This window comes from Acanthopagrus latus, chromosome 18 (assembly GCF_904848185.1).
Source record: "Acanthopagrus latus isolate v.2019 chromosome 18, fAcaLat1.1, whole genome shotgun sequence".
NCBI lineage: Eukaryota > Metazoa > Chordata > Actinopteri > Spariformes > Sparidae > Acanthopagrus > Acanthopagrus latus.
Genome location: NC_051056.1, coordinates 3,599,160 through 3,671,248, shown reverse-complemented (window position 1 = coordinate 3,671,248; position 72,089 = coordinate 3,599,160). Strand labels below are relative to the sequence as shown.

At 40.3% G+C, this 72,089-nt stretch overlaps 2 protein-coding genes across 2 annotated transcripts; one reads left to right on the top strand and one right to left on the bottom strand.

The window, feature by feature from the left end:
- The first annotated feature begins 354 nt into the window (after positions 1-354).
- Positions 355-13,372, top strand: slc25a48 (solute carrier family 25 member 48). The gene is made up of 7 exons (XM_037078024.1): positions 355-618; positions 3,003-3,046; positions 4,003-4,074; positions 5,552-5,804; positions 8,077-8,364; positions 9,935-10,068; positions 11,370-13,372. Exons 1-7 carry the CDS (start codon positions 564-566, stop codon positions 11,472-11,474), a joined length of 951 nt encoding a protein of 316 aa, XP_036933919.1. The 5' UTR covers positions 355-563; the 3' UTR covers positions 11,475-13,372.
- Positions 13,373-20,502: 7,130 nt separating this feature from the next.
- On the bottom strand, positions 20,503-71,746 carry LOC119008131 (complexin-2). The gene is made up of 4 exons (XM_037078201.1): positions 71,621-71,746; positions 39,456-39,620; positions 27,059-27,234; positions 20,503-26,769 (listed from the first exon to the last, which is right to left on the bottom strand). The coding sequence occupies exons 2-4, from the start codon at positions 39,484-39,486 to the stop codon at positions 26,572-26,574; spliced, it is 405 nt and encodes a 134-aa protein (XP_036934096.1). The 5' UTR covers positions 39,487-39,620; positions 71,621-71,746; the 3' UTR covers positions 20,503-26,571.
- Positions 71,747-72,089: the final 343 nt, after the last annotated feature.

Genomic DNA, 72,089 nt, shown 5'->3' with positions numbered 1-72,089 from the left:
TAATTATTTATTTATTATTTTAAATTGAATGCTTTTATTGTGAAACTACATTTTTTATATACATATCCTAACGTTAATTCAGCTGCATTAGATATGTGTGCTATAAGAGCTCACTGTGAACTTTATACTATAAAACTGTAAGACTGTTAAAGCTGTGAGTGTGCTGAGCTGCAGTGTGTTTACTGTGAACTGTACACTCTGTATTGAATTCCTCCTCATGGCTCATTTCCATGCCACTGTCTATAGGCTGTGTGGCGTCAGAGACCTCACCTCTGATTGGCCAGGAGATCTGTCCCGCACATGTAAGCGTTCCTCTGATTGGTGCCAACCTTCTGTGAGGCTTCTCTTATCTCAGCACACACTCTATAAGATCTCTTTTCTTTTCTCAGAAACGCGTCTGTGCGCCACTTTATCAATAAAAACCGAAGCAGCTGTTTTGTTTTGTTTTTTTCCATCATTGCCACTGAGGATAATCACAGAGCTTTTATTGGCTGACTGATGAGAGGCCGGAAACTGAGGCTTGGACGCACAGTAACAGCGGCAGCAGCAGCACTGAGGTGAAGATGCAGAAGTCCAAAAGTTTTCAGTTGGATGATTTCCTCGCAGGGTGGATCGGCGGTGAGTGACCTAGTGAGAGGGGGCTTCCTGTCACTCAGTGTGTCCGTCGTTTCAGTGTGGGGGGTGTTGGGTGGTGGGTTTATGGGAGGAGGTCGTTCATGCACTTAGTGCCTTCTTATAGCTGCATGTATGTGTGAGTGAAACCGGCTCTGCGTGAAGCCAGAAACACACTCGGGCTTGTGTTTTCAGACGTTTTGATGGGAATGTGCTGCAGCCTCCTCATGCATCAACATCCAGTGTAAACAATGAAGGGTCTGCAGAGCCCCCCCCCCCCCCCCCTCCTCTTTATCCCACGCTGGTAAAAAAGCGGTCTCCCCTCCTGTGGCTTACCTTAACGTTAAAGCCAGTAGGAGGATGTGTTATCACTTCCAGTCATGCTGTATTCAGACACTGTTGAATGAATATCTTGAAAATTTTAATTCTACTTTCAAAAGGGATTTTGAAGTGCTCCCTGCGGCCGCTAGGGGCGCTGCTGCGGCGTCGTGTTTACCAGCACACACAAGAAAGTAGGCCTCTGATTCCCCGACACTCAGATCATGTTGCCGTTCTGTTTTTCTTTTTTTCTTATGTGTATGTATATATGATGTGTACAATAAATTTAAGGTCCCAGTTCAAGAAAAAATCTAAAATTTAAAAAATTGTTGTTGAAAGACAGAAGCTGCTTCTGATTGTCGTTGATGAATGATTATGAAAAGAAAAAGTAAAACTGAAAGCACTGAATCCATGCAGCTAAACTGACAGCAAACCTGAAGCATGGTCAAATTTAATAATCACAAGGTGTGATGGAATGTAACATTTCAGTACATTTACTCAAGTACAATTTTTGAGATACTTACTGTACTTGTACTTTACTTTAGTATTTCTGTTTTCTGCTGGTGTCATATGTGTCAATTTTGTCTTTAGGTTGAAGTGAATGAATGAAGCGCCTTGTAAAGTTGTAACTACAGTTTTTACTTTGAAAAAATAAAGCCCGACCATAAAATAGCTGTTTTTAGAATGGAGTTTGGTTTACCAGTTTGTCCACTCAACATGCTGCCAGGAGCAGAGGCTGTTTTAACGTATATATTACACCTAAACTGAGCTGACCTGCCCTCTAATAATAAACCTTGTACACATGCTGTTGGTAGTGCCATGGTTGTAGTGCTGGACAATAAACAAACAAACAAAAGAAAATCATTTTGTGATGTTGGGATTGCTGTACAGGTCAGGATTTTAGTGGTAAACATAATTTGTGCATTTTACTTTACTTTGATCTTAAAGGGCTGCTACATAGTTTGGGGGACGAAATGACATTTTTTTTTTTATGTTTATATAATAACGAGGTCATAACATGTCAGAAATCTGTGTCATCCCCATAAGTGTATAAACAAGCTGTTTTCTGAGGAAAATAAGGGCCCAGAGCACTGTTTAAAGCTAGAAAGGTAGCAGGGTCCGCCACATAAGATGAGATGTTCCTTTATTGATCCTGACATGGGAGAAATTCACAGGAAAGACAACAGTACAGAGGGGAACAAGTAGCAGCACGAGGGAAAGTCTCAAGAAATAAAGACAGTAATAAGGAGATATTGTAAATAATTAACAAATTATAAACAAAGTAAAACAGTATAGATTGTGTTTTCCTTTAAGGTCAGTTTGTTTATTCAGTTCTTTCAGCCATGAATACAAAGACAGTTTGTTTATTTAGTTTGTCTTCCTCTTGATTCACATTTACTCCCCAAAACTACAGAGTGCTCCTTTAATGAACTTGGACTTGGGTAGTCCTGGTTGTTAACTGGGTGTCTAGGCAAGAGGGCCGTGTTGCCATGCGTTACCATGTGTAGTGTTCTGTGTGTACTGTGGTGGTTATGTGCGGTGGGCAACACACAGACAATGGATGGACAGCAGAGGGAACATGGGGTTAACAAGGGCACAGCGGGGCCTCATGGTCGAAGCCCAGTTTGACCAATCTCTGCTTCATCCATCCTCCCCTGACAGACTGTCTGCTCTGTCTCAACAGGGACATAAGAACACATGCTGAATGTTATTCTGCCTTTAACATTTGTCTTTTTTAATTTGCTGAGAGATGTTTCAGTATGCTTCCCCTCCGGTGATCAGTAAAGGATGATCTTCGATCATCATCTGCAGTATTTAACCTACCAAAGTCAACTTTAATGATCAGAAATGCAACACTAACCAGAAGCCCACGGGCTTTACTTCTAATGTCACTCATTCTAAGTTAGTGGCACCATCTGAGCTACAGTTTTCGTGTGTATTCACTTTCAGCATAGTACTATTATCTGTAATTCAGCTCAGTTTACAGGAAATACTGTAATTTCCTCTGCCAACAGTTTCATGGTGACATCTCTTCTTTTTTCTTCTTCTTCTGTGTTCTCCTCTGGCTGCAGGAGCATGCAGCGTCGTCGTGGGTCACCCGCTGGACACAGTGAAGGTACTTCAGACCTACGTCATGATGTTACCACACCATCCCTAAACTTTTATCATTGTCTTGTCCTGATTATAGTTGTTATATAAAAGAACAGTCATCTGCATTTTTATTGTGGTCTATTCTGTTTTATTTGTTGTTATGCAAGAATAATTACACTTAATGTGCGATGGTAAACCCATTCTCCTGCTAAACTATACAGGCTGGCCAGTTGTTGACTCAGATTAAATGGCACCTTGTCTCCAGATGTGAGAATTCTGATCCTCATGTGGGAAAAAAAAAAAAAAAAAGAACAAATTGCGCAAAAACATATGTAAATCACATGTCAAAAAGCAAGTCACTTGCAAAAACTGACCAGTTCACACGGTCACATTGCACATTATTTTCTGTTTTCTTTTTTAATGATACAACCTTACGTGAAAGAAGCCAGTCATTTTGTGACAGGTGTGATATGCAGCCACGCGGTTCTCCATGGGAAACTGCATGTCTTTGAAACAGAACAGAAGACAAAGTCTACATTAGTAATGAAGAATATGTTGGCTGAATCAGTTTTAGCTGTAGTTGGTCTTTTGTGCAGAATTTGAATTTTTATCAGAAACATCCTCTGTTCCTTTCTGAGGCCCAACTTCACTTCTGCTGTGCCAGGTGAGATCTCAGTGTGCTTCCCTGACTTTGTAGCCTGATGTTGACAGAATAATAAATATTTTAGAAAGCTATGTGGACATTTTTTTTTTTTTTTTTACCGTCCAGTACAATGGTATATTTTTATTGAAGTTTTTTGGACAGAAATGTTTCAGTCTTTTGCTCTTGAAGAAAACTCTAATCTCTAATGTATGAGAAAATACTTTCTGCCCTGTCTGATGATGACAGAACGGCGGCAGGACAAACAAGATACTTTGTTTTTGTATTCTACATTTTATGGTTTTTGTTATAATTGATATACTCTTCACTGTCTATTCCAGACGCGGCTCCAGGCGGGGAAAGGCTACAAGAACACTCTTCACTGTGTCCTCACCATCTACAGGAAGGAAACGGTAAACAGACAAACATTCTGAATTCCATCTAGAAGTCACCACTCCTCCTTTCGTTGTATCGTACTGGTCTAGATTTGGTGGTAACTTAAACTGGGGAAATATTTAGAATCTTAATGATAAAGAAAGGGAGACTCTTTCTGAATCATACATATATATTATCCTGCTAGCCTTCTTAAGTTTCAGACAGATATCTGTGTTGAGCTTTTGTCAGTAAACAATGGGAAAAAAATGAAAACAAATAAAAAAAGAAACAGTCAAACATTCTACACCGCTATATGATTGCAAAGACAAAAAGAACTGCTGTACATCAAGAATCATGTATAATGAGTGTGTTGATGATTATGGCCAAATACAGCCACTGGAAACCTCCATTTGCTACTAACAGTGATAGCAGCAACAACATCAGCACGTTAAGAAACTTTCTCATTTGGACACTTTAGGAACTCTATAATTGACAAGTGGGCTGGTGACTTATTACAGCGTGGAAATAAGCTCGTGTTGAAGTCAGGATGATGTGTGACCGCCAGCGACAAATACTGTAAGATTAAAGAAGCATCAGGGAAGTAAACTGTTGACCAGTCTGTCTCAGAGTTCTGAGGGCAGTTTGAGGATTCATGTGTGTCTCACTTCCACAAATGCAAGCGGCTGGTGTGAAGTGGTCAGTCACAGAGAACAACCGGGCCTCTTCTCAGCTGCAGGCAAACACACAGATGGACAGACGGTGTTTCACACAGCAGTGAAAAACGTCCTCACACATATCACACACACATCAAGTGTTAATCAGTGACACAGCCCTGGGCTGAAGCAAACATACAACGCTGCATTCTTAAAAGAATAAAAATAGCACTAACACAAGTTAAACATTTTAGTCACAGACAGAAAACATTACTGATAGCTATTGTCATTCATTGTGTAAAAGTCACAATAATCATGTTCAAAGTCTTTTCAGATGTTCCTTTGTTAAAGTCATCCGTATGACTGTCAGTTTGCACACATTTCTATGCTTAACTCACATTGCATCTATTGTAGCTTCTGTTTTGTTACTTCAGTGACCTAGTTTCTCGCAGGGCCGGCTGTTGTTTTTTCTTCCTTGTGGTTATTCTACAGAAAATGTGGTCACGTGCATTTTATTCACGGCTGCTCCAAACATATTTTTTCAGCCATACAGTCTGTGAGAAACCTCAGTGATCAGATGATCTGTTCCAGCAGTGGACAGCTGTACTCAAGTTTCAACATGTGTCTCTCAGACACTGGCCTCCTCCTGATAGGAGGGAAAGCTCTCCATGGAGAAAAGATTCAAAATATTTGGCAGCGACATCCACCTCATTTTTCATCCTGTTCACTATCAGCAATGGGTTTATTCTTGAGTTTTAAATCTGTACTATAGGTTTTACTTCCTTTTACTACTAATGGATGTGTTATTTTTTTATTTTTTAAATCATTAATCCCTTACAGTATCTCTCTGTCTGTTTCTCAGGCCATGGGGTTCTTTAAAGGCATGTCTTTCCCACTGGCCAGCATCACCGTCTACAACTCAGTTGTGTTTGGCTTCTTCAGTAACACACAGAGACTTATAAGCAAGTATCGCTATGGCGATGGGCGCCATCCCTGTGGCATGCTGGACCTGACCGTGGCTAGCATGTTGACTGGACTGATGTCGGTCAGCCTGGGAGCTCCAGTGGATCTAGTCAAGATCCGACTGCAAATGCAGACGCAGACGGTTCTAGCAGGTAAATCAGGTTTAATGTTTGACTTGGGATTTTTGTTTTCTCTGCGGGCAGAAGAAAGAACACGAATGTACTGCTGTTGTTGTTGTTTCCGAACCTTTTCTCTGGTTTTCTGGCACAGAGTCGACCTAGTTGCAGTGCCAGCCAGTCCCATTCTGCCGCAGATGGTTTTATTCAGTCCACTTTTGTTTTCTAAAACTTAGCAGAAGTCATTAAGAAATACAAAATAAAAAATACACAAAAGAAGTACAAACCTCAAACATCACTGACTGTCAAAAACAGTTCCACTAAGTGATCTGGAGACAATTTAAAGCTCATTTAGTTAGTAGCAGACCTGAAAACAATGCTCCTTTCAAAATGAAAACTCTTTAGTAACAAACACTCCCCGCCTCCTGTCTCCAAATGTAGCTGTTAAAGGTTAGCACCATCCTGTTGGGATTCATGTCGGAGGTGACTCCTGTTCAGTACTGAGAAAGGGTAGCAAAAGAAAATATCAAACCTTCTACAGAGATGTATCAGATCACTGCTGCAAGAACACATGTGAGAAACAGTAAAAGAAAATACAAACATGCACTTTATTTTGATACATTTGAGAATGAAACATTTCAAATTACTTAAATGTCTTACAGGGTCTCTGAGGCGTTCACTTGTATTTATTTGTGTTTTGCGGATCTCTGCTGCAGTCAGGTTGATTAACAGGAGTGTAATCCCATAATTTAAGATATGAATCTCTCCTCCCTATGGTAAACCGCTCATGGATTATTCTACCTCAAAAGACGTTAGTTCCTTAATGTTCAGATCAAACTGAGCATATAGAAAGACATTTACGAAGTTAAAGCTGCAAATTGGTTTGATAACCAACCCAGCCTACAGCACAAGGGTTTATGATGCTAGAGGGTGAAGTCTGGGTCGTATGTCTCTGTTACACATTAAACCAATAAAACTGAGGTCAGAGGAGTTTAATCATAAGTTGGCACGTGAAACTTTTATAGCCTTTTAGTTACTTGTAGTGTCTGTGGGTCTCACCCCCTTCACACCTGTCGTCATGTTATGACTCATTTGTCTCACTGACTTCCTCAAAGACGCGTCTTAAGATTAAGATTGAGCAAAGTGTCAGAACATTTGCCAATGTGTGATGTGCTAAACGCACATGATTGCATACAGAGAGATGAGATCTTTTATGGCTTTTTATGCCTCAATGGTAGCAATATATCTGAAGGCACTGAAGGGCAAGTGAAGACTTCATTTCTTGTGTTACATTTTCTGTAAGGGATCCATAAGTGAAAACATGTGGCGTGTTTTTTTAGGAGAATTTCTTTTCTTTTTTTTCACTACCTAATGTTCAAAATAGAACTAAAAACATTCATTTTTTTCTTCCTGGAGAGATTCAATAAGGCACTCAGAAGGGTCGTCCTGGCAAAACGTGTTTTTTCACCAGTTCTCAACTGTCAACGCAGCAGAGAAAACAAAAATGTGAAACGGGACACTGGATACAAAATTTCTTAATTTGCCCCGCGAGGCTTTCATATATCCTGGCACCCAGTGCCTCCGTCGCTGCACCATGTCTGTAAGTTATCTGTGTTTAGCCTCAGAAGCTTTATCCACGCGGCAGGCTAGCTAAGAACAGTATCAGTGAACTGCAGAAATGAAACACAGCTGCCACATTATCCGAGTGATTTGGATTCACCTAGCTGAGTCGGTTATACTTTACTGATTGGTGGAGGCAAACAGTTGCAAGCCGATAATTCTGGTTTATCACAACAATAAAACCTAATTTTACTATAACTGCCAACCACAGTGCAGGTGTCCTGAAAATGCCTGGAATTATCAACAATGTCCTGTCTTTGTTGCTTGATTGAGTTTTGCATGAACACTGACAGGGTTGGTGGTTCCACTCCCAGTTGGAACAGATAGAGAAATGATGTCAAGGGTGAGGCGTGGTCGCGATGATTCAGACATTCTCTTTGCAAACTTAGATAACAATGGTGAAGTTTTCTATTGCGCATTGGAAAAAACATAATCTGAGTACCAGCCCTTATTGCTAAAATCAGCACAGACAGAGCTGTTCCGAGTTCACCCTAATGCATGTTCCTTTAAGAGATTCATGACAGAATATGTTTCAGCATTTTACAACAAAATAACTGAAAATCCAAGCAATTCTTTCAGAAATCACACACAGGCAGAAATCCATCAGAGAAGAGGAAACAGACCAGTTTCTACACCAACAGTTGTTTATTGTGAAACTTAAACACAGTGTTTAATTCTTTCCCTACAGAGAACCTGCAGCTCGCTGGTAACGTATCGAACGGCACCAACATCCCTCTGCGCTCCGTCAACATCCCCGGCCAGAGGCTGTACCGAGGCCCCATCCACTGTGTAAGCAGCATCCTGCAGACTGAGGGCCTGCAGGGCCTGTACAGGGGGGCCGGAGCCATGATCCTGAGGGACGTTCCAGGATACGTGCTCTACTTCATCCCTTACACCATGTTCTGCAACCTGCTGAAGCCCGACGCCAAGTCGAGCCCCCATCCATGTTCCATCTGGCTGGCTGGAGGACTGGCAGGTGAATGTCACACGCTGTGTCCAGTATTACATTTGATTATTTTATGTGTAGTTAGTTCAGGTTTGGTTTTCTAAAATGGTCCAGTGACTGATGTTGGACAGATCCTTAATGGTGGCTAGTAGCCACAGAATAGTGAAACTAAACGTTCAGGATCAATAACACCTGTGAAAGTTAAGCAGTTACTGGGGACTGAAGCTTATATCTCACTGTGTCAGCCGACAGGTCATGCAGGCAGAATGTTGTGTTCAGTCCTCACTGTTTGCTCGGAGGCTGAAAAGTGCTGACGTGTTGCTTCCTTTGGGTTGGAACTGAAGCCGTTTGTAGTTTTAGCGAAGTCCTATTTAATGATTTTGCAACAGAGGTTTTGGCTTTGACATCACTCAAAAAACATCCACTGCAGCATGTTTGAAAGTTTGAACTCACGTGAGCCGCCAATGTGAGTCAGTGATGACACACATTGGAATGTGTTGGAGGAGCTTCTGTTTCCACCACAGCACCCAACACCTCCTCTCTCCACTGCTAAACGACTCAACCATATGCTTCACTGTAACTTAAAGACTGTTACTTCCATGCTAATGAATCATCCAGAAGTCATTTTAGCATAAATACAGAGTACATTTGGAGATAAGTCAGTCACATATCGGTGATACTATTTGTTGTGTTTTATCACATGTAGATGGAGAAGCCATCAGACTGGAGGAATTAATGTGAATGTTGAGGGTGTATAAGAAAATATCTTTACTGAAAGCTCTCATACAGGGACTCTCTTCTTTGTTCAAGATAATTCCCTCTTTATAATATTGCAGGTAACAATTTTTTACTTTATATTAACTATAACAGGACAACTGAGCATTACTAGGTCCCCACAGGAAGCAGCACAGCTGTAGATAGGAACTGTATATAGGAACTGAAGCTAGCAGCGCTCTCCAAACGGCATTAAACTTGGCATGAACTCAACTCAAACCGCTTCTGGGTGAACGCCAAAGTGTTCCCGTGTTGCCAGCCTTCATAACGGCAGGTAAGAGCAGTGCTGCAACTCACATGTGTTCCTGTTCTTAATAAATGGTGGAAGTTTTTGAACTTTTTCAGCAAAGTAAAAATTACGAAAAATTTTCATCACAATTTCCCAGAGCTGAAAATAACGCCTCCATTGTGCCTCTTTTGTCCAACAACAGTCCAAAAAACCCAAAACCCAGCAAATATTTTACATTTTGGCCTGAAAAATTGTCAAAATTGTTGCCAATTATTCACTTTATATCAACCAACTAACTATTGCAGTGAAGGTCCGTTCTGCTATACAGTGTATCAGCTGAGGTACAACTTGAATGATACTGCTGGTGTGGCTTCCTCTTACTTCAGCTCTACAGCTGGTACTTTTCCCATTCGTAACCAGACAAATGAATATATGACCTAACAGGTTTTCTGAGAAACACTTGATTGCATCATTGCATCGTGTCTGTTACAGTTCTTAATGTTGCTGAATAATGGCCATGAGCAGCTGGAAGTTTCACAGGTCCACTTTCTACACATGTTGACAGCAGGAACTGAAGTTTGCTCTGCTCTCCTTCAGGGTCTATTTCCTGGGTCACGGCCACGCCGGCTGATGTGGTGAAGAGCCGAATGCAGGCCGATGCTCAGCTGCAGAGGAAGTACAGGGGGATCTTACACTGCATCATCCACAGCTACAAGACAGAGGGAGTGCAGGTGAGCGTTAACTTCCTGAAACTGAAAACTGATAGTTTGGTTTACAGCAAAAACATTGATATTAGCCAAACATGCCAATTACAAACACAGTGATGGAGGGCATTTTAAAAAAGTGAAACTTTAACCAAATAAAACATTCATCTTTCAGGAAAAATGAGCAAAGGCGGCATTTAACACAGTGCCTAACAGAAAAGTTTACATGAAGTCATTATTGCATACAGTAAATAACAGAACTAATACAATATCTTAACCATGATAACACTCATGTGTCCTCAGGTGTTTTCATACTGCTAAGAATTGGCTATAAAACCTACTCCGAATTACAATTGTTCTTAAAATCAGCAACTGACCTTTATGTCTCTCAGAGACATTAACACACATTAAACACACGACCCAGTCACACTTAACTGTCCTAGCTGCTGTAAATGAAACAGATGGTTTAATCGTTCAGAGGTGAAACATTAAAAGATGACCGCCATGCTGGATTCGTAGAACTTGAGTCCCCTGAAGTGTGGCCAGGCCACGTGGTTCTGTTGATGAATGAAAGCTCAGCGATCAGACGTGCCTCTTCCGGTCGATATCACGTTACATCAGCTTTCGGGGAATCACATTTACACGTGAAAACAGATGTCCAAGTACCATTAGTTAGAGTAACTGACAGTCAGATTGTGGGGTCACGTCAGGTGAGTGGTTGCAGCATGGCCATGTGATGGCAGGAGCAGCGTCCAGGTTTCCTAATGTTCTGAACATCATAGACAAGCTCAAGACTGCCAACATGGAAACACTTCATTAACTCTTGATTTTGCAAACAGCCGTGTGATTATTTAATAACTGAAGGTCACAGGTGTTTCATAAAGTCAACTGACTGGTCTCAGATCAATGAGTCGGGTCACTACAGGACACCGTCAGCACTGTGCTCTGTGGATTCAGTCTGTTTCTAACAGTGTTCTATGTCAATGCACTCTGCTCAGTTTGGTCATTCAGACCTGGAGTGAAGATAAAATCCTAACAATGGAAAAACTGCTAAAGGTGAAATTCAAAAACATACAACCAGTGACAAAGCAATCAAGATAATGAACATAACAAAGTGACGTAAAAAGACAAGGCTGCTGAACATTGAGGAGCAACAGCAAGAGCAGAAAATCTCTAAATTGATATTGGTCAGGAAGCCAAAGACTGAATTACTATAACCTGTGATAAGATACTGTTTTGTGATTGCTCAGAATGCAGTTGTGTTCCAACTGTCATCTGAACTCTGGTTGAAGATGTCTGTCACTGAAGCAGTTCGCTCTTGTGCGCAGGTTTTCTTCCGGGGAGCGTCTGTCAACGCCATCCGAGGCTTCCCGATGAGCGCCACCATGTTCCTGACGTATGAGCTCTCCCTGCAGTTCTTCAGGAATCTGTAGGACAAACTACACATGGACGTCAACATGTCAGGGGTTAAAGGACGAACACTCAGTTTCTTGACAAATGGGCAAACAGTTTGTTTGAGTGGCAGTTTATAGTAAGGCAGCTGCTTTGGAGCTAAAGCAAACTTGCACTTAACACACACCAGAGCCTTTTTACTCTTTAAATCAGCCCTGAGGTTGAACCATTACTGACCTTGTAGAAAGATCAGTAATGTTTTAAACTAGTTCTTTTTTTTTTGGAGGTTGTCCTATCAAAAGAAGCACTCGGACACTGAAGCCACCCATGTGTTCCAGTGCTTATATAACATATGGAGCCAACAGGCTGCAGGCTAAAACTTTAGATAGCTGACAGCAGAAACACCAGAACATATGATAACGCCATGACTCCATGATAATGGAGAATATAAAACAAATACATTGGTATTCATGCAGATATAATGGCAGTATTTGTACAACAAACGGGACACATGGATAACTTTAGTGTCACCATTCGCATTGTTTAGTCGATGAGATGAGTAATCTAATGCTGTTTTACCAAAGAACTCTGCGTGCTCCTCGCACACTAATAATGAATCCAAAAAAATGAAAATTCAGTCATCATCTCCTCCCCCCACGCTGATGGAAGCTCAGGTGAAGTTTCATGGTCCACAAAACATTTCCAGAACTTCTGGAGCAAAATCACTTTGCAGCGTTCTCCTAAACAACTGAAGTGTCAGAGGGTTTGTTTTAAAACATCAGAAAACAGCGTGGAAAAGAATGTGGGAATCCTGAGACCCCAGATTGATTTTCAGAAATGTTTACACCCTTTTTAAGCCGAAATCTCCTCTGTGGGTGCACAAGCTTCGCCGCACATGAAGGCTGTAAATAACTCATAAAATCAATTTGGTTTCTCGGACACTTGACAGAGCTGTAGGGAGACATTTTATGTTTTTAATTATTTTAGGTTTAAGTAAAAAGAAAAAAAAAAAAAAACTTGAGTATATCATGACTGAATTTTCATCCTCCTGTCAGGTAGTTTTGAGGAAATGAGATGATGTTGTCAGTGTGGGATCTGTCCGTCCTGTTCCAGAACTTTGCGAGCAGAGTTTTGTTGTCGCACATTTATCTGAGCAAGATGAAGACGTATGAACTCAAGCTGAAAACAGATTTTATGAGGGAGGTGTTATTTTCAACACAGCTGTGAGGCTGTTGCTTTAGTTAGCATTCAGTCTTGATTTGTTTTTCTAACTTAGTCCAGTTTTTGTATGTTTGCACATGACATAAACATATATAACTTTCATTAATTCACACATGTAATCAGTGACATTTAATCTCAGTTTCAGAACTTCTTTGAAAACTTTGAATCAAATTCCAATATATGTTAGTTTGCACTTAATTAAATGAAAAGCGTTACATAGGCTTGAAAATGACTTGTTGCCTTCCAGTGCACATGGACTGTTACCGTCCATTGTACATATTATCTCTGTGTGTTTCTTATATTAAGAAAAGTGAGTTTTACAGTTACGTCTTTAAACATAAGTCTGTAGCATGAACGTAGAATCACTAACATGTCAACCGTTACGTAGCATTTGCAGTTAACAACGCACACTAGAAGGTCCACTCTAAAATGAGATATTTGCCATATTGTGTTTCGACAAGGTCATGTGAAGACATTCCTGCACCAGAAGATCATTGGTTCTAGAGTTAGTCATTGACATAAATTAACATTTTCTTCACAAAATGGCTATTTCTCACTTTGGAGTGAATTCCTTCAGACAAATATCTTCACCTGACTAACAGTTTTATTTTGGGTATCTTTTATTCTCTTGTAAATAATTGTAAATATGCTGGCTGCCCCTCCTGATGATGGAGAGCCAGGCCTGCCTTATTGTAAATAAATACATATTTTAAACACATCAGTGGGTCCTGCTGCTTCTTCTCTGAATCTGCTCTTCTAAGAGTAACGTGCGACTCACGTGTAAAGATAAACACTTGACGTTGAGGCCTGTTAAAGGAGTTGTTTTCATGTTGTAACTGAGCCTGGTGTGAAGTCCAGGCATCAGGCAGACGTTGGCCCTCTGCCTGCAGACAGCTGATAAGAGTCTCTGAGGTCACTGTCACGACTACAGTGTGCTGTCTGCTCTGTGTTAATTCTCTCCTTTCACCTGGAGCTGCATGTGATGTTAGTAATGTCCGCTAGATGGCAGCATTTCACAACACACAGTCAAGAGGCAGCCTTCCTTACTTGCTCACAGGTCAAGCTGGTGGTCCATTAAATATCAATAATAATCAGTAATGTGACTTTTTATTATGTGCTATGAAAAAAAGAAGTCAGTCAGTTTCATAGATGAATTTTCACTGTAAACAGCAAGTGAAGAAGGTTTTTTCTGCTGATTGTTTTCTCTCATGTGGTGACACATGACTGGTGGAAAAATAAGTTCCTTAAATTTTGTTTCCATCCATTAAAAACACGTTTTGTGTGATACATAAAACGAAAAATATTCAGGAGAATTTTATTTTTCCATGTGTGAAAACAACTCATTATTTTCTTTTTTTGTCCTGGCGTCGTGCAAAACAATTTTTTTTCTATAGAATATATATATATATAAAACTGTTGATTCACACGTAAAATTCACCTCTGCAATGCTGCTGTAATCAAAATGTTTTGATTCGATTTTTTTTCACAGGAAACAAACTAAAAACCAACACGTGAAACCAAGTGAGAACATTCATGACATTCAAAGAAAAAAAATTCTGAAGAATTTTCCACATTCTAAGAAAAGTCCAGGTGATTACAAATTGAAATATTATCCTGTCAAAACCTTTTATCCCCATTTCTTCCCAATTCATAAAGACAGGAGAGAAAACAATTTAGACTCAGAAAAAGAAGAAACAATCCTTCATTTGACCTTCAGGGCTTCCATACTGAACCGCTGTTTGAATCATTTTGAGAATAAATCATAATTCTTTGACTCCAAGCTCCAACATGTGAATACTTTTGGGTTATAGTAAACTAAAATTCTCTGGGCTCAGGACAAAACAAGATATTTGAGGACATCATGTTGATGTCAACATCTTCCATAGATCAAACCAACTAATCAAATAATAATAACAGACTGATCAAGAATGAAATTAATTGTTGTTTGCAGTCATTGGTATTACTTCTCTCTTGGCCCCAACACCATAAAAAGAGTGAGCGAGCTGCAACAACTCCTCACACACAGTAGGTGGCACAGGTGTATTAACTTTGAAATGTTTCAAAACAACACTGATTTTAATTATAGTCCTACCACAATCTAAATTCAATCATGTCAATTGACTCTAAAAGTCTCATTTAGTGAGATCATTTCACCTTTTTTTTTTTTTCCAGAGCAAATAAATTCTTAAAGGCCTAAGAGAATCAAGTTTTCCTTTTTCATGATTTTTTCATGATAATACAGCGTGAACAGGGCGTTTTTTTTTTTTTGTTTGTTTGTTTTTTTTAAGATTCATAGGCATTAGGTTGAGGGGGAAGTAAGGAATCAGTCCTTTCTGTAATTTCTGTGTCAACCCCCGCCTTGCCTTGCCTTGCCTCCCCTCCTCCGTCATCAGTCAATCTCCACTGTTCTCCCACTGTCACCCTGCTCCATCCACTTCACTTTCTCTCCTCCCTTTCCTTCTTTCTGCCTTCATTTTTGGTTCAAATGTCTGTGATTTTCCCTCCTGGCTGTGTCCCAGTGCAGCTGAGGGTCCCACCCCTGCATGCAACAAAACACAGGGACCCACATGGAAACACACACAGTCAGACCCAAAGCCACATCTGCCTTCATCCCACACAATGATGACTCCACGTGATGACTGATGGCTTAGGTCCAATGAACTGTTGGATAAACTGTTAGAAAGACTTTTGCTCTAGATATGATGATGATGAAATTCACACATTTGATCCCAGAGGATGAACCGTTTCCATTTTGGTTCAATTTTAAAAACCTCATTGCTTTTCGTCCAAAATCAGGCTTTAATAGTGTTGTAGTAATCTAGATGCGTCTGCATCTCAAGAAATCTGAATTAAAAAAAAGAAAAAAAGTCTCTGTCGCGTCTTTGAATCAACCACATTTCTCCTCACTCTTGTCTCTGTCTCAGACAAAGAAAATTCTTGATTTTATTTAGACTTTAGACTTTTATTCATCCCACACTGGGGAAATGCACTTACAGTAGCAGTTGGACAGACACACAATAAGTACAAGACTTGAAAAATACTAAAAAAAAGATTTAGATAGGAGAGAAGAATGAATATAGAAAGGATTATATGCTATGTGCATTATATACAGGAGGTAAGTGTGCACTGAATACAGAGGTAAATGTGTATTGTATACATTTAAATAAACTGTATAAGTATTGCCTTGTTGAAGGCTGGATGCATAAATAAATAAATACAGTATTTGAAATAAACAGACTCAGTAAAGAATGTGAATATGTAAGAAAAAAAATAGTATTATTGCACAGGATAATTGCACGAGATGGTGGAGATAGAAGTGTAAGAAGTGCAAGATAAGTAGGTGCTCATGGTGCTCAGTAAGGGTTACTGGTGTTGGAAGACCAGTCAAGACCATGACTGCAGGGATTCCACTGAACTGTTGATTCACATGTAAAATTCACCTCTGCAATGCTGCTGTGTCTCATGGTGCACTTACACTCATGCATAAGTAAGAGGTCACAGTTACTGTAAATGTGTCATAGAGTGTTGGACTTACACTGGTCTCTGTCATGACAAGGTTAAGGTTGACTCAACTACAACACTAGATTTTAAGCTTTCAATAACAGAGAGGAAATACTCTCCACACCACCAGGTGACAGTAGTCTGATTTGTCTTTCAAAAAGAGAAGCCAGATGTCTTAGGATTGGTGGCAATAATATCCAGTCTGCCATTTTCTTTCTTCTCCTAATACTATGACAAGCTTTCAAGGAAACCTTAAATGTTGCTGTGCACAGGCTCAGCTGCATGTCCAATAAGAAACAAGTTCTGTTCACACTACACATTTTCAGTCTGTGCGAAGCCATATAGTGTCTGCAGGAACAGCTTCTTATTCAGCTTACTTTACATTTCACATTTTATAGGGAAAAAAAAGATGATTCTCCCTCAATACTGTTTGTTTTGTTACTTTGGGCAGAAACAGTAGAAACACACACAAACACACACAAACACGCACTAACACACAACCTCTGTTCTTGGCATTTCCAGCATCCCTGTTAAGTGTGAGCGTTCTCTGAAATAAACAGCTAATCTCTCTCCCGCTCTCTAAATGTAAATGCCTCGTGTTGACTTTTCCTCAGGAGACAGAAAATACACTAAAGCACTTCTCTGCCGTCTGTCATTCACAGCCCCTTAACGAGAAAAGTCCACTGGGCTCCAGAAAATTACAAACTGCCCACACGCGCTAATCTGTCACAGAGTCTTTCATTCAGGATTAACAAGACTGTAAAAGAGCAAATCACCGGCGGTAATTCATCAGTTACAGTACACTGAGTAAGGCTGCGACTGCTGGGAGGGGAGGGTAGAAAATCTGGACAAAAGGACAGGACTGTTTCCACCAGACGGTGTGAATGTGTCCGAATGTAGTGAGTGTGAAGCAGGATGTTAGCTTGTCTTCTGCTATCAGCTATAACTGCACACAGACTGTGTTAAACTGAATTTCTTCATCTGTAGTTTAGGGCTGCAACTAATGCTTCTTCTCTGTCTCTGTCAGGTAATGTTGATTGTTTTCTACGTTTATTGATTAGTTGCTTGTCAATCAATGTTACATTGACATTACAAAAATAAATCAAACAATTAACAAATTAAACAAAAAATTGTCCGATTCATCTACAGTAAAGTACTGCAACTGTTAGTTTCAGCACTGCTGTGAAGGGTGAAGCATCTTTGTGATGTATTCTGGATACTTTATGTTAATGCTAATGGGAAACCTTGCTGAAGTTGGCAAATTCCTGTGTAATTCTTAAAAAATATTTTGAAACCACACATTAATTATTTTCCATATTTACACAATATTATCTGCCAAACTGTTCAAGTGGATGTTTCTTTATTTCATTGTGTCAGGGAAATATAGTGAACAAATAATACAACATGTTAATATTAGCTTGTTTTATGAAGGAAGATATGGCAGCTATAGTTGTAATTAATCATCTTTGTCTGTGAATATACTGTGTACGGTTCGTATGTCTTTCTGTGTGCTATTTTAAAAGCTAGACTGGCCATGGTTGCGCCTTTTCATACTATGGATGGACACTGTTCTGCTTGTCTCCATGCACTGAGATCAACAGAAGCTCATTAATTATCACACTTTGTGTTCTGGCCAGTAGCTGATTCAAATGAACAACAAGTTTCTGCAACAACGCTGCAATCACAATCACAGTGAGGTACTTACAGATTTCAGGCTCAAATTATACAAGCCTACCTTCAGACTTTCATCACCAGGGAAACTTGCACTTTTTTTTAACAGTAAGAATATTGTCTGCTTGTGACATGATTATGCTACTAAATGTCTAAAATGTGATAATAATATCAGTTTGTGTCAAATGTATTTTTGTATTTTTTAAATGACAAATTACTTGTATCTTATTTAAATACATTATCCCATACTACACTTAACAAAAATATAAACGCAACACTTTTGTTTTTGGTCCCATTATTCATGAGCTGAACTCAAAGATCTAAAAGTTTTTTTATACACACAACAGATCCACGTCTCTAAAATATTGTTCACAAATTCATCCATCAAAAGAACACCTTTCCAACATGCCAGACACCATCGAATGTGAGCATTTGCCCACTCAAGTCGGTTACGACAACGAACTGCAGTCAGGTCGAGATCCCAATGAGGACGACCAGCATGCAGGTGAACTTCCCTGAGACGGTTTCTGACAATTTGTGCAGAAATTCTTTGGTTATGCAAATCAATTGTTGCAGCAGCTGTCTTGGGTGGCTAATCTCAGATGAGACAGACACACCTCAGATGGAGGTCAACATGCTGGATGTGGAGGTCCTGGGCTGGTGTGGTTACATGTGGTCTGCGGTTGTGAGGTCGGTTGGATGTACTGCCAAACTGTCTGAAACGCCTTTGGAGACGGCTTATGGTAGAGAAATGAACATTCAATTCACGGGCAACAGCTGTGGTGGACATTCCTGCAGTCAGCATGCAGATTGCACGCTCCCTCAAAACCTGTGACATCTGTGGTATTGTGCTGTGTGATAAAACTGCACATTTCAGAGTGGCCTTTTATTGTGGCCATGCTGAAAGGATCTGCACACAATTCCTGGAAGCTGAAAACATCCCAGCTCTTGCATGGCCAGCATACTCACCGGACATGTCACCCATTGAGCATGTTTGGGATGCTCTGGATCGCCGTACACGACAGCGTGTTCCAGTTCCTGCCAATATACAGCAACTTCACACAGCCATTGAAGAAGAGTGGACCAACATTCCACAGGCCACAATCAACAACCTGATCAACTCTTTGCAAAGGAGATGTGAGGCAGATGGTGGTCACACCAGATACTGACTGGTTTTCAGACCCAACAATGAAGCAAAACTGCACATTTCAGAGTGGCCTGTCATTGTGGCCAGCCTAAGGCACACCTGTGCAATAACTATGCCGTCTAAGCAGCATCTTGATCTGCCACACCTGTGAGGTGGGATGGAATATCTCAGCAAAGGAGAAGTGCTCACTAACACAGATTTGTCAACAATATTTGAGAGAAATAGATCTTTTGTGTATATAGAAACACTTTTAGATCTTTGAATTCAGCTCAGCATTTATTTTTTTTATATTTATATTTTTGTTCAGTGTAGATTGTATTGTTTTATTTTGGTGTGCTTGAAAAGCCAGTTTCTGTAATCTGATGTATTTGTGCCCATCTCTGAGTCATTAACAACACCCTGAACTTCAATCATGGATTTTTGGTGAAATATTTTTTTTTTAGTGAGTGCTTACACTGGTACAGAGCAGTGAGTAGAGACAAAAACAACAAGTACACACAACTTTAAATGGTATTGTTAATTTGAGTATTGTAATTACGATGTGATTGTACATTATCACCTGCAAACATATGGACATGCTTTTTTGAGGGATTAGTAAACGTTTGCTGCTGAGGCCTTTGGCTTTATTTATAACCTGAATCATGCAGTAAACTAATTATGGAGATAGAGAGCTCTTTAATTAAAAAGGTCACTCACTGAGAAAGTTATTTTCCTTGGCCATATTCAAGAATCAGTTGTATTTCTCCACAATAAACTAACAAAGGTACACTTTTACATACTGTCATCTTGTGGAGATGATTGGATTATTAATATAAACATCGGCTATTAACACGTTGATATGCAAACTAAAGGAGTTACTGCAACATTCATTTAAAATGACATATGAATATTTCCATTTTACTGAGATGTTTCCTGTGTAATATTGAAAACCCTTAACAAATCAATGACACCAGAGAAAGGTTGACTTCTTTACTACTCTGCTATTTTGCTTTGGACTGAAGTGAAAGGAGCATAGTTTAGAGTAACTTCAATCATTTCTGTGTATAAATAAATGTGTAGTTCATGGCACAATTCAAGCGGGATTGATAAATGACTTGTCTTTTGAGAGACAAATATTTTTTTTTTTTAGCTCTGCTTACATTGTGCCACAATTAAAACATATGATGTTCAATTTAAGAAAGATAATTAAAAAAAAATAATAAAGTTTCAGTTTGTTAAAATACCACTATAGTAAATGCAAGCCGCACAGCAAAAACACAAGAAGCTTTTTATAAACATTTTTTATTAGTGTTATGCATTTAGTTTCCAAAAAGAATGATTCAATTCCATCGATGAGACAGTTTTACAGTGATTGGGCTCCACACAGGGTATATGACATGCAATCAAGGGAAAATAGCATAAGAACTCATATTTTACATTCTTAACCTCTGAACCCTGAAATTATTGTCACCCTGAATTAAAAAAGAAAGACCATCTGAATTGAATTGTAGGAATCCATTCCCTTTTTCAGTTGTTTTTTTTTTTTTTTTCCTTTTTAATCCCTTTTCTCTGTAATTGTATCCCCTTTTTCATCCATTCTTTGTTTTCACAATCTTGGCTGCTTACTATGTCAATTCCAGCCGCTTCCACATGGGGTCTCCAGCTGCCTCATGGGACAGTGAAGAGAGCTAGTGCAAGACAAGGTCACATCATCAGCAAACCTGTGCACACCAATTTTGTTGGTTGGCCAAAATAGCCATACTAAAGGGATCGCTGCCATGTATTATACTTCAGTCACTATGGAGGCAGTTACATATTTTACCTTTCAACTTTACCGTTTGGAGGAGAGAAAAACAAAAAAAAAATTATACACGTAGTTACAAGAGTTGATTCTTAACGATGCCATAACCATTGTTAGTGTAACATTTCAACGTATTCTAGTGCAAATGCCAAGACGACTGGAATGTTTTCAGAGAGTTTCTCTTCACAGTAACTTGTGCTCACAACTAACGAGAGCTCACCAAATCCTGGACCTCTACTAGAGAGAACGTAAACAACATGATAAGATGAGCTTCTCTGTAAGATTCACCCAGCTAATTACCAGAATAAATGTTGCCACGTTTCTGCAAACCACAGATATGTTGCAACTTTACATTTCTTCAGGTTCAGATTTTTAATTCTTACGTTGACAAAACTATGCTTATTGTGTGGTTAGGTTTAGGCACACGAAAACACCTGGTTAGGGTTAGGAAAAGATCATGGTTTGGTTTGAAGTGCTTTTTTGCAACCACAAATGCATCTGGAAATTGTTAGAGATCACCTTAAAAGTATACAGTGGTCTCTTGCATACAAATATTGAAAAATCTATGCCAAACTCCGACATCATCCAGGTCATAGACATGTAATGTGACTATGATACATTTTGTTGCAATTGCAATATGGTAGCCTAAGTATAATTCATAGAAATGTGAACTTATCCTTGGTGAGCTGACAACATTTAATTCTGGCAACTGGGGTGAGAAAGACACTTTCTCTTCTTGGTTTATTGGCAGGAATCAGCAGGGCAGTTACAACAATATTTGTAAGTGTACGTAAAAATGTTACGAAAAAAGTTATGACATCATTATAGTGTTCAGAAAAGTCCAGCCTTGTTTGGAGCTGAACGATAACATTTAAAGGAAAGTTTTTATTCCAAAATCGCCATTTCAGTCGCTCTTTGCATTTCTAACAGTTATATTCAAGAAGTAAACATTGATGGCATGTCTTTTGACACTGCCAGTAAAAATGATTTTGTGTTGATACATAGTCATGAGAAATATCACCAAACCTAATGGAGAATCTTTGCTATTTTAGGCGGAAGGTGTACTGGTGTTTTTGAATGGCAGCTCCAAGCAAAGCCAGTTTAAAGAGTGTTTCTGGGCTCCTGACAACAGAAGATGCTTTGATAATCCAGGTTGCTATCTCTTCAGACTCGGCCTCCCCTAAAACCATCCCATTCATGGTAACATTAAGACGTTTTAGAGTAACACCAGCCCGGATTTGATGTAGTTGTTTAATGTCTTTGAGGCTTTTCATGTCAAAATCTACACTTCATCTCTCTCATTCACCCACATCTAATTCTGTGTTGGCAAAATATACAGTTTATTTATTACATCTAATATGATACTCAATGTTTATACCCCCTGCTTTTACACTATTATCTAACAACTCATGGATTTATCTCAACTGAAAAGCCACAGTGGCTCTACAAACACAATTTTCCACACTGAACTATCTCATGCAACCAGAATGAATTAAAACAACCACACTTCACAGATGTGACAGATGAGTTACCACTAACCTCACATATAGATGACATGGTAATAGCCCTTTTGAAAGGCGGTTCACATGCTGTGACGCCTTGAGACGAGTCCCACTGAGAGACTATTTTACATACGGAGGGTGTATGGCTGTAGTTTCCATGAAGGGCCCGTGAATAAAGCCTAGTCCAGGATTTATGTCCCACCTCTTCCTATCCGCTCTGGATATCAAGAATGAATAAACTTAATCCACACGCTGTAGGTGAAATTGGCCTGGCACCTGGCAGGAGGAACTGTAGAAATCCCTGTGTTAAAGTCATCAATAAAATAAATCATGGTGATTCTCTTCAGCCAACGCAAACAAAGCACACTGCACTAAAATCTGTCTGAATTTCCTCACTTCAACAATTGCAATCTATGTGGCTGACACTCATGCAATATTCTAACATGGGTGGTTAGTTTATGATAATGAGAAAAGCGACAGCGTTAAAATAAATCTCTCTGCAGGTTGGTCTCTTATATAGAGACAATTTGCATGACGTATTTTACATTGAAATGAAAAATGAGTGTTTAGCACTACACATGGGTTAGCAAGCTAATAATTTAGTTACAGTATCTATACTTATGTTTTCTCAAATTGCACGTTCCCGTTTTCTTTTCCAAAGCCTTCCATGATTTTCAGAGTTGTCTTAAGGCCGTGATCACTTCAAGCCAAATCATGTGTTTCAATCAAATTAATTAGAACCAACATGTGACTGGCGAAGTCTCCGGTCATTAAATGCATGACTGTGAAAGCAACTTATAACGACCTATATTCATGGACCTTGTTTGGTGGAGACCTCTCAGGGCTGTGATAATTATTACAGCAGGAAAGGAAGAAGTCAGGTGAAGTAGATGAACGGGACTTTCATTTAGGAGACTATGAAACCAAAAGTCAAGTCATGACTGAAGTTATTGAAGATAGTTATTTAACCCAAACCACAAAGTTTTCCCAACCCTAACCAAGTAGTTTTCTTGCCTGAGCCTAACCGAGCGTATGGTGCAGCCTATCTCTGGTGTGCTGCAACAGTCACGTCATTTTGAGAACGATATTCAATGTGTCAGTAACATGACTCAAGCGAAACAGTGTAGATATTGACAATGGACTGCAGCTGTTGTTGACCAACTGGCGGTACTTGTGAGGCTTAAGAAGTGATACCCAGGTGGGCTAACTAATGACAATAACTGTAGTAGTATCCCCTCGCTAAAGTCGCCTAGGTTGATTTTCAATATTGAATAATGCGCATTCACTCACTCTAAAACAAGTATAAGCGTCCTGTTACTATAGTGAATGCTGGTTCCAGTTAAGTGAAACGACATGCTTCTAGTCACACTCATAATTCGCACAAAGTATCATAATAGCTAGGAATACGGTGGATAATGTAGAACAGAGACAGCTTAGGTTTTTTGTCAGCGACACTCATGGATGATTTTTGTGTCTCAGCTGAATAACACTTTGATCACGGCCTTAAGCTTCACCAAACCTCAGACAACAAAGAACACTGAACACTCAACAACTCCATCGCACAGCCAATCTTTCTGGATCCAATGCACGTATTCTGTTGCCTGGAGACTCCTACAGAAACAGGAAATTGTCTGTTTTTTTTGTCTTTTGACATTTGGTGTATTCTCATCTCTACCAAACATTTGCATGCTCAACATTTGAAAGGAATGTGTTAAGTATTTTTTTCAGACATGGCACAACTGGGAAGCTGCCCCAGCTTCTGCCTGTGCACAAAATAGTTCAAAGACACATTTACGTAGTATAAACCAGGACTATATGAATCAACGGCGACATGGTCCCACATCACAGACACGTAGAAAGACACACATATAAACACACACTTACAGTACACATGTAGTACACAGAGACAGTAAGAACAATGGCTTTTTTTTTCTACATATGTGTATACATTAGTATACAACTTTAAAGATACAAGAATGGCGAGGATTTACAAACAGATATGCAAATATCTTTTTTTCTAATTTTACAGAAAACAAACATGAGACACTTGACTTTCAATGCTGAATTATTCTCTTTTTATCGTTTTTAGTATTATTGCAATCTAAACAATATGGCTTTGTCTAGTGAAAAGTCCTATCTGAGCTAGAAAAGGAAAAATAAAAAATAAAAATGCTTTCATAGTGCTTATGACAACTTCATCATTATTAATCCGAAATGTTATGTTAAGTTACAAACTCATGGAACAATGTATTCACTGTACATCGTCGCATAACTAACCACTGAAAAGCCACCGGCTCATTTAGGAACATGCTTTGTTTTTACCAATAAATGTCCATATATTTAAGGTAGTTTCACTAAATATAGATTGTGTCCATTTACAATACATCTATTTAAAGTCTATATGACAAATCACTATGATATTTCATTGGATTAAGAGATGCAGGATGCAGAATATACTCGGCTCTAAGGGAGCTCTTCAGGCAGTGAGATGCGACGACTCACACCAGTTTTCTCAGGCTCAGTCTACAGTTTAATTATCTAGTTTTATTAGTCATGGAATACTTTTGGAAAACAGGAGGATATAGGAGAGTATCGATTTAGTGGTGGTCTTTGGGATGCATGCACACGCTGAACAGGCTGCTGTGTTTCTCCTGCAGGCTTACAGGTTTGGCATGCAAGTCTTCGTCTCGGCGGTGACAAAAGAAATAGTAAGGTCTCACCAGTATTTCTTTGGTCTCAATGTGGATGAACTTCAATCAAGGTGAACATAAGCATTCAAAGATGAGCTGCAAAAGGTTAACTAGAATGTGAATGCAAGACTGTGAACTGGATCACTATTTCAGTTGCATTAAAATAAACTGGCAGCACATTCACAAAAAGTAATGTCAGTAATTCAGTTAAGTAAAAAAGAAACAGCCAGACATTGCCTGGCATTTGCATTCATGTGTGAAGAAGAAAAAAAGAAAAAAAAATGTAAATAAATAAGTTTAAATAACACTTAATAGCAATCAAGAACCCACTTTTAACCACTTTTTACCATAGATGGAATGACAGGAAATGTCAACGTGTACAGTACTGGCTACTCCCACTATTTCCAAGTTGTCAGTGTTTTGATTGTCTATAGGGACCACACTACTTTTTAATTTTTTTTTAAATCTGGGCAAAACAGCAGTGATAGAAACAAGATCAAATTAGTCTTGTTTGCTTGCCTGGATGATACCTTGAACTAAATAAAATCTGTTCCAAAATCTTTAACATTGACAATTCTGTCTTGACATGAATTTGTCACACGTTCAAAACCTCACATTTTACTTTTCCAGGATGATGGCCGTCTAACTAGCTAAAAAGCTTAGAATGAGTCTAGCTTTTGTGAAGGTAACACTGGAAGTTTTTTAATAGCTTTGTGGACTGTGAAGGCTCTTGGTCTTGGATTACTACTTAGTTTGATCACTTGTTTCTGGAAAGCCCCAAATATCCCAACTAACAAACTTCATATCAAATGCATTATTCAAAAGCATCCAGTGTTGTACCCTTGAACCCGTGCCAACATGCTACCAACAACTTTGCACCTGTTTGACTGAAAATGAAACCCTCATTTACAATTCCTCTGCTGGAGGAGATGATATGAAGGCACATGTCCTAAAAACTCAAACTGATTTTTTTTTTTGTTTTTTTAATATAAAGACCTACACCAGGTTCATAAAAGTAGAAAACACCCACTGAAGTAAACAGAACATGCTCCATCTACTGGAAAACATGGTGGCAGTGCCATTTGAAAAACCACAGAAGCGAGAGGACAGAAGCGTCCGCTGCCCTTCTTTAAGGGAATACTGGTCTCCGTTGCTCATCATTGCCTGGCAACAGATGATGGCCAACCGATCAAAATGTCTGACCTCAGTCTGTGTAAAAAAAAAAAAACAACAGGAAAAGGACAAAAAACATACCAATTGTAAGAAATGTGCTAAGTGGCAGTTGAAAGGTTGTACAGCAACTGTGGCAAATAAAAAGGGAGAGGATGACGCAATCGTCAAGGAGTAGAAAAGAACAAAGTAAAAGATTTCTAGAAAGGCAGTGTGTAGCCTCTAACAGTTTGGCAAGAACCCCCCCTCCCCAATCCTCCTGATCTACACTCAAACCTGTAAAAACACCCAAACCTATCCCCCTCAGTCGCTCATTTCCCCAAACCTGCAACACTTTACTCCACCCAAAGTCCCCAACGCAAAGATCCCCGCCTCCCTTTGCCCCACAGCCTGGCCCAGGCCAGACTGGACCCTGAATTTAGGGTTCGTTTGATTTGTTTTGTTTGTTTTTTTTTTTTACTTTTTGAACATGTCCTGTAGAGGTCCGGGCAGAAACTTGAGGACAGTATCAAGGATGCTCTCCTCGTCCTCTTCGTCGTCGTCTCCGCAGCCCCGCGGGATCGCCTTCTTCGGGCGTGTCAGCGACCCCTCGCAGGCCTGCTCCATGGCCGCTTTCTCCTCCGCCTCTTTCTCCTCCTTCTTCTTCAGCCCGTACTGCACACAGACAGGACAGGAGGTGATATGTGGGGAAAGAAAATCTGGGTGAATGACATGTTAAAGAAAACTATGAAGGGTCAGTTGACAGCTGTAAAAACGTTGCACATATGTTCTCAATCCAGACTCCTCAGCTGGTGAAACAGTCGTGGTTTGGTTAGGCTTAAATGATAATCGGTCATGTCACTTACGCAACTCGTGTTTAGGTTCTAGGAAACTCCAGGGTACACTTGTTTCCACACTGCAAAATTGTTCATTGAGCATTTGTAGACTAAAAGACAGTCTCTACCTTGTCCCTGATGGTCTGCCGTACTTTTTCCCTCTCTGCCTCCATGCGGGCATGTTTGGCCTTCCTCTCCTCCTCTTGCTGCCTCAGGGCCTCCTGTCGCTCTTCCTCCTTCTTGGCTGCATCCGGGTCCTTCTCCTCCTCCCCACCCAGCATCTTGCCCATGTCTTTGGTGGCCCCTGGACGGAAAAGAGATTCAGAAATTGGCGGTAAACACATAAACAAAATAAATATCCGTAAAACAGTTGCATCTGTGGAAGAGAAACAAGCTTATGTTAACCTCGGCGGTGCCAGGCTTTGGCAACGTCTAGACAATAATGTCACATATGGTGTCACCCGCGTCTGTCTCTCATCTTCAACTATAAACACTATATGTTAGCAGTTCTGAGGATTATGTGCCGACGGGGTTCCCTGTCGATCCTTGAGGCATCTTGGAAAACAAGACAGAGGACGAAGAGCCAACTGGAAACGCTTCAAAGACCAACAGAGACAGAGGAAGACATTTTCTTCCCTCTGCTGCCGGCCATCTGTCAGCACTACCTGTGCCTCCTCATCCTCCCAGGTAGTCACCCTTTGTTTGGATGTATCTGTTGCGTTTCTATATACAGTAGCAACTACACTGAGTTTAACATTATGAGGAACCGATGGTGATTTGAAAGGAAATCGTTTTACGTTTGTCGAACAACGAGGTTAAGCTTTCAGAGTTTCTGATGGATTCATGAAAACCCGGAAAGAAAAGTAATTTCAAAGAGAAGCAAATGAGGAGAGTTTATCTCACAACTCAACACTATCACAATACTGGTGCTGATTCGAAATGTGTTGTTATTCTACATGTATAAAGATTCAATCAGGTCACAAATCTAATTTCCTTCCAATATATCATTTTTCACCCCTCGGGTTATGTGGACCAGCAATGAAAGAATTAGATAGATTGTTTGGTTGATTGACAGAAAACTTACCACTAGCAACTTCTGTAAGCCACACACACACACACACACACACACACACACACACTCAACCTATTACTTTGGTTTTGGACTTCTAAGAATTTGAAGGTCTCAATGATATTTTCCGCTATTTTCTGACATGTTGTTTTTGATTGATAAGTGACAAAACAATTGAGTTGCCACCCAAATCGTTCACAGCTTTGTGTCATAAATTAAAGGAAAGTAAAAGAAAAAAAAAACCAAAAACATCTTCCTATGCCTTTTCTCAAAATATACAGTGTGTGTATCTGCTTGGGTTGAGATAATGTACTTATCATCCAAGTACTCCAGTGTGTCAATTATCGTGCTTGTGATGAAGGAAAATCATTGACCTGCGCTCTGATCAACCCATATCCATTACAGGCTCAAATGAACAACTTCCAGTTAAACCTCACTTCCCATTAGCATGGTACAGATGCAGATAATCTAGCTGGTTAAACAGACAGACACAGATAATGGTGCACTACTCATCCCTTGTATTTGCTATGTCTATCATGATGAAAGTAATAAACAGAGCAGGTCCACCAGATGTGCCTTGCACAAAGGCGCCTCCAGTTCCCTCTGCACTTTCTCTGCTTCTGCCTCCTAAAACGTCTCACGTCTTTATCTATGACGGAAGCTGCTCTCTAGACGTGAAAGCGACTCCCTCAGGCCTATCGATACTGCTGCTGTTACCTCCGTCTGATCGATAGTAAATACAGGACCACCTTAGCGTGTATGAATTATGGATTCTCCAGCAGAGAGAAAACTTCATCTGAGTATCGATCTGCCTCTGAGGCACTGGTGAGAGGAGCGCCTGGATGACGGTGTGGTTTACCATCCAGCATCTTTCTTTAGCCAGAGCCAGAATAATGGCTAAATACGTTTCACCATGGAGGAAATTTATGAGGAAAGGCGACAGTATGAACAATGGAAAGCTTTGGCCATTCAGAACGGTATCTGAAATAAATACATCTTGGAAAACAGAATTATGTCTTTGCTTATGTGGTTACTTGACAGCATTTGCAATCAAAGTTATCAATGATTCATCGGCTCACTGAATGGGATTGACTGCAAACAAGCTTGAGTTTATAAGCTAAATCAATGAGAGGCTAAAGACAGACTTATCAAAGCAAATTCCATTGTTTTAAGTGCTTCACATATTCCATAAAGTGTGGATAGTTCTGTTGTTCCCTCTTTACTCACATTTAAGTGCCAACAGAGATTTTATCAAAATGTCTTAATAGACTGCTGGAGCAATGACATACTTGTATGTGCTAACTGGAAAGTTAGCATCATCCTGGTAATATTTCCACTTGGAGTTTGGATTATTGTCCCTCTGCAGAAACAGACTAGTCACTAGTTGTTCGGTGTAATGACGTTTAATGTCTCCAACAAACTGTTTAGATAATATAGCGACTTGTAAGAACACACCATTTTTTTAGACATATACACATTTAAAATCAACTTAGGTATTTTATGTCGTAGCAGAAAACGTAAAAGCTTCTTGCATTAACCACATATCTTAAATCAGGCATTTAACCACAAGCCTATCAAATAAAAAATAAATCCATTTACTCTGATACAAGGGAACCAGGTTTTAGGGCTCATTCAAGCGGTACTATGTCTTTTTGTTTTGCAAAAATGAAGATTTTCTTAGCCAAGCCTCTGATTTATGGGAATATAATATCTGTCTATTGTTGGTTAAACATTTTGGCCTCTGGGTGAAATACCTTTGGGTAAATTACAATAAATAAATGAATCCATTACCAGGTTGAAAGTTCTCCTTGCATTCTACAATGTTTTAATTAATGACAAGATACCCCTGAAACACAAATTGATGCCTTTCATCGGAACATACAAACTTTAGCAGTTAAATGTTGATTTTTTTAGTTCAGCCAGAAAAGCCTGACTAAGATTAAAGACATACATGAATTTACCACTTATCTTCCAAATTGTTTGAGACATGTTACTTTGCTGACATTAACAGGCATTCTGGCATTGTGGAGCTGAGTCTGAGTTAGGGATGAGCAAGTACTTTATCCATACTAGTACTCAGAATGGGCAGTGATAATCTGAAGCTATCAGTGACTATGGGGTTGATCAGAAGTCGCTTTATTGTTAATTGGAAAACTACTGACAGAATAGCCTCAGAGGAGTTTCAGATCTGTATTTTCCATCACGTTTTTTTTTTTTTTTTTTTTTTCCACCAAATGAGGATTTTCCTCGATCACGAGTATGGATTTTGACACATTTGATTTAGATGATACTCCTATTTGTAAAAAGTACATTTACCAGTTCAACCCCAGGCTGAGCTGTTCAACAACAAGGCTTTCCTTCAGGAGCCACATGCATTTGTCATCATTTTCATTGTACAGACTAATGGACTGGTTAATCGTCACTGAAAGTAATCAATGATCAAGCTCGTGTTCTTGTCGTTTCGTGGTCATGTATTGGAAGGCGTTTGAGAAAAATAAAAATGTAATTGTTCTACAAACCTCACATTAAAAAAAATCTAAGAAAGGTAAACTTGTTAATTCAATAATTATACTGTCAATTGATCAGTCTGATTGAGCTGGTGGAAAATTAGTGTTGAGTGTTGTTTTTAAGCTACTTCAGTGTGGAGGTTTTAGTTTGTGATCATTACAGGACTGAAAGTAACTTTTGGAAACCAGAAAGGTCATTAAACATTAATGGTTCGAACATTAGTGCTGATTACCAATCCTATCAACCCTCTCAGATATATTGTGGTCGTTTAGTGTTATGTGGCAATAAAAGCCTGAATTACTGCCTCTTCAAGGAGCCAAAAGAGAACATTTCTGAGGGACTGAAGTCAATTACTCCGAAGAAATGTGGCTCTAAGGACCGTGTGGTCCCCCCTGGTGTTTGTGAACCCAGGGGTGGCGGGTCCTGTTGCTCTGCAGCAGGCTCATACCGTGGTCCTAATTGCCCTGCAGCGCTGTGTGGTGGCAGCAAACCTGAGGATGACAAATTAGCACTCAGCTGGTGGGTGGAGGAGGGCGGTGAAATGTTCCCCATGACTCGCCGGGGAGCTGGGTTAAGGTCAGCTTCGTTGTGTTAAAACACACCAACACACACCATATGTACCAGGCTGCTGTAATGCATGTGTACACGCACATATAGACTATATGTGATCATACACAATCAATAATCCATCATAAAGCATCAATAATAAATAATGATAATCCATCACTGGGTTATTTTTCAGGAAGCCAATGAACCTGAGATCTAGACCACATCCTTAAGTTTCATCTTCTTGGCAGCTTAAAGAAAATTATAGCATGTTACATGGATAAAATGAAATATTAATCAAACACAGCCCCTTCTTCATTTTGAGGAGGCTAGTGAGAATACCGAGGAAGAGCGGTTTGGGGAAAAAAATAAATATAACGCATGTAGGGCCTGTATCCAGAGGGGCTCATTTTGCTACATTTGGGCACTTTTCTCCATTTATGTTTCCACTGTGGTATAAATGGTGGATTGAACTCCTGCCTAAAGCGACAGAGTCTAAGTATCTCAGGGTTTTGATCATTGGTGACAGCAGGATGGATCGAAGCCAGCTGAAATGGGTCACGATCGCCCTTTATGATTCTGTGCTGATTATGCTGTGTCATCATCCTGCTTTCTGACAGACAGTTAATAACCTCTGACTTTTGGACTGTTGTTAACGTTGTGGAAATGTTGCGCTTTGGTTAGGCTTAGTAACAGGTTGTACTTTGGACTAAAATAACTACATTCAGACACGTTTACGCACAATAACTAATGCATGTAACATCATCAAAGTTTACGTAACTCTTGGTCACACTCTGGATTCAAACCCAGTCTCTGGAGGGAAAGTCCTGTGTGTGAACCATCCAACCAGCCCAACTCGAACTTTTCTTACTCTTTAAACATTTAAACAATGCTTCAAGAAGTGACACTGAAGGGTTAACTGTAACTACAGGGCCAACTTCAGAAGCACAGGGCCACTAAAGTGACTGTGCTAAAGCAGAGGATGAAATGAGAAATTGATCATCACTCTACTCTCCAGAGAAGAAAAGCATTTTCTCTTTGTCCCATCAGTCTCTACCCTTCACATGTTCCCTCTATCCCCCTCCTCTGTCCTTCTCATATTTCCTCCACTGCCCCCCCCAGTCTGTTTTTATTTCAGTTCTCCTCCAGTAAAATGAGATCTCAAGACAAAATTAGATTTTTTTTTTCTTGATCCACTCCTCCTCTTTTCATGCAGATTTTCTTTCCATAATTCGATTCTGTCACAGCACGACCATCACTTTACAAGCATTACTGTATTTATGACCCGTCAAGCCTTCCTGTCCATCTCCACCTCCACCTCCTCCGCCACTCCATTAGAGGCCGGCTCACAGATTTCCACTGCAGACAAAGATGGGCAATTCAAGGCAAAGTGCTCCAACGGCCTCAGTCCTCTGATTGTGCATCCAGATGCTTATTACTTCACTCAGTTGTGCTACGGGGGTTTTGACACACAAAGGCTTTAAATTCAAAGCACTGGAGATACAGCACAGCTCTTTGGACGCATTAACAGACACCCAAACAAACAGTCAAACGGTGATCAGAGCAGAAACTACAAGTACAGTGACATTTGGACGTTCTGTATTTGTGTCCTGTAAGTCTTTTGTATTTTACATTCTCTCATCTTTTGATGTAGGTTTCGGTAACGGACTGTAGGAGAGGAGAAGGAGGATATTCGTGAGCGGGTCATGTCAGCCTGGCTGGAACACAGAGTGCACAGACAGCGAATCCACCTCCGATACCAAAAGGTTAAATAAACTGTATCATCTTGAGCCGAGGCCACAGAGTGCAGACGGCGCCTCCCTCAATCTGAAGATATCCTATGATATTTATCTGAAAGTGCAAACTGGGATCCCTGCTGGAGGGCTGATTTCTATTGTCTGGTGAACAGTGAGGGACAGGAAGTACGAGCAAGAATAACCAGGATGAAATACAAGAAAAAGATTGGCGGCGAGAATTATGATGGATTACAAAAGGGACTGAAGGCAAACTGCATATTTGCAAAATGCAAAACAATTTTTGCTTTCGGGCTGAGGGAAACCCAGAGAGAAATTGTGACAGAAACTAATTGTCAAATACATGAAATTATGCCGTAGTGACTTTTGCAGCTAGAGTTGATCTGTAGTCCACAGCCTCCAAGAAATGTCTCCATGTGTGAGATGCTGTCTAACAAAAAAAGCCAAGTTAATTTTCTTTCTTCTAATAAATTATGTCAGACATGGTTAGGCCTCACATTTAGAAGAACTTTTCAAAATTACAGAGTTTGCTATAGCTGACTTTATTTTTGGTTCAAACAATACTTAACACTTTACATTTCCACATTAAAACATCTAAAAATGGTCAAGAAAACTGTGTTTTTTCATTTGCTCACCTCTCACTATATCCTCTGGGGAAACATTAGAGAAAGGAAGTCAGCAAATGTGACCAAACGTAGCAAAACTTAAAACATTCCCTCATCTATGAACATTCCCGCATGACTCTCGTCAATTAGATGACCATCAGCAGTATGTACTGGTGCTTTGGTTCGGTGTATGATTGGTTGTCAGCGTTCAGCCCGAATACCGACAACCAATCACCGAGTCTCATTCCCAGGTTGTCAAATGTTTGACAAAAACAAACGCCAGCTTTCGTTCTTGGGTTGTTTCCTCAGTGTCTAGATGAGCACAGCACTCTGACACTTCAACTTATCACTGAGTTTGTGTTATACGTTCATGTTAGACACTATATGTCTTGACATTATCACCAACATTCAATAATCGTCCTCATTGATGTACACGTTGCCACTTTATTACCATGGTACCCGATAGTAGCGGGGACAAAAGACTGTTCTTTCCAAATCTGGCTTCCATGATTCATATTTTACTTTTCTGCAGTATTCATTAAAATCTTTATAAAGTGTCTATGAAGAGTTAGTGTGAAGAAAGAAAGAAGGAGTAGTGAAATGACAAAGAACACGAGGATGGTTAGTGGGAGAACACAAGACAGAGGAAATCAGAGAGACAAAGCATGGATCATTGACTCCCCCTCCAGCTGGTCAGATGGATGGCGGTGCTGCTGGGTAATTTGTTCGGGGTGGAGGGGTTTGAAAAATGGGGCTCATTTAAATAATGGACGACCTCCATCGCCAAATTACGCCCTCATAAGTCACATGGGCACCTGGACTGGTGGAACAATCGGCAACATCGATCAGGTGTTTGGGAGGCATCTCGGGCCAGATTACATCACTATATTTTAATTTGTTCAAGCCCCAAATCCCATACCAACATGTTCTACCAAAGTACTCTTGAGCACTTTCTGTGTCGGGTCTTTGGCGCACTAATCAACCTGCCTGTGGCTTCCTGTTTATACCCCATCCTTGTCTGCTCCTTGTCAACCCGCCTGCACAGGAAATGAAAAGGTCCCTGGTCAGCATCAGTTCATGCTGATCTTTAAGAGATTATCTGAACATTATCTTTTATATGAGCTGCTTTATGAGAAAAGTTTCACGTGTTTGATATCCTGGTGAAGGCAGGACAGACAGGAAGTACATATTGGGACCAAATGAAATGTTTTGATGGCAACTGTGTGGAGACAAGCTGTAGAGAGAGTCAATATCTCCATGACAAACATATTTCACCTTATATTATTTACTAAATTAATTATCCTTGGAAGGTCCCAGAGTCTCAGTTCAAATTAACTTTGATCTTTGTTCATTTAAGATGTGGCTTTGTGCAAGAGTACACATAAGAGAGAATATCTTCGAATGTATTTAACATGTAAGAGTCTCCAGACAGTGGCTCATTGTATCTGCTAGAATGTCTGTCCTGCTCTTCATGATAATTTTGTCTGAACAACAGGTTGGTCATGGTGGGAAGGATGTCGTTAAATGTGGTGGCACTAAATATAGATACAAAAAATGTAGATATAACTGATCTGTTTTTCACAAGCTTACACTACTACTGTCAAATTACCTTCCAAATGTTTGATATTCTTAGTGATTGAGATACATCTGGTGTTAGGCTGCTTCACAATAGCTTTGGCCAGTCGAAGGAACATTGGACTAATCAAAGCTTGTGAGTGGACAGGAGAATGGGTCATTTTCATAAATAGCTAGCTCAGCGTATTTTGCAATAATTGTGATGCATAAGATGAGCACAGATGCACAGGTTGTTTTAAGTCAACTAACATAACAACTTGTCATTTTACCGTTCATAACATCAAATATTTGGAATAATATATAGATAGAATACAGAAACATGTCCGTAACATGGAAACACATTGGTAACCTTGGAAACATGTTGGTAACCATGGAAACGTGTATGTTGCTATGGAAACGTGTATGTAGCTATGGAAACACAAAGGCAACAATGGAAACACAGTTCAATAACCATGGAAACACTTCTGTAACCATGGAAACATTGGTTACCATGGAAATGTGTCTGTAAACATGGAAACATGCCTGTATCCAGGCTATGTCTGCTAACTAAAATTGAAGTTCTAATTACAGTTCTGGAGGAATGTCAGGGCCTGGCATGTTGAACAAATAACCATGAATGTTTGCATTGAATTTCCTGCCAATCCATGATATAGCTTTTTAGTTACCTGACACCAGTGTTAGACTGACAAATACAGAAACATTCCTTACTAGTTACTATACTTATATATGGCTCATTGTAATGGATCCACCTTGCTGTCCTGGACTGATAAATGCAACGTAACATGGAAACTCTAATTAATCCGATTGCTAATTAAACAACCAGTAACTACAATCTATGGCCCGCAGCTGAAATCTATATCTCAGTCTGGACCAATGAAATGTTCAAGAGGTGTCTGACATGTAATGACATTAGTGAGGCCTCGCCTGGGTGTGTGTGTAAGTGTGTGTGCGTGTGTGTGTGAGGCTAAATTAGATAAAACTTTGAGTGCAGCTAAATTGGACAGAGTGGATGGAGTTGTCTGTGTTTGTGTGCAATTCGTCCTGACATACCAGAATGTGTTGTGTTCCTGTTTGTGTGTGCTTGTGTCCAGATAAGATTATGTGTACATTCTGATAAAAACAAAAAACAAAAGAAAAACACAACATTAATATTTTCAAAGGTGCAGTCGACAAGGACAAGTTTCTTTGTCAAGTGTCTTTTCCAGGTTGTCAAATACAGATGCTTGGGTGGGTATTTGGCCCAGGACTCCAGGACAGTGTGTGACACGAAATGCTATTTTGCAACTTGTGAATGAAACGCAACAATCTACTTATCCTTCTCTAGAATTGTCTCGGTCACATACCAAATACCACAAGATATCTCAAATAAACAACACCAGTAAATTCTAGTTTATTTAGTGAAAGTTCCCATTTCCTCTTTAATCAAAATTACAGACCAGTAAAATTATTTTAAGCTAGAACAAAATCAAACTGGTCGGTCCACACAAGTCATGTCTATGCATGAGGAACACTGCAGGGTTGTTGATTGATTGATGTCCTGACACACCCACCTAAACCCAGCCCTCCCATTGCCCGGGGTACACTTCATCTGTGTGTGTGTGTGTGTGTGTGTGTCTGTGTGTGTCTGTGTGTATTCATTGACATCCAGCTGCGCCTCAATGAAATAAATGCCAGCCTGCTCCAGGAGAAAAGGTCACGGCACTAGACAGCACCACTGCAGAAGGTAAATTACAACACTTGGATCTGGGATGGATAGAGAGAGGTTGGATGAAGAGGTGAAATGCTATACGGCCTATAAGATGCAGAGGAGGGGGAAGGGTGGAGGAGAAAGAGGGGAAGGAAAATGAAGTTTGTTTGGCTGAAAATGAATGGAAGCAAATGAAGAATAAATGGATACTTGTGTGTTAAGAGAAGAAGAATGCAAACGACCTAATCTGCACAGCTCACAGCAGGAAGGACAAAAGGATAGATGGGAAGAGTGGGAATTGAATGGAGATAGATAGAGGAGAGTAAATTGCAAAAAGCCTGTGGGAGAGAATGGATGAGTGAATTGGAAAAGAAAGAAGGATCAAGTGATGGGGAGCAGGGAAATTGTTCCATCGCAGGCCGACAGAAAGCTCAGAGGAAGGGAAAGAGGAATGGATGGATGGGTGAAGACAGAGATGGAGGAAGCGATGGAGCCTAATAGTGTTCAGACTGAATGTAATACAAATTTCAGGTCCTTTTATTTGTCTAAATTTGAAAGCTTGCGTACAGATTTATTACCTGACAGGTCCAGATCAGAATTCAGATAGGTGTCTCTCATCAGGTTTGGACTTGGGCCTTTTCATGTAATTTAGTATCTTAGTACCAGTACAAGTACCAGTTAGTTTTATTAATATTGAGTTTTAAAGATGCGTAATAAATCCTAGGTTTAGGAATGTGCAGAACCCTGTGTTAATTTGAGATAACAACAACGTCATTGACCATCACAATATTTTGCGGTGGACATCATTATATGCCAATTCAGTAGACGTTGTCCAACCCTGCGTTGTTGCTCTTTATTCTTCTTGAGCTGACTTTCTCCATTGCTCCATACTAATTACTTCGGCCACTAGAGGTCACCGCCTAACAACAAACGAGGAAGACAGGCTGGAAATGTAGTTTATCAGTTCAGGCCTAAGTCTCATCGTTGGTAATACTAGTTAGTTTTATTCATACTGGGGTTATAAGTAATATAATAATAATTATAACTGACCTTTTAAAAGTTTCTAAAACAGCAACACTATTTTCTTCTTGCCCTTCTTAATTTCCTCCCATTGTTGTACATTCACAGTCCAATTGTGAAGACAATTTTCATCTATTTTTAATGCACTGATAGCCCTTTTCTACCAACAATTAGCCAGTTCAGTTATGGTTTGGTCTCCTGATTTCTAATCTTACATAGCATTTCGACCAAAACTAAATTTGTCCGGAACGGAACGGATTTTGATATGTGAATAAAGAAGCAGCACCCCCTAGTGGCTAGATAGTAACCTCAACCACAAATCCCTAAAATCCATGATGTAGCTTCTTTGTAGAGTTTTTAATGTGTTAAAAGAGGCACACAGTAAATTGAATTGAAACTAAGAGATCAGATCCAAAGGGACCAAAGGAGAGTCAAAACCCAGAACCAATTAATCCAAATATAATTTGGCCCAATTTGTTTTTTTGTTTTTTTGTTTTGTTTTTTTCACATTATAGTACCACAGTTCCAGAAGGGAAAGTGATCGAGAAGTAATAACAGCACGCTGTCAAGAAGGAAAAGACGAAGACATGTGGTAGGGGGGAAGGAAATTTAAGAGAGAGAGATTTAGGTGAGTAAAGAGAGCAAGGGAATAAAGCGTGGAGGAATCAATGGAATAAAAACTGAGCAGAAGAAATGAGAAAGGGGAGATGTGAGAAGACCGAGGGGACAGGAAAAGGCTAAATAAAAGAGGGATGGGGATGAGGGAGAGAGAGCAGGCTGAGCTATAGAGGAATAAATCTCATTTGATTCAGGCTGGTGGTCACCGAACTGATGAAACTAGATGATTTGATTTAAGGAGACACTGACCTCTGGCCCCTGGGGGGCCCTCACTTACAAGAACATTCACATAGCCTGTTTTATGTTATGTTATCTTACTGAATGAGCAGGCACCTGGGATGGAAATGAAAGCCAGTGGTAAGGCTACGAACTTATACAAAATACAACTGTATTAAGTCACACTGATACCATTTTTTTTTTCCCTTTGTGCTATACTGTGTGTTTTGTTTCATTGCAATTTCACCCAGTTTGAAAGAAAACTGCATCTAAATCAGTAAGTGAAAAAATGACACTATAGATCGTGACTACTGACCGTCCGGGATGGCCCTTAAAGTGAAACTCTTGCCAAAAAGCAACCTAGGCTTTTTGTGAATGTATATGAGTCAAACCTTTGTGTAAAAGCATAATTACAATGAAAGAAGCACTTTTAAGATTTACTGTAGTTTCGTTTTTGGAGTTATAGTGCACCGGTCCTCAAGCCTTCCTGTTAGGTCACTCGGGGATTGACACTTTTTGTCTGCACGCCGAAGATACAGCTGCTAATGTGAGTTGTTCAAAAAACCTTCTTTTTAGCAAACTCTGTGTACACAAACAATGTTCTCAATGCTTGTGTTCATGTGTAGAGACCACGGGCCATTCCACCAAATTAGATTCCAGTCTTAAATCTATCTTTTGAGATATCTTGCCATCAGCAAATCTACTCCAGAGAGGTTATGTGTTAGGTATCTATACTTTTTTAGCACTTGGGGAGGCAAGCTCTGGCCCAACTGCCAATACTTAACTTTTAAAATTTCAAATGATGCTTCATATCTGCTGCCGATTTTTGCCAACAATAGGACACAGGGTTCCTCGGCTGTCAGCCAACTTGTCAATAACTACATCTTGTTCTCACATCACAGGACAACAGGAAACAGCTGTACTTACCACCTAAAGCTTGTTTCATTACAAAATCCATGATTCCTGCTGATTCGTATAGATGTTTATCTCAAAACCAAAGAGAACTGAGCATGTAGCCACCAAGCCTGAGATCTCTGGGTGTCTTGATCCTTCTCGAGTTCCCCCTCAGTATTCAGTGACTCTCTGATGGACCTGAGAAGAGAAGAAACGAGAAACGATTAAGCAGCAAACCATGGAAAACACATATTAAGATATATACATGCAGATTAAGTAAGAACACTAAATGCAACAACGGACCTCCAATAAAGCAGGTATTGAGACAGCCGATCAACTTAATGTTAAAACAGCAGATAATCGGATCTTCTTAACGCTCCCCAGCTCTGTGACAGGAATCCTATTCTTGGAAGCACTTCAATCAATACTGAGGCCATTTGCTCCAAATCACTTATCTGTCTGTAACTCAGTACCAACGGATCAGCTGTCTTCTATCGCTGACTGGTCATAAATATTTCACAGTAAATGAAACGATGTGGTTGTGTTCTGCTAAAATCCATCACACTATTATCTGACCACATCCAACATACATGCAGGAGGTTATGACAATCAGCGTATGTCCACACACACAAAAAACACACACTTGTACCGTGTCAGGGAAATAACAACATATAATCACAGCCATATTTTTCTCATTAATATTAATGAGAAAAAGCACTGTCTCAGTTTTAGAAGCCACTGCACTGTGAATGTCACAATGTGACATTAATTCAAAAAACTATGGTATTCGAGGTGAGACAGTCAGTGAGGTTGCTTGTCCGTCTGAAGCCATATTATCAACACCAACATGGACTACAAAATAAGATCAAATGCATTCTTTGAAATGTTGTTTTTCTGGTTATGTTGCATCATATTTGCATCTGTAAGCCCAGTCATGAGAAAAGACCATCTTTCCAATGGTAGAATACAAGCACTCTCTTGAAGAACTATTTCACCAAAGGAACGACGGCCTTTTAATAACACTGGGACGAAGGCAGCATGGAGGGAAATTAACCACCCTCATTTGACTTCCTTTAATGCCTCTGAATTTTAGGTTTGGGCATTTCATACAGTTAGGGGGATTGCAGCTGCCTTCATCATTCTGCTGTGGTTGAGCCTCGCTGCTCATTGGCTCATGTTGAATATGATTGTCCCTGTTTTGTGTCCCTGTATATATTTGATAACCTGCTCTCCTGCGCCACTGTCAACCAAGATGAAATCCTCCACATTTATTGCACCTGGCGAACCAGAACACCATTTCCATTTTGAAGCAGATCCCTCCTGCTCCCCTCGCCCAGCGCCCGGTGTCATTTCGCTACGCCAATATTTGCTGAAGCTGAATAGAGCCGGGATGAGATGGGATGGGTTGGCAGATTGAGCTGCACAGCTTATTCTGGGAGGCGACGGGGGAGACTAGGCCGAGCGGGACGACAATCCATTTGTAACTGTGACCAAGTGCTTCAGGGGGTGAAGAGCCTCATTTCCATACACACACGCACACACACACACACACACACATTTCATTAACAGAAATGCAAATATACTCAATACGAAAAAATAAATAAATAAATAAAATGCAACACACTTAACCTTGTGTTAGGAGAGTAAGCTGTGTCAGCATATGATAATTGACACAAAGTGTTTGTGTGTATGCATATAAAAAATAGGTGTGTATCTAAATGTGTCGGTATGAGTGCACACAAGTGCACTTAATCTGAATTTACGTACAGTATTGCATTTTAAAGATTGAATTATTAATGTTAGTATTAACAAAGCTGTACACACACACACCCAGGTCTGGTGAAGAGCCTTGGGTGAAACGTCTGTACTGAAGCATCATTACTGTAAGAAAGAATGAAGGGAATAACTTTAGAAATTAAATCATTAATAACAAAACATGAACAGCAGAAAATAAACGGATGAAAGATGGAAGAATGATGCACAGTTTGTGTCTTTTCTTTAATCATGAAAAATAATCACATTTGCGATAGCTGCAACCAGGTACAGTCGGTGCAGGCATCCTAGTAAGTAATGCCCCTTTAGTTGTAGATCATTCCCCGTTTTTGCAGCCCAGCATGACCAGTTAATCTGCTGTTCTTTGACTTATAAAATCAAATCTTGCACAAAATGTTGTACGTGTCAATCAATCCATTTAGACATAACGTTCCCCTCTGGGTGGGGAATTTGACTGCAGAAAACACAAACAATCCCATTCTTCCCAGCAGTTTGCCCACAAATTCAACAGATACATTACCAGAAATTCAAAATGAGCAGATCAATGAATGGGCACAAAAGCTTTCCAACATATTTTCAGATTGTTGGTTTTCTTTGTTTTCTTTTTTAACAAATGTGATGTGCAAACAACATGTTTAAAGACCCCTGATTGGAAGGGAATATACATGTAGATACGTCTCATTCCCAGGGAGTCGAATGAAGGGGAAAAACTGTGAGACTGTGGCGTTTTACCTTTTGAGTTGGGAAAAAAGAATAGAAAACTGAAAGAAATAGAAAAAGTAACAATTAAAACAACAAAAGAAACTTCCATCTTGTCATCACGTGGCTTTTGATTTTGTTCTGTCTTACATCAATACATCACTGTACAGTAGAACGAGGGGAAGCATTCATTATACAGTGCGTGTGTGTGTGTGTGTGTGTGTGTGTGTGTGTGTGTGTGTGGCCTCTGGTGTTTGCGGTCTGGCAGCAGAACATTTCTCTTATCATTACAGAAACAGACTCAAGGACACACTAATGGAATAAAGGAAAGATGCTGCTGTCAGACAAGGACATCCGGAAGAAAAGGACACAAACACACACACACACACACACTCTTGTGTATTGAGGGCATTCACTTTGCAACCTTGACATTAAAGTCATAATCCGTAAAAATAAATGATCTTCAATCAGTGTGCCCCGGCAGCGATGCAGCCTCTGTGGAAGCTCTCTGCTGCTGTAAATCTTTATTTGGCGGTTTCTGAAGTGATGTCTTTTATGTTTAGACAAAATAGAAAAGGTCACTCGTTGTTTTTGCCATTTTTTCCACCATCTATTCACTCTCACCCTGGTTTCTTCCTTTCTGCCTAATTTCTCTTTATCGCTGGTTACTTTCTCTGTGTTATCTCTCGATCCTCTCTCTGATACCAATTACCTTGTTTGTCTTCTTCCTTTCTCATTTATTGCTCATTTCTCTGCCTCTTTGTTGCCTTTTCCCCTTCCAGTTCCAACAATGTACACACGAAACACCCATCCACATCTGCATCTCTTTATGACTTCACTGATGCCTTTATCTCTCTTGCACACACACCGTAAACTACACACCCAGGTATAGCCCATGGATGCACAGACCATTAAAGATGTTATGGGGTAAATATAGTTAAACTCTTCATACAGCTCAAATTGAATACACTGCCAGTGTTGACCCTAGTTTTAGGTCACATTTCCATTTAGCCAGATGGACCACCCTAACAACACATTCTCTCTCCCAGCTGGTCAAATCTGGCAGCTTAATCAGTGGCCTTAAGTTTCAAACTTCCATGCTCTACCTTCTACTCTAAAGTCACTTTTTAACCAGTTGACATCACAGATTTTGTTTACAAGGATAACCTAACAAAGAAAGGGCGGCAACACAGAGATAGAACAATAAATCAACAGAAAAAAAACAAATTAAAATAATCTGATACAACATTTGTCCACAACAACTAACTGGACTCAAAAGCTTTCCCTATAGCTTTCAAGCTGTTCAGTGGCATGGTATTCTAGTTCAGGCTGTAGATTGCTGCAGCAGGCACCAAAACCCTGAGAGCTGTCTTCACTAATTCAGTTTGGACTTCAGGAAAAACAAATATCAAATAACAAACTCTTTGATTTATATATTTTAGTTTTGAAGAGAAAATAAGTAAGTAGGAATTTGGAAGAACAAGTAAGGAAAGTGACACAAGTTACTGTCAGATACGTATGTTACTCTTGGTCAAATTTTGGGACATGAACCCTTTAAAATCAGTCAGCAGGTTGTCAAAAGCAAAAGAGAAACTGTGAAGTGATTAATACAGGTGAACTGATTTACATAGCACCTTTATCAATATCATATATATATTTTTATCATGATGACTTTATTGTTATTTATTTAGTCTAGTAAGCAAATAAAAAAAATGCAAAATACCAGTTACAATATGGAAACCACTTCTGAACTAACATCTGCTCCGGAAACACATTTGAAATAACTTCAAGGGACTCGCATCTCAGCAGCTCTTCTGCATTTCCTCCTGCACATCTCCTACGAGAAGCGTTGTTCAAGCTAACATAAAGCTTCTTATTGAATGAACTGTCAGTTTCAGATTCATGGTTCACTGTGAGCTACCAGGGACATTTCTGCTTTCTGTTTTTGACAGCTTCATAAGAATCGTGTGTGACATATTTAAATTGGTGCATTATAATAATCTCTCTGCTCTTTTTGTGCTTTTCCATCAGCCTCTACCTGCAAACTGAAGCCTCTCCAACACAATAGAAGCAGGATGACACAATCTTAGAAAATCCCCCATCTGAGACAGACTAGAACAATTCATCATGGTGTTATTGTGTGGAACGGAGGAGCGTCACTCTACCTGCCTCCATTTACATCCTCGTCAGAAACCAGAGGCCTGAGCGCTGCCTCGTTATGTAAGAGCTTATCAGTGGGCGGTTAGCGTTGGACTGGAAGCTGAAGCAGCTCTCCAGCATACTGAACTTTTCCATTCTGGTGATAGTGGGGCGGCTTTAAAACCTTACATAACCCTCCCTTTCACACAGGGCCAAATATACCATACAATCACTGAAGACAGCACCCAAGGGCATCCCCACCACCTCCTCCACTCATCTACCATCCCCCAGCACCCAACCATTTTCTTTCCATCCTCCACCAGCCTTTATTCTTCTTCTGCCCCTTCTTTTTTTTAATTTCATAATCCAGGCGCTGGCAGCGGTGCGTGACGCGGGATAATGTTATCAGGGCTGGGCAGGACGGCGCGCTGATCCTATCCAGTTAATTGGAAGTTGTTTCCGAGTCTCACGGCCAGAGACGGAGATGGGAACGGCTCAGGGAGGACGACCATGAGCCTGACGACGTAACATGTTCATGACAGGCGAAAGGAAATGTGTTGGCGGGAGAGAAAAATGGAAGCAATGAGAGAGAGGCTTTACATGTGTGTGATTTCAGTTCAAAGATGACAGCTCCATTATAGGAGTTACAACCAGCATGGAGACACACACATACAGACACACACAGACACACACACACACACACTGGATCCCTGTTGTATTTATTTAAACAATAGAAAAAAAAAATACATGTTGCAGTCATGCAAAAAATCCTTACTCCAGTTTTGCTGAATTTCATTTTAAGCTATAAAGGAAAAGGCTGACCATTTTCTATATATCGTATTGTTAATTGCTCAAAATAATTAATTTCTCAAAAAAGGTAATACTGTGTTTGTGAGAGACTATTGTCCATGATGGATTATCAAATACAGCAACCAATTTCTTCACCTGTGATAAGTGCCCCAGACTCCCTTTGAAAAACGTGAAATTTTCAGAGTTACTTGTAAGTTGTAAGATATTTATTTCTTTGTGTAAAAGAATGCAATTGTCTCTGTGTGCTGGCTGCTACTGTTAGGCGAATGGTGGAAAAAACACATTTCTGACAGGCTCATTTGTACTCCCTTTCCATACAAAAATAGATACGTCCATTTCACATGATGCAACCACTAGAGGGCACCTCTTAGAGTCAAATGGGCCTGGCAAGGACCTCCACTTTTCCTATCCAGTCACCTCCAAAATGTTTTGTGGCACCTGTTTGTGTCTGTGCCAGGACAAAATAAGATCATTCAAATATGTAAAACTTCTCACCAACTCACATGACCTCTCCTCAAAAACTGATTGATGATTTTAAAACTTCTTCAACTTGTCCTGTGGTCGTGACTTGAATCAGCTACCCTGCAGAGGTACTGCTCCACTGGTCTAGCTTAAAAAGCTTTTAGAAAAACATGCAGAAATAGGGACAAAATTGACACAGAAGGCTCCCTCCATATCTAGCTTTTAGCATAATGAGCCTTTAACTGTAAATGTGTAATAATAATATTATTAATAATATCTTTTTAAAACTGCCTAGTATATATTAAAAGATGATCAGGTTCAACAGGGTTGGACAACAAAATCTACATTGTAGTCCATTTATGTGACACAAGAACTAGTTATCATGCTGGAGTGTTGAGGATGAGTTTAGGAAATAAGCTGCTCTGTAGTCTGGTGGAACGCCAGCGAATACTTCTGTATCTCATGTCAGACGGCAGCAGGTTGGACAGGCTGGCCAGGATGAAACAGTTGAAAAAGTTGATGGGTGTTGTCTTCATACCAAAAGACAACACCCATCAACTTATTCAACTGTTTCATGAGCTCATAACTGCAGATTTCATCAACCATAAAGATTTAATCCATCATGTCCGAAACCTCACAAAGTGTTTGCTCATGTTGCATTAACAGCTGGTGGTTTCATCAGCGCCATAGATTCACTGCATTAGTGGTGTAACGCAATGTTCTCATGATTGTTTAACCACCACCCACAGTGTTCAGCAATGATCTGACGCAAATTACAGTCAGCATGTTAGTCTGAGTTCTCTAGACTGATATAAAGATTTTGCTTCCATGTAGGACAACCCCCCTCAGAAACCTGGTCCCCGACGGAGATCATCAGGAATGTTTGCAAACAAAAAACAGATCTGACGAGCTCTTCGAGGAAGAATTCATGTCGGATAAGTAAGACAAATAAATCATGGGTCTAACCCTGCTTTCCCCTATAACCAGTTTCAAGGACAGATGTTTAAAAGCCAAAAGTTATTTATAGTGGTCACACACACACACACACACACACACACACACACACACACACACACACACTGGCCCTCAGCTAGCCTTTCAACCTGTGTTTGATGAGTTGAGCCTAGGGACACTCGACTGGGCCTGAATGGGAAAATCAATAGAGAGATCTGGACAAATGGGCTGAGATGGATCCCTGACAGGAGCTGCTTTCACACCAGGTTAACACGACTCCACCAGGACGCTCCGTCTTCATCTGTCAGCAGACACACTACTGTGGTCCACAGGACTACACAGGACTACAAACTTTGCATGTTCCTTGCCCTACTAATGACTAGATGCTGAATGAACAACAATGGTAACCAATCACAGGTAGAAAAAAAAAATCTAAAAATGAATCTAATGAAATCTAATGAAAGAGAACTAAAGACATGTCCAAGCCCACAAATGAGTACATTAGTGATTTAACTGAAGTATGAACAGTGGTTCATACTCATATTCAGGATGGCTGTAACTACCAAATACTAAATCAAATAGACCCAAAGCAGAAATAGAACCGCGTCTGATGATATGACGTAATATGTAATCTGTCATTATGTCAAACTTGCAGAAAATGTGAGCTATAATAAACCATGTTAAGTATTATTAAAACATAAAATATGCAAGTTAGAATTAGTCTCATCAGTGTAACCTAATTTCACATCCGAGGCGGTTCGGTCACTTTTAAAGAAGAAAGATTAAATGCAGTCATGTATCCTTCCTCTGCCTTCCAGTCTGTGCTGAGGGAATAATTTATCACCACAAAGTCACATGAATAAATAATGAGGGTTCTGCGGTGAAGTCGCCGCCTGGCAGGTCTGAGAGCGAGGCGACGCCGTTAGCATTTCATCATTAATTCATGTCCCAACGTCTCGAGAAATGTGATTTCTGCCTTTTTGCAACATTGTGTGCCTTCAGAAAACAGAATTTCATGAACAAAGTGAAAAAAAAATGTTTGTCCACCTTGTTTACTGTGAGAGTTTTACTGACCCTGAGAAAGAAAAATAAAAGTAAAGATGACGGCGTTCAAACTCTGCTGGACTTTATCTGCTTTACGCTCTACAAGACAAGAACAACACAAATGTCACAGCTTGTTCACAGCTTGTCCAATTTTGTTACAGATTTTGATTTAAAAGTAGTAGCAGATAAATATCGAAGTCACATACATATCAGTCAAATTATTCCCACTGTATAACTGGCTGGATTTATAGAGGAATTGTTACTTATATACACTGAAATGACAGCTTGACTTTATCCAGCTGGCTTCTTGCAGGTTTGGGTTGGACAAGTTCAAATATTTACCAAAAATAAAGAAAACACATACCAGCCAATAAACAATAGAAACTGAGTTTGTTTCAAAGTTTGACATCTCAAATCTGTCCTGAGAGAACCCTCGTTCCATATAAATCAAAAAAGGAAGAAGAAAATCAACCCAACATCTCTGAAGCATCAGTTTCTACTGATATCAGTCAGCTGATCATCTTCCTGCACTTACAGATGCAAACTTTAAGTAATTTATTGTATTGATAATCACCTTAACAATTGAATAAGTGTTATGTTGGATGTTTTTCCTTTAGAAACCGTTTTAACCATTGACATGATCTATGAGTCGGCTACATTAGTCATTAAAAGAACTGATCAAGTTAACACCAAGTTATTCAATTTAAAATTAAGTAACAGAAAATAATGACTTCATTTTAATTACGTCCCTATTGTCTGTCCGGGTTCAACAGCTGGCAACAAAATCGACCAATAATGACAACAACAAATGACTATTTATCTTAATTAAATACACCCCCTCATACCAGTATTGTGTGCTTTATTTGGATATATTTAATACTGGGAAAAATCCTGCTTTTCATTTTGATGATCAAAATTGAAACCTCATTTAATACAAGTTTCAGTTAAAATCGTGACACCTCTGATGTCAACGTAATCTTATTTTGTCTATATGGTCATGTTGTTAAAATGCTCTTTTACATGGCCGCAGTATTCAGCATGCATTCAGGCTGTCCCCAGATCAGCAGCACGCTCAGTCGGTCGTTCTCCCTTCAGTACAAAACAATACAAGCGCATAGCACATGCGGCTAATAAGCCTTTAATGATAAAGTAATGTGCTGTGAATCCCAGCTGAGAAGACAAAAGCTGTCACAGTGAACGTTGAGGAGATTTAGTCAACGATAATGTCGATTATCCAGCGTAGGCAGTTCAGTTTGAAGACATTTGTATATGGACTGAACATCAGCTGTAAGATGAGCCCCCTTTGTGCCCACCAGGACTGTTCTGATGAGTTGGTTTTTGTTTTTGCCAAGTTGGATTGAAGCGATGTGTGTTGTTTTTAATTCATGATTAGCATCACAATACTGGAATTTCTAACTTCAATTCAGTACCTTAAAAATATAGAAATTCAATACCATGTCAGAACATGTTAAAACTAAGGCAGAATATCAGTTAAGGATGGATATAAAATGGTCTGTGTGATGTGTCTTAAATCCAACAGCGAACGGAGTACTGAAGTATAGAAACTATACAAAATATTCAATATTAATGTACCAATATTTCAATACTTTTGACAGCAGTTAAGCTAATGGTAGTTCAGTAAAAGACAGAAACTTGGATTCAGATGGTGCGTGGTTGTATTTTCCTGTGTCGTGAGGACTAAAGGTTTGAAACATATTTCCCGAGTTGAGTCTTGAGTCTCTTGAGTTTATTTGAATCACTTGAAAATGCTGAGATTAAGTTCCACAGTAAAGGCAGGAAATGAAAGCCTCTTTATAATGATGATGTCAAAGTACAAAACTGTCAAGAAACAGGCAATGCCTTGAATGTAGCGTAGGGTTGGACTGGAAACTCTCTCTGGCGTGTAATGACTCCTGAGACGAGATCGCCAACATGTCAGTCGACATTAAATCTTAACTGACCACCTCAGTCTCTGTCCTGTTGCCACCCCATCAATAATCCCTGAGTTTTTACGCTCGCCCTGAATGATGATGACATAAATCTACTGGGTGTGAAGAAGAATTTCCTCTTTGGCTGCAGGTTCGACTATTGACATGTCTCCGCAGTGTTGTACTGCAGAGCGAATGTTGATTCACTGTTGTACTCCTCTCTGCACCTGTTTCTGTCCCTCTTCCCCCTCTTTGTCTCACGCTGACAACATCTTCTTCCTCTTCTATTGTTTGACTCTCGCGATGTCTTTCAGTAAAACACCCTTCTCTTTTCTTCAGCTCCGTTTCCTACAGACAAAAATATTCTCTCGTTTTTGCTAGAATGAGGTTGAAATGATCAATTCTGTTCCGACTTGTTTGTAGAAAAGAATACTTTCAGGACTCAGTAACAAACAAAGTGAAGCTGATTTGATGGCAGATGATGCTTCTGGAGGAGGTAGGGTGAATCATACAAAGCCAGAACATGAGGCAGGTTTGCTGTTTGCAGCTGAAGCTGACTGGAAGCAGCGTGTTGGATATTATGTAATTAATGGAGCAATTAGCTGCTACAGTACAGCGCGCTCGCTCAGCCATCTGTTCAGATGACAAACAACGAAATCGATACGGCGCCGAGCCCCCGACACGCAGCCGCTGTTCAGCCTGGCAACCATTAAACAAACCATTCAAGAGTCAATCTGAGGAAGTCCGGGAAAATAACCGAGTGGTTCATTTACACAAGCCAAACCTTTTTTTTTTTGGTGTTGTTTTTATGAGCTGTTTTCTCTTGATCGCTTTCATTTGGTCCTGTGTGCTGACTGTTGGATTATAACCGTGTTAGTTTAACAGTTTAATGTGGTTGTTAAAGTTAAATTAAGGCTCAGGTCGGCGTAAACAGAATAAGATGAACAGAGCTGACTATTTGTCGTTTAACCAACTGTGACTTTATTCTGATTTTCATGCTCAGACTTGGAGCTGCAAAAAGGTCACAGACTGTAGTTAAGTGCTGATTTAATAAATAAACAGGTTTGCAGCATATTTTTTGGGCAAAGCACCTCATGTAACATTTAAAACTGCAACTAACAGAAGTGAACAGAAGCAACAACGTTGTTTCTGTTCGATAAAAACACAACAAACCTTCTGACAAGTCATCCAGAGTTAAAAGAAATTGAATCACTTTAAGTAAACATGATTAAGGTCATTGCTGGACTGAGCAAAAAGCATAAATATTTAAATTTCCATCACATTATTGGAGGCTGTTCTTGTGTGTCTTTTAGTAAGATTTATCTGTATCTGCTCCTGTATATATAGGAAAAGAGAAATCTAGAAGCATGAGAAAAAACATCTCAAGTTATTTGTTCAAATGCTAAAAATGACATGTTCACATGTACTTCATAGGTGATAGCTTGTGGCTGTTTTCAAGTAATCTGTCTTCTTCCATTGGAGCAATGACAATATCCTGCGTGACATTCTTAGAAGAACTTTAAAGCTCCCATGACTTACAGTATCTCCTTTAGTGACACCTGTCACAGTTACCGTATTTTACGGACTATAAGTTGCACTTTTTTTCATAGTTTGGCTGGTCCTACAACTTATAGTCAGGTGCAACTTATATATATATAAATATATATAATTTAAGATGTTTTTAAATGTTAATTCAGACTGACTGATATGAATCAGGGAGTAAACATTACCGTCTGGTACAGGTAACTTCCAAGACTTGTATAACCCTGTCTCTGAGTATTACAAACTGTTGTGCAGTGACCCATTACTCAAACTGGACTTCCTGGAACATATTTCATGTGTCACTATTTGTACCTGAGGCAACTCAACCTGACAAACAGCCGCCCCACATGGCTGTTTTCTGTATGAATGCCCTCACATACTGCGCAACCTCCGAGGCATGATGGCTGGGCGAACACAGCCACTGCTTCGACACTGGAGACAGCAGTTTTACGAGCAGTCAACACTGGTTTAATAACTTTGAACATAATCTTTCCTAACTTAAATTCTTTCTGTTACACTGCGACCATTTGACAAGGAGGAGGAGCCACAGTGGCACCATGGAGCCAGTCTGACAGGAAGATGATGTATGTGGTTGACATTTTTGTAGTGTAATGTGGAGGACGGCGCCTGTAGTCATCAATCAGGGAATAATCTCTTCAGCATTCATGATATACGATCAGTGTGATCAGCTTCAAATTCATCATGCTTTAAACACAAGTCTTAATGATGTTGGTTCTTTGCATCAGGTGTATGTTTCATGTTACAAAGTAAAACCATTAATCTAAACAGCAGGTTTTGGTCTCAAATTTAAAAGTAAGCTGTCCTTTTGCCAAAGTACAACAAAACCACAGCTGGCAGGAACAGGCTGAAGCACATTCTTCCTCAAACGTTTTGGAAGTTCAGTTTTGGAAAATATAAGAAGATCGCTGACTGAAGTTAAGATGACAAATCTTGTACAGAGAGAGTAAAACAAATGCCAACACTCCGTCCCAAAATGACTGACGTGGTGTTTGGAGTGTGATTTGCATGAAATGCGTAAAAGCAAAAGAGGCAAACAAACAATAAAAACAAACAGACGTGGCGCGAACAAAAACAGGCAGAGAAAAGACGACTGGTGATGAAGTGGAATCAAACAGCTGCTGACATTTTGAGAATGAACTCATCCAGCCCGAAGACAAAAGAATCAAAAAGACAAAAGATCCTCTGACGCCGTCGACACGTTCACCTCTGACAGACGAACACAGATGCCGCTTGTTTGTTGATGTTTAATTTATCCGCTGATATTTCACTATTCGCATCGATCCAGAATGTCATTCATCCATCTTTCCATCCATCCGTCTGCTCATCCATGTGTTCACTCGCCGATCACTGGTGATTTATTTTGCCCTTTTCCGCACACTTCATCCACCACTCCATCAACTTTATGAATCCATCCATCCTTCCAGTGTTGGAGTAAGTATTCAGACCCTTTACTCAAGTGAAAGAACTAATGCCACACTGTAAAATTACTCCTATAGAGGTAGAAGGGCTGCTTTAAAAATGCTTCTGTAAAAATAATTAGTATAATTAGGAAAATCGACTTCATGTATTAAAATGAAGATCCATCCATCAACCTGTGTTTCCTCCCATTTAGTTTCCCTTCACTTCAGCTCTCCGTTCATTAATTCCTCATTCATTAGGTCTCTCCATCATTTAGCCACTTCTCCTCATCCATCCATCCATGTTCTCTGATGTGTCGGCCAGTTCTCCACCTACTCCTTCATCTTCAAAACCCTGCCAATGAATTGGCCCATTCACTTCAAGCGCTATTTGTTGTCAATCAGTGCTGAGTTTATGCTATTTTAAGCTATCAGTCATTGGTGGAAAAAGCTCAACATATTTTTGGCATCAGTTATTTTCACACTGTGTTTGAATCTGTCCGTGAGGATGCATTCGCTCTGTAGAAATGCTTCAACAGATTTTCAATTAAAGCTACAGTTGATCACTTATTCTAGGATTATTTCTGTCACATTTGTAGAAAATCTCATCCTGACAGCAATCAAGCCATCAAATTCAAATAAAAGACAAAATAAAATCATGTAGCAGGCCTGTAATAAACCCATCTAGTTGTTTGATTTGGCCTATATGAAATGATTGAACTACCCGTCTGTCTATCTACATACCTGTCTGCACACACTACCAGTCCTCTGCAGGACGAGGCAGATGTATTGTTATAGCAGTTAGCAAGTTGTGACACTAGAATGGCAGAGAAAGAGCAAAATTTCCCACTACTAACATGTTAGCGTGACAGCGGTGGGTACTTACAACAGCCATGTTAGTTGTTTATGTAAATTATAACATCAGGTGTTTTCTTATATTAGTGAGACATGAGGTAGATGGCTGCACAGTTAGCGATGTTCAGCGGCTAATGTTAGCACAAAGCACAAACCTACAGCAGTGAGCAGGCTAACTGAAGCATCGGGAAACTTACAAAACTGGCGACACTTGTTATTTTCAGCCATCATTCAACAGTCAGCCTTGTTTTTGCTTCCCTCTGTGTAAAATCACAGATCCATTATAATAACTTGGAATTAAATCTCTGAATCACTAAGAATTTGGAGTGACTAGTGCAGTGCCCGTAGGAAATATGTATTCCTATAGAAAAGTGGGAGGTTAAGTAGCTTTTTCATGGATGGCCAAATGAGGCTGTGTTTGAAGGTGGGACGTCAGGAATGTTTAGGTTTGTTGTGAAATTCGATATTCCAGGGTATAATTGGCCATTTTTGACTTGTTTTGATTTTGCCATTATATTTCACCTTAAAAACTATTTACCTTGCCTTGCTTGGTGTCATTATTTTCAGCACAACCTCACATGTGTGACTGTACAGTTATGTTTTTCATTTTGATATACTGTATTAACACAATGGACCGAAAATTACAAAAACACATCAAATCCGAGTAGGAAAAAGTTAGATTTTTTTACTGTGAAAACCACAAATATGTGTAGCGAACCATTTCATTACTTATAATGCAAATATAAATTGTTGTTTGCTAAATTTGTACATGAGTGTTTGAAATTTACAAAGTTATTTGTAACTATTTACATTTAAATGCAGGCAATGCCTCAGGCTCAGGTCTGCCTGCTCCACATTGAGCCGTCTCCTCATTGTTTTGACTCACAGCACAAAAAAACAACTCCACTACACACCACACCAAACATTACATAACACACTAACAATACACTCCAAACACACTATATGTCACAAATCTCATTGTCTCTATCACGTCACTGTTGCTGTCACTCTTTCACCTCCGTCCCTCCCACAACTTCCCCTGTTTCTCAGCAGCCATATCACATGGTTTGCCATATAATTTTGTGATTGGTTGGTGTGGTGCCTTTTTCCACCAATAGGAATGTGTTTTCTTGCCTGCAAGCACTTGCTACTTGCGGACACTTTTGTGACAAAAGCCCGTTTTTACCATTTCTTCCTGCACCAAAAGCGAAGCTAACGTGATGGCAATGTTCGCGAAAAAGCGTGGTGGACATTATTTAGCGTAAGTTCGGTTTTGGACGTGCCGGTGCATCCATCTACTCAGGAGGTGGGCCGTGGGGGTGGGCTAGCAGCTTGCTACACATGAACATCCACAGATTCCGATTCCAGTTTGTTGTCTGGATCTCCTCAGAGACTCGATCCAGACTCATTTCGTCTCATTAATCCACAACAGTCAGTTTAGGTGCACAGAACGGGACCGAACCGCCGGCAAAATCCCAGTCCAGCTCGTGCCGCCGCACGTATAAATCCACTTGTATCTCAAGGTATGTCATGGATGCTCTGCAGTGATTGGCTCTGGTGCGCACGTGGCTATGGTGGCTTCGGTTGACAATGCTAGCAGAATTCATAAAGCATTTCTGAACTAATTTAACAATATCATTGTAGTCCAAACAAATTTGACGCTGCACACCCTTGAACCACACAGCAGCCATGTTGAAACTCTCAGGTCAGACTGATCCTGATCTGCAGAGATATTTGAGGCACACACACACACACACACACACACACACACACACACACACACACACACAGATTCCTTGCTTTTATAGAGATATAAATGTAACAACAGCAACAAAAGCAGAATCTGGTGTCGATGAAAATCACATCACTGATATATGGAAACAGAGCAAATCATGCCACACAACGATACTCCATTGACTCTGGCTACTTTTCCGGCCTTATATATGTGGCTCCATACCTCCCCCCTCCTCCTCCCCTCAGGCTGTGGAGGACAGAGGGGGAGGAAGAAGGCTATATATCACCAACGTGGCATTCATCCATTTGTCTTGCGGTTGGGTGGCTGAAGAAGGAGAAAGAGGAAAAGAATGAAAGGATGGGAGGGGGTGGATATAAAGAGGGAAAGAGGAAGGATAACGAAGAGAAATGAGGACAGAGGAAGGGAGCGGGAAGGGGGGAAGGTAGGAAGAAAGGATGGAGCGGGAGAGGAGGAAGATGATTGGGCCGAGAAAGATGAAGGGCAAAAACACTGAGGGCTACAGTGAATGTAGAGAGGAGAAGAGGGTGGAGAAAGGGAACGAAGGTGTTGGAGAAAAAGAGAAGTTGTGAGCAAATGGGTGAGAAAAGGAGGTGAGTGAAAGATAAGGAGACAATGACAGATAATGTAAGTGACAATACTTACACCTGTTACCTTACTTACTAACCACTCTTGAATCAGACTTTACTTTCTACTGCACTGGTCATAACCCTTCTACCTTCGACTACATCATCAAAACGTACCATCGCGGACCAACCTGCGGTTGGGATGGATCTTTTCAAAATTTAGATGAACTGACCCTTTAATTAACTGAATGTAGTTTGTAATTCCGCTGTGGAGCACATATAACTCCCTGACAGAGTTGACACGAGAGATGTCGGACCACGTGATGAACAGCCGATGTGTATTTCCTGCTTCACTTTACGGTCTGGCGACTCGTTTGAGGGCATTTTGACAGTTCGACGGTGCCACAGGTGCTCGTTCTAGCTGTAGCCACAAGTCACCTGCTAACAGCTGCAAAAAGCACCTCCACCCTTCTGGTCAGCGTGTAAAAAAAGAAAAAACCCTGAGGCCAAACATCTGTTCTCAGCTGCACAGTTGCCTCTGGAGGATGGTGTTCAGGCTGTAATGCTCAATGAATGGAAAACTGATTTATGTGTCATGGCTGATGTACTAGTAAAGGTGGTGCTATGAAAGCTACCCTTGTCAATATCACATGTTAACATAGACTCAAGAGACTGTAATCTCAAACATGCAGCTCTGCTGAGCATTTCGGCCTCTTATGGCTCATAGTTTTGGTTTGAAAAAATGTCTGTTGGTTCAGCTTCTGCATCAAACAGAACAGTGAAGGCACATATCTTCAGTGAAGACATGTGACATTTACCTTTCCTGCCTCTTCTTCTGTGAATAGAATGTAAGTTCTGCAATTGTTTGTGCTATAGTTCCTAACGAGAAAGTCTGCATAAGGATGAAGGCACAGGCCCTTCATCTGGGAGATTGCTATTTGTGCCCTATGTCAAACCAGAAGTCAATGTACTTAAGTAAATAAAAAATAAATGCAGGACAGAAGGCTCCGTCTTTATCCACATGCGTAACTAACATCGGGCATGAACAAGTCTTTCAGCTGATAAACTGACAGAGGCTAATGAAAAAATACCTTTAACATTTCCTTAGACCAAGTTGTCACATATTCACGTTATTCTTTTTGCCAGAGAAAATCTGGTTTAAAGTTTAAAAACAATATATCTGAATATAAGATCTATGGCAGTGAACAGAACACAGCGAGCAGGACAATAAAATTCAGACAAAGCAAACCCAGATGCAGTAATAAATACAGAACTGGGCACTGGAGACAAAGATTCAGTTGTGGAGGCTGGACTGCTTGAGGACGAAAAAAAAAACAACTACGACCTCTTCTTCTGCCAATTTCCACCTCTGAGAATCAGGTTTTTTGTTTGTTTGTTTGTTTGTTTTTTTTTATATATATAAATGTTAAGAGTCACAGTGCCAGTTTTTTCACAACATGGAAATGAAAATTATGTTGTTTTTTTCACAACAAAATACAAATCAACTCTAACCTTTACACCATTTCATCTTGTGTTTTGGATAAACGTGTCCACCAACTGAAGGAGAAACAAGACGAAACACTGAATTAGTAATGCCAATCTGTGTAGCTCAGTGTTTGCATCTGACAGGCCACAGAGACACTAACACTACATAATGCATTGAGAGCTGAGTGGTTTGTCCTCAGCTCGGTTAAAAGGACTTCACGGAGTCACAACCGACATGTTGGGTTCCTGCAGCACCGACGAGGTCACGGCACCTTCAGTCTACACAGATGATAAATATTTAGATGACTCTAATCCATCCACCATCTATCAGTCATACACGTTTATATTTTGCTTCTGTTTTGTTGGTTAGTTATTCATCTAATCATTTCATCTATCATGCACTCCTCCTATTTATTCTTTTTGCAGCTGTTTTGTTAGCAAACCTAATCATCCTGTCCCTCCATCTATCATCTACTGTTTGGCACACGTATCCATCGACCAGCTCATCAATCTAGTTCACAGTTTTACAGCACATTTATCCAACCAACACTAGTTTTATTCATCAATCATCTATCACTTCACACATCTACCTACCCCTTTATCAGTATATCTATGGAGACCTAGACCTTGAACATCTGACACAAATTGGATGGTAATCCATTTCTCTGAATCACAGTTGGCTCACCAATTAGACGGGCACCAAAGTGAGGGGTACCAATGTACTAGACCAACCCACAATGAGAGAGACTCACATCAAGTCCTAAACCCTGAACGTAACTTAGCATTTACCCACTTCCTTTCCCCTCGTCTTGAAGTCAGTAGGGTTTTTGAATGGTCTGTGCCTAACAGAGCTTTAGAGAGTGTGCTCTTTTGTTCTACAACATAAATAATATAACAACATTGCCCTAACTTTCAGTTTTAGAGTGCTTTTAAAAAGGTGGTTGCTAGCAAGTGTCTAAATGAGACTCCAGAGGTTGACTGGGAAACTTTAGTTTTTCAACTTGTAGATAATCAATTTATTGTAAAGTCTGTAAAGTTGAGTGTAGTTGGAAGTTTAAACATTACATACATTATACATGTTAACATCTGTGGAGCCATACAGTTAGCACTGTGCAAAAACTATTTGACACATGTCCTGAGATAATTTGTAATGTTCAATAAAAATGCCAAATAAAAGACATTAAAAGAAAGGATGAATGTTAAATCACTGTCAAATAAATTGATTTGTACCTACTTATTCAGAGTTTTTACTGACACTGGATGCAAGAAGGTACCTTAATTTTCCTACACAAACAATTCCTGACATATCACTTGTTTGGCTATCAGTTTAAATTGTTTAATTTTACATAAAAAAAATAAGTGTTGCTACTTTCTTTATATATTCAGCTTTGATTTTTCAGTTTATTCCAATTGGAACAGACAAAACTCTGCAATTTACCTTGTGAGTAAAAAAACAGAATGGCAGTGGTCCAAGAACCAAACATGGCTGCCTGTGTCTGTTTCCCTCCTGCTGACAGCTTGTGATGATGTGTACGAGACGTGTTGTTTTATACCTTTAAACATCAGCGGCTGCACCTGTCTTTACTCACAGCAGTGCCAAAAACAATCAGTGTCAGCAGTGTAAAAAACAAACATTACAAAAGATATCATCCAGCTTTCATGCATGCAGACATGACCCTGTTGTGAGATCAGGAGTCTCTTATTTAAAAGAACGTAATGAGCCAGAGACACGGAGTAGTAACATTCACTGCTATGTAAATTGGTGAATATGAAAAGCTGTTTGTCTCTTCCTTCAGCTATTTTTTTCAGTCGATACTCGCTCGCTGAGCCTCCCCTTCACTCCATCAGGGTTAAGAGGGCTATGGTAAGTGGCCAGCAGCGTGTTGCGAGGGTGGGCGGCGATGCTGTGTGGGCGGGAGGTTTGCTACGCCTGCCAACTGCTCGAGTACGGTGATGAATGTTGCTGGGAGATGGAGAGCTGCACCGCAAAGAAAAAAAAAACAAAAAAAACTGCAAACACAAACAAAACAGCTCGGACAAAAGAGGAGAGAGAGCAGTCATATTGTCACCTCTCATTGTCAGCTGCAGCTATTGATTGTTTTTACCACCATACTATGCATCCGAAATATCTGAACAAACCCTGCATGGACTGCAATGAGATTCAGTAAAAACAATGGTGTGAAACACAGGATGAATCCTACTGACTTTGGTGATCCCCTTCCTTCTACTGTGGCATCATTATGAGGTCAGTGTTTGTGGTTTTTAGTGATCCATTACCACTGAACTGCCACAGACGTGAGCAGACGGACATTTGATGGATGGAGAGCACTCTGGTGTTGTGTTAAAGTCTGTTCTCCTGTTGACATGTGTTTCTTCTCACCACTGGGACTTGAGACGCTTCAAAACTGAAACTCTTGTCCTGTTCATAACAGTGAGGTCCTGGTTTCTAGGTCAAACGGCTGTTTTTTAAGCTTTGGACAGTAGCCATGTTGCTAATGCTGTCTTTGCAATAGTGCCGCCAATAGTTATACCAAAGGGTTGAGTTAGTTGTTAACATGCTAACACGCTAAGATGATGGTATGGTGAACATAACTACCAAGCTTTAGCATATTAGCATTGACACTGAGAGCAGTTGCATTACAGAGCCCTTAGCATGACTATTTATTCAGAATACAGTTACAAAGACCAACAGTTCAATGCCCCCAAATATTTAATTTACAATGAAATAAAACAGAGAAAATAGAGAAAGAAGCTGGATAATTTGACATTGAGGTTTGGTAAATTGTTTATTAAGCCATTATCAAAATTATTGTTTGTTTATTCTTGTCTAAGAAGCTAATTAATGAATTGTTTGAGTAGAAAGTCAGATTTCTTTTTCAGAATGTGATTTAAAAAACCTCAAACTTTGACCCTCTCTATCTCGTAGTTGATTGTAATGTTTGACTGGAGCTGAAGCCAGTGTAACTCGTGTATGCCATTTAGGATGGGAGCATTATCTGAATATTGAAGATCTAATTGTGTTGGGGTGTTTGGGCCTCAGGGTGGAGAAGCAGTGGGGTTTTCCATGGGTGGGGCGACTATATAATCAAGTTAGGCTCAATATAGCGCTTCTTCCTCATAGACAAAGTGGATGTGACAGCAGGAACAATGGGTGATTAGCATTAAACACAGAGCTGTGGCGCTCACAGTTGGTCGCTTACTGAGAAGTTAAAAATACTGAGAGGAGCCCATATACAACAACTCTGTCCATAAAGAGGATATTGGTAAATTGTGAAGCTTATTGTACACTGGAAAAACTGAGAGGATATGGTGGATGTGTTTTTTTTGTTTGTTTTTTTTACTGTTTTTTATTTGCATCAAGGCGCCAGTAGGTTTTTTTTTTATTTATTTTTTTTATACCTGCTATGTTTAGACAGATGATATGTTCATATCTGAAATGTCCAAAGTTGCTTTAAAAATATGTTTTTGCCTTGAACTGTTCTGTTTCGTTAAAACCACTCTTCTTAAACTGCTGGACCTGAAGTGGTATGCTGAGGAATCCCAAAAGATGCTTGCTTAAAATAAAATAATAAGTACATTTAAAAATATAGAAACTGCAGAATTTTAAACTGAAATGTCAGCAAATCGAGGTAAAATGAGAAGATCAAAAATATTATGTGTCTCCAAACTGTAGGAAAGACAACTGTGGAGCAGGAGGACAGTATTTCAAACAGCTGCTACAGTTGGCAGCAAACAGCACCAAAACAGTGAGCTGAATACAGCAGGCCTGCACAATGGTATTTCAACATTGGTCATAACGATGGTACTTTAAGAGCCTATTATCAAATGAGATGCTGAGAGACACTATATGATAGGGAAAACTGGCCACCCCTGGTCTTATGAGTAGAGGAGGAACTACAGCGACTTCTGATACTTTCATGTCACACACTTGTTCAGCATGTCAGTATAGTTCTATGACAGACTTTAAAGAAACTCCAACACGTGGCAGCAGCAGTGCAAAGCTTTCAGTAAAAATGGGGACTCTTCCATTGTCTGCTCCATATATAGCTTCCATCTCATACTAATACATGACCTGCTTCTGTTTTCGGCCTCGTACAGTGAAATGTGACTCTGATGTCGTGCTGCCAACATTGTGGTGAACAGTGTTTCAGGGCCAAGGTTTGCTCCACTTCCTGTCACTGACTGACAGTGTGAGGAGCTCCATGATAAACGCAGCGACAGCGGCGTGTTAAACAGGACATCAGAGGCGTCGCTTCACTGGCAGCTCACCAAACCAGCGCAACACACAGCGACTTACGTCCCCATGCAACATACAGAAAGAGTCGCAGCCTCAAAGTGTCGACGATTTAAAACTCTGAATGGAAAACTCAGCACACCATTCCAGCTGGGAGTCTCTTTCTTCTGAATACATTAAAGGTGTTTAGTTTGATTTAAGTGAATTGGCTCTGCTTCGAGGCAGCCACTGTGTAGGCCAGCCATAAGTTATTGAACTTGGTGGAGGGACCTGCTGTGCAGTTAATTAGCTGGGGATTCTGGATGGTGGGATTCATTACATGGCTGATTGAGCAATAAATCTGCGTGTCTTCTGAAGGGTGACGAGAGGGGCTCAGTGAAGCTGAGGTCAAAGCTCAGAGACAGAGCTTTGTCCGAGGAGACCTGGAGACTAAACAACTATGGACAGATTGTAGCGTCTCCACCCTCGGCTGTCTCTGTCCACTATAGCTAACACTTAATGCACTTATTATTCTTTTTTTAAACCTGTTTAATGTCACAATTGTAGTCTATGTATTTATTCATTTATATTATTTTTCAAAAAGGAGGCTGCTTGTATGTATCAGTAGAGTGTATACCTCCCCCAAGGCCAAACACTCCTTAATTTATTTTAAAAATGTATTGAAAATGCATCTAACTGTATTCATGCATAGATACCAGCCACCTAAAAACATCTGATGTTTTTCATCATTAGAAATAAAATATATGTTGGTTTTTGTTTTGTTTTTTTCTCTCTCTGCTCTGTTCATTCATTTTTGTGTAAACCTGCTGAAAGACCAACAAACAAACAAACGGACGGATTGGAGGAAACACTTCATCTTAGAAGCACTGTGATCCTATCTTGAAATACAAAGTCACAATGCAGAAAAAAACAACAATAATCAAAAATTAAAAAAAAACAATTTTTCAACATTACCTGTAACAGTTTTGAGGGATTAGGCTTCATGTTTTTTACAGCTGAACCAATCAGATGGTTAAACAGACATGTGAGTCGTGTTTAAATCCTAAACTAGACTTGAGTTTTGCTATTTTTTATCATTTTATAATCAAACCATTGGATGTGGAGAGACTCCCATTCATAATTTAAATCAAATCATAAAACTAACCAACCCCGGGTTCGTTTAACATCACACCGCACACTGTTGTTTGCTTTTGAATGGACTGTCTGCACTACAGATGCTTTCCTCACAACTGATTCACACGTCACCAACATCCTAACTAGACCTTACTCTTTACTATAATAAAGACCTTTCACAGGTTCTGATGGAGCATCCCAACTTAGTAAATAACTAGTTTGAAACTAGTAGTTACTCAGAACTGAGGAAGAACTACGCACAAGTCAAGCAGTTTCTTTATAAATAGCAGGTGCAGCACAGTCCTGGAGTACATGTCTACATCTCTGCAACTGGAGGTCAACGTCTGTTTTTTATAGATGCTCATAAACAGATATCACTGGGATTATTCTATGCATTTGTTGTATATCATTATTATTATTATTATTATTATTATTATTATTATTATTATTATTATTATTATTATTTAAATCACAGGAAAAGATCCCATCAATGTTTGTGTGTGTGTGTGTGTGTGTGTGTGTGTGTGTGTGTGTGTGTGTGTGTGTGTGTGTGTGTGTATGTTTGTGTTTGGGACTCCCTAAGAACTTGTAATTCTCTACCTCACTTCCTGCGTCACAGAGCGTTGTGTGATGTGTGCTCTCATTGGTGTATATTGGGTGTCTCATTACCTCTGTTGTCAAATAGAGAGGATTTTTATTTTTAGCAGTCATCGCTGCTCCTGTCCAGTGTAAAATTAAAAGTGACGCTGATACATTATTTAATCCAGACCATGACCTTTTCTAAAGCCTAAGTAGGTAAATGCTAAACTGAACAAACTGTGACTGCAAAGTAACAATATTATTTTAAATACCTAAAAAAACAATCCATTCACTAACCCCCAGTTTCCACTGGGACTGTCATGGCAGAATTTGAGCTGCGACAGCCAGACAGCAGAATGGCATGGTGCATCAGGTCAGTCTTCAAAATAAAGCATCCAGTGCAGACTCGGGCTCTGCAGCACAATGAAGTTGGTCATTTTAACCATAAACACACTTAAAATTGACAGATAGCTAAATTGATTAACTACGTGGCCACTCAACCACAGGAGAAGTGCAAAAATCAAAGAGGAATGACGTCCACCTCAAATCAGGGGCACACATGCCAGGTAACAGAGACCTGGAATTAATGGGTTAGTCATGTAAAAGGCATTAAAGCATGAAGCAGGATGGGCCAACCAATCATGCAAGCACTCCACTCATTTAGCATTTTTACTGTATCACCTGAAGACCGAGCTCTCTGAAAGATTTTCTAGGAGGAAAGCCTCTCATAAAAAAAACACCAAAACAAGGCTAGAATATCGCCAGCCTATAGCATAGTAACCCTGCACTCTCACAGCGACAAAAATAAATCAAGCTAAATGTCCCAACACAGAGCCTCTGTCTCTGTGTCCTCCCTGCTGCTGCACAAGCTGCCTTCTCTCTCAGGTCAGCCTCAACGTCACTGATGGGCAAGCACTAACACAGTGATCCAGGTGCCAGAGGGTCACTGCTGGGGGAACAGTGGCACTTCGCATCAGCTACAGGACAGCCTAAAAGAGGGGACGGGTTTTTAATGAATACACACTGAGAGGAGAGATGTAAACCTGATGTTTCAGCTTATGAATGTCAACACTCTCCTCAACATCAATGATGCTCCTCTTGTTGTTTAGGAGAATGCTGCAACTCCAGAAATGTTTTGTTGGACTGCAAAGCTTCCACTGACTTTCTGGCTTGAATTCTTTAGGAACTGTATAACTGTTGAGCTGAAAAGGACTCAGTGTTAATAACTGATTTGTCAATTAGAAGAACAAAAGCAGCACTGCTGTGTTCACATTTATTTTAGCAGGAAGTGAGGAGGTCAAAGTGATGTCCCGTTATTCTGACTTTTAGCTCTCAGAAGTCCATTAAACTTCTGAGTGGTCATTAAAAAGCAATAAATGTCCAAATATTTGACGATGAGTCATCTAATGGGAAACAAAAGTGAAATCTATCACAGATGAGAGACACATAACGAGCTGGAGAGGCGTCAGTGACTCAGACAGTTTTTAGGATGAGTCATCAGTTCAGAGCTGAAGCGGAAACAGGAAGAGACAGACAGGTGGACAGAAGTAATATTAGAGGAAACAGCAGACAGATAGAGACGAGTGGACACCAACAAAGGACCGGGACATGTCTGCATCAAATCTTTTTCTAAGTTTGAGTAGTATTTGGCTTCATATTCTCTGGGTTCAACTTTCATTTACACTTTTCTGCAGCAGTTGTTCCAAACCTTTCTGGGTTGTGAAGTAATAAAAAAATGTCTTCTTGTAAACTCTCAATTCCCTTTCTTGTTTACAGGTAAAACTGTCCAGTAACTAATGAGAAAAAAAGGCGGAAAAGCCTGAAAAGCCTGAAAAATAAGAATGAATAAGTGAAACTGGTGGCCCTAACAAATTTCTTGCAACTTGTCTGCCAGTGGGAACCACATCTGTATCTTTCCAGTGCAGTTCGAAGAAGGAAACAGAAGAATGAAATGATATGTCGATAAGCTAAAAAGAAAAAAACAAAAAGACTGTCAAGTTTGCAATGAAAATGGACCATTCCCGGACAAAATGGAGAAAAACACAGAATTTTCTGTTTCCAAGGCAATTTCTCAGTTTCCAGAATCAAGACAGAATAGATGCTGGGGATGTACAGTAATTATTTGCAGGCTGCAGACCCCTGAGTCATGACTCAAAGGAAACAAAATGGCCGTTCAGTCTGATTATCAGGCAGCTGAAAAGGTCTCGACTCCCCTGAAACTCTTAAACAAGAGGACAGAAGGTCAGCTCGTATCTGAACTTCTAACCCTGCGTGGACGTAAGTTTATACTCCTTTTGTTGACAGATCAGATGACTGCATCCCTGCATGTGACCGAGGTCCTCTCCTGGTGGTTCAAGCTCGCTCTGGGCCGAGCTGAGCTACAGCAGGAAGATAAGGCAGCGGTGGTGACGGTGGCGGCTGAGCATGAAACTCCCACCACTTTATCTGCGTAACATTTCAACAAGATTAAACACTCCATCTGGCCACTATCAGCCGGCTATAACCCTCTGACAACCCCACTGCTGGATTAAGTAATAGCCTCAGCAGTCAGGACCCATTCTACAGCTCGGTGATGGTTTTCGGATCTGTCAGGAAGGGTCTGTGTGACCAAGTTAAACTGGGGACCCATGGTGGCGAAGTCACTGTTAGAGATACATTAGGTTCATTGAGCTGAAATGGCGGCCAACAATTGTGAAACCTTGTCAATGACTCACAAGTTTAACCCTTCAAAACTGAGTGGGTGAATGCACTATAAATAAACGATGGACTCCTTTTCATTGCCAGGAGACAAGGTTGCATTTCTGTTTTTTACCCCCGTGTGTCATGTTCGACATCATAAATGTGCTAGGAAACAGTTAACAGTAGAAAGAAGTATGACATCGGCGACAGTGTTACATTGGTTACTTTTCTATATCTCCTGTCTATTTCAAACACAACGCTAACTGAATGATGACTGGAAGGATAGGAAAGTATGGAACAATGTGCATCAAAGCATCGCACCAGAGAAGGGCTTAAAGAGAACATCTCCACCCAGATGTCATGTTTCCATCGCAGCCAATTAGAGATTGAGCTGATAAACATCTGTGACTACTGCAGACTCAGTCAACTCATGAATGAATGGTGATTGAATTCTTTCGCAGAAGCCATGATTTTGGGCCAGTGTTTTAACTTTACTGTCCCTTTTCACAAACTTGGCTGTGGCAACAAAAGCAGGTATTTTTAATGAGACGTTGGGACATTTTCCAGCATCATTTGTGGTGCCAAAACCAGGTAAGCCAAAGTATGATCTTTTCTTAATTCTAAACAAGTTGTTTTTGAGCATACGCACAGTACTCTCTAGTGTTTCCCACACATAGACTTTAATTTAGGGACCCATTTTTGCATGGTATACTTTTATATGGTTATCCGACCAAGAGAACAACGCCACTATCTACTAGTGGAAATCTGTCCTCACTCTTCCCCTCCTCACTAGTGTCAATCACACATGCTATACCTGTAGGTTCACCTGGTTGTTGCAATGCTGTGCGGTGCACATGGTGTTGATCCATTACATAATTAACAACAAGCTTCCTCACCTGCTGTTCTGACAACAGCACTATGGATGATTTGGGGAAACTTTATTAAATACACTGCTGACACAGAAAGCAGAAACTAATCAGATCCTTTACATGTGCCTGTGAGTTGAGGGGACTCTCACTGAAGCTTACTGAGAGCTTCAGTACTCTCTGTGATCTTCCTTGTCGAAGACTAATCAACCAAAAACTGGCAGAGAAACGCTCGGAAGCCCGTCATCTCTGATTCTAAGACTCATTCTCCCGTGAGACTTTGCATTTCCTGAGCAACTCCCCTCCTCCTGGAGGTCCTCTTGTCATCGTTTGTTGATAATGAATGAGATTTTGAATTTTTTATATCGTCATGCGCAGACTGAAAGGCGATAAATAATAAAACAATAAATCTGTCCTCACAGGCAGACACAATCTTTTTACAGACTCAACCTTTATAGTAAATCACTAAAGTAAATGTATCAGACAGAGTATAGTGAGCAAGAGATCTCACAGCGTGAAGACTGTGAGATTCATTGGAGATAAATAACTCAATTGAAGGTATTTCATTGCACAGTGGGTTATTAATAACCAGTCTTTTATGAATTCCCTCTGACGTACAGTGCAGTAGTGAAGCTCAACGTGACGAAATACTCATAATACACAGGCACGTACACCAGCATGCAAATGTTCAACTTCAGAGTGTTGTGGATGTGTTCAGAGTGGAAACATTTTGTATCAGGAATCAGTTTTGGTATTATATTTCAGTACTGTACTCTCCCTATAATAAAAAAAAATCAATTTTATTTGTAAAAAGAATTAAAGTCACCAAATATGGCGCAATAGTAAGCGCAAAGATCTGGACCAGGCTAGAGAATCCTGCACTTCCCTCAACCCGTATACCTGAACTGAAATACAGTATAGTAACTGATGGAATATTAGCAAAAACATGATAAATAACTGTCAAAAGGAGTATTAATAAGAAATAGTAAACCACAGCAATTCACCAAAGTCAGGATTGACCTGATTCCAAGAGGAGGAATCACCAAGATAGCTTTTCAACATTTATTTGGGTGACAAAACCTGATCTTTTCCCAACCCGAATCAAGTTGTTCTGTGCCTAAACCTGACCAGACAACAAACACAGCTCTGTCACGGACACAAAATTGAAAATTGAACTGAGAGAAAGTTTTCACGTGTCCATGGTTTACAAAAACTTGCACTGCCAACATCTGTTCTGGTGGCTGGGTTGTAAAATCCAGACTTTATAAGTTATGATAATAAGTCAGAACCTGAATTACATTTTTTTTATATTCGGTTACATTTCAGTGATATTAAGAGGAGAAATTGGGCAGTCACACAGTGAAAAACCTGCCATCACTCTCAAACTGATTTATTTATCGATACATCTGATCTGTCAAAACAACAGTCAAAACCAACACTGGCTGGGCCTTTAAGGCTATTTTGGGGTTGATTTAATTTGATTGACAGGTGTCTGAGCCTATTATATTCAACCACAGTGGTCGCCACTTTCTTATCCCACCTCACCACTTTCCCCTTTTTAACCAGAGTGAGAATATCTGACTCTGGTAACTGACAATGATTTAAAACCACACCTCAGATTTTACTGAGCATTTCAACAGTCTGCCTTCAGCACTGAACATGATGACTGTCAGCATATATTGTAGCTCATACCGTACAGTGAGTGTGATTGAGCTGATGGTGTATCACTGCAGTGATAGCTCCCATGTATAGAAGTCTGTTTATGGTAGCAGCAGGGTGACAGACAGGCCGAGAAAGCCAACATGCTTGGCGAATCCTTTCTGTGCAGCTGTCACTCAAAGCTCTCACTGCTCAGGAGCACAAAGCCAGAGATTCCAACCAAGCTTTATTCATCCGTAGACCTGCCACATATTCAGACAGAGAAATGATGCAGCAACGATAATGGAGACCCCTTATGGTGAGATAAACAGCGGATAATACTTCTAATATGCTGTGGCTGCTGGTATAGTGCAGTGGGATTCGTTATAAAGACACGCATGCTTTTTGCTGTGTTGCCATGAGAAAGAGAATCAGTAGAACAGCAGTTACACAAAAGCAAAAGGCCGTGACTAAGAGGTTTAGATTAAAGGTCAACAGAAATTACACCTGTACATGCCTCCAGCAGCTGCTGCTCTCTGACTCTCACGGCTGACCGGCAGGATGCCAGCCGACATGATGACTGACTGTTCGGATCTTCTGCAAATCACAGGAAACCTTTCCAGAGGGTCAAAAGTTAACACATTCAAAGCTACAGGGAGGAGAATGGATAAAAAGCAGATAGAGAGATCACAGCGGCTTTGGAAATATAATCAGTGACTGATATACGGGGCGCGTGTGGCTCAGGAGGAAGACTAAAGTTCAATCCCAGGCTCTGCCAATATCCAAAATGCTGACCCCCGATCAGTCCTGATGGTTTATATGCGTTTTCCGTGGTGGCGAGAAGAGTAAAGAGAGTTGACTGACTACATGATGGCGGAGCATTTGTTGTCAAAGCAAAAAACAACAGTGCCTATTTAACAATATTTTGGATCAAACCACAGCTAACAGAAAACTTGATGATGTTAATGAGGGAAAATTATCATCATCTCAAAAAGATATTACCAGTGTTGTCACAGCCTTATGAGTTCAACACTGCAGCAACGATAGTAGAAGCTCCATTCCATTTACTATAGCTTATATTTACAATGGGATTGGCGCAATGTGGACAAAAGCCACACATGTCGTCACTGGAGTGGACGTTTTATTACAAGAAGAACACAATGCAAGGACAAAAGTCTTATCACTGCTATGGAATCTCAAAAAACAAAAAAACAAAACATCATTGCTCCCTCCGTCTCAGCTGTTTTCACACTCAGCTGTGCATGAAAGAGCTTAAAAATGTTGGTTTCTATTATCGGTTATTTTATCGGTTTCGGCCTTAAGAGAGAATTATCCGTAAACAATTCTTATTGTGCATTTTACATTTCTGCAAAACCACACATATGTTCAAATTTGTAAAAAAAAACAAAAAAAACAAACAAAAAAACAGGCCATATTCATTCAGAAACATGTGACAGAAGGACACATTGTCAACATTTATTCTGATTGGACCCTAACCCTCATCATCACATCACAAAAGGCTATATTATATGTAATCAGACTTTTTTTGAGCTTTAACTATTAATACTCCTTTAAATCAGGTGAGCTGGAGTTGAAGGTATCTTCTGTTTCTTCTCGTCGCGCTTCTAAATAACAGACTTCTCTCAGGTAATCACCGTGCTTGCGTATGTCAAAGCGATGGAGACGTCGGTCTGTGAGAGTTGGCTCGCGTAAGACTGCTGAACCTTCATTCTGTTTCTGAAACGCCGTCTTCATCAGACAAGACAAGACAGAATCAGATCACAGTTCTTCAACATAATCTCCCAACCTACAATTTCAAATTAGGCTTGAGGAAAGAAATCTGGTGGGGTTTTTTTCACAAAAACAATGCTTGCAGAGAAATCTCCACCACAAAGCTTCCGATCAGCGCCATCACTGCTGCGGATCAACGTGAATGAAAGAAAGGAAACACAGTGACTGTAGTTGTCCCAACATGCTGTTTAACTCAATCTTGGAAACTCGTTTAGAAATGCTTGGATCTGCACCAAAAGCTAATCACTCGTAACTTGGCTCGTTCTCTGACTCTCTAGATTTGATCCAAATCCACTATGATTTTTTGAGATAACAAACACAAAGAAAATGACCACCTTCATGTGCTTCATATTATCAACTGATCACTGACTTCCTTCTCTAACAGCCTGGAGGAACAACAGAGAGCACTGTCCTGGTCGCTCTCATCATTTCCACAGTGTTCGTACTGGTACTGTGATGTGTCTCTGGGTACTGTCCAGATAGTCACACTATATTTTGGGATCACTCACAGTTCTGAGTTTACATGTCTCTGTCTGATGCCGGCAAATTTGTGTTTTTTAATAAGAACTGCTGCTTCTTCATTCGCAAGAGACAGACACTACAGAATGACATTTGTCATTAAAGGATAGCTTTGCAACTTAAAGCAACGGCCAAGTGAAGCAGCTGGAGACTTGTTTTAAAGCATAAAAAAAAAACAGCTTTCTGATCTATTCCAGGAGCCCAAATTGATTTGGAAAGCACCCTTTGTTACTGCAAAGCTCCAGAGATGTTTTGTGGGCTACAAAACTGGAAACCTGAGGTTCCATCAGCTTTAAGGTGAGGAAGTGATGATGAAATGATACTTAAATGTTTAAAAGTGCAGAAACTGAAGCTGCTGGAGATATCGGCACATGATGCTGCATTGAAAAAATGCAGCTCCACCAAACTCCATACAAAAAGTACCTGATTTTGGGTGATTTGCCTTTAAACGCGCAGGAAAGCCGTTTTTATAGGTTACTATGGTTCAGTCTCTGCATGTGATTGGCTACGAGAAGATGCTTGTATCACACACACACACACACACACACACACACACACACACACACACACACACACACACCACCTCTCAAACACACAAAAGCGTGTGCACAGGACACACACCTTTTCCTTCCACAACACACAAACACCGCCCTCCACTATGACAGCCCCTCTCTCCCATAAACACCCGGCTGTCGGTGCATTACATAAAGCTAATCAATGCACTGGCAGCTATAAATAATTTAGTCTCTCCACCATCCATCACCAGCCGAGCTGCTCGGGGCTGGTGACGGCGCTGCAGAGGACCGGAGCCGGCCAGGCCCTCCTCATTCAGCGTCCTCATCAATGATCTCCAGCTGCAGCCTCCTCCTCCTCCTCCTCCACCTCCTCCTCCTCCATCTATGTTATCATTCCCACCTACAGTACAGACGAGATATGGCGGTGAAGGCGCCGAGATGGTGCGCCTTCACCTGGGTGGAAGGAGAAAGCAGGAGGAGAGGAGGAGAGCTATCATCATCCTCTGAAACATGAACACTGAATTCTGTTTGGTTTCCTGCAGTTTCCGCATGTTGCGTGATATCCTCCCGCCAGGTGAAGCTGACGGACACCTGCAGCCTGTCTGCTGCCTGCGCGTGTTTTTATCTGCACACACACACACACACACCAGCAGCAGCAGTTCACGCCTAAAACCTAGGTGCGCACCCTCTCACTCCCCCATCTTCATCTTCACACCGAGCTGCAGCACAAACCACGATTGACAAGAAGCCCAGAAACAACAGTGAGAGATGAGCGAGTCCGCCTGCAGCTGCTCGCAGACACGTTTCTCAGATCTGGCGCGTTTGGTTTCACTGACCTGATGCGTCTGAAGCGGCGACACGGATCCCGACCAGTCTGCAGCCAAACCACCGCCTGATGCCCGTCCTATATGCCGCCTCTCTCTCTCTCTCTCTCTCTCTCTCTCTCTCTCTCTCTCTCTCTCTCTCCCTCTGTGTCTCTCTCGCTCCTTCTCTCTCTCTCTCTCTCTCTCTCTCTCTCTCTCTCTCTCCCTCCCTCTGTGTCTCTCTCGCTCCCCCTCTCTCTCTCTCTCTCTCTCTCTCTCTCTCTCTGTGTCTCTCTCTCTCTCTCCCTCTTTCTCTCTCGCTCTCCCTTCCTCTCCCTCCCTCCCTCCCTCTCTCTCTCCCTCTCTTTCTCTCTACCACCCCCTCCTGCGCACTATTACCTCACAGCCTCCACTGGCCTCCTCTAAGACAGGAGAGCGAGCAGAAAGCATATGGCGACATACTCTCAACAGGAAAACAGACACAACAGGTTCCAGAGATGGA

Excerpts from the sequence above, each read along its gene's own strand:
- slc25a48 (XM_037078024.1), top strand. The coding sequence starts at position 564 with ATGCAGAAGTCCAAAAGTTTTCAGTTGGATGATTTCCTCGCAGGGTGG. Across the intron at positions 3,047-4,002 it reads ACCCGCTGGACACAGTGAAG|ACGCGGCTCCAGGCGGGGAA; the intron begins GTACTTCAGACC and ends TGTCTATTCCAG. Across the intron at positions 10,069-11,369 it reads ACAAGACAGAGGGAGTGCAG|GTTTTCTTCCGGGGAGCGTC; the intron begins GTGAGCGTTAAC and ends TCTTGTGCGCAG.
- LOC119008131 (XM_037078201.1), bottom strand. The coding sequence starts at position 39,486 with ATGGATTTTGTAATGAAACAAGCTTTAGGTG. Across the intron at positions 27,235-39,455 it reads AATGAAACAAGCTTTAGGTG|GGGCCACCAAAGACATGGGC; the intron begins GTAAGTACAGCT and ends TTTTCCGTCCAG. Across the intron at positions 26,770-27,058 it reads GGCAGACCATCAGGGACAAG|TACGGGCTGAAGAAGAAGGA; the intron begins GTAGAGACTGTC and ends GTCTGTGTGCAG.